Here is a 72,089-nt window from a genome sequence, read left to right as displayed (position 1 = left end):
TAGTAAAATGGGCAGGATCCCAAGCACATTCACATGTATAATGAATGATCTGTGCACCAAGCTGGGGATTAGACATACCTAATCGCCCAGTTACTTATCCTGCTTAATTGAGAGGTTTCAATACCCAGTTGAGATTTCAAGACAGTTGCTAATCAGTACACCCAGGCAGAATTCTTTCTGTTGAACTATAACTAGCTGCTTATGCCTGTGGTTCTGCATGCCGGGTTTGCCCAAAGTTCTCCCAACTCAAGTAGGGTTAACATATAGTTAGCATGCCTAAACAAGGGACGTGAACCTGTCTCTGGATATCTCAACAAGTCCTGCAATGCTGTTTTATATTTGGCTTGGGTATTAGATGTCCAAACTCTCACCCAAATAGTGCAAGGGTATAATTGACAATTGAGTAGCAATCAGCATGATATACATTTTGAAAATATGGGAGTGTTGAGAGTGCTTTGTTGGAGGGAGAGTAGCCTTTTAAAAAAAACTTTCTGTCACTAATATTTTTGAAATATTTCCATAGCCCCATATTATGGTACCATAGCCTACTACAGCAACAGCATGGGCTCTGTACAATTCTAGTGTTCGTGCAGTATATTATTGCCTGCCGACTTATACCATTTTATGATGCTTCCAGAATATCTTCTAGTGTTCCATTAGCCTTATCTATCTGGCTATTCCAATTTCCATCCCATCCTATTATTAGACCAAAGTAATCAAATGAAGGGACCACCACAATCCTGGTGTCATCGAATTCTATCAATACTTTAGAATAGGGGATTTTGGATTCCCCACATTGCTTTTACTTATTGAACGTAAGACCATCAAATATTCATCAAAATCATCCTTAAATAGCTTAGGACTAGAAGGAGTATGTGAAATATGGGCAACATAATCCACAAATAGTGATGAAGGAAGCCTATCGACACCGAAAATAGGGATATGGGATGCATGTAGTGGTAATGCATCTAGTACGTTATTTCATTCAGGGGTTGCCCCACACTATGGTGATAATCCCTGCTACCGAGTGAGGATTCAATATATCTCTTCAACCAAAAGAAGGGACACATACATTATCACTAACAAGACATGTTACCCTCAGAACTCAGAAACATTAATACAGCCATTTAGCAAATATGGGCTGTATGTGATATGATTAATAACATGTACACATTAATTGCTAAAATGTCATCTTTTTAATTCATTTACTTATTCATTGCACAAGTATCAAAAGAGCCTTAAAAAACACAAATACACCACATAAAAGTATACAATGTTAAAAGTTGTGTTTCCACCACACAGAATCAAGTTTACAGATGCTTGATACACTCCGCAGTAGCAACTTAATTGCTCTTGCTTCCTACTATGGACAAAAAAGCCCAACTTATATAAGTTTCTGTCCTTGGTGTTCTCAATAACTGGACATTCTTCAGGGGCAGAAATTTGTCTTGTGCTTTCTGTAGTCTTCTCTATTCTTTCCTCTATGGTTCCAGTTCCTATAACTGAGGGTACATACAAACATCAACACATTACTAACAGGGCATTGTTGGTTTGTTTATTAAACCTAGCCATCCCTAATCACCAATAGGGTTCCACAAGTATACAATTCTTAATATACCTGTACCAAAAAACACTTGTAATCCTACATTTTTACAAGTTCCTTAACAATTACAATTCTTGTTAATCACCTTTTAAGTGGTAGGGAGATTTTGCCTATGTCTGAACACAGCACCTAGGTCATTTCTAAGTATATCAGACCCAGACAAAAAACAATCGTGGTCACTTCCCTCTAAACCTATTGAGAGTAAGCATATCATAGGTATAGGATAATATCCTCACCTCAGTCACAGAGGCTGGTATTCTCACTCTTGAGGAGGATTGTTGTTTCTTACTTAAAATCCCACCATGTACCATGGCCAATGCGGGTCATTTGTTCAATTTTGCTCCATCCATGGTTTTAATGGAAAAAGAAACCTCCTTGCAGGAATTGGAGAAAGATTATGACCATTCCCCAACTATTAGTGGCCTTCAAAAAAAGTACTAACATTCATAATCTAGTCATGAAAAATGATATTCAGAAAATAGGCAACCCAGAAGGGAGACAGAGTACACTCTGGGGGTTACCGAGGGTAGTGGGACACCACCCTTGTGGTGACTGCGTCATGTGTCCGTTAACACGCAAGATGACCTCTGTCAATCTAGGTTTGAATTCAGAGTGGACAATGAAAGAACATACAAATTGTCAAACAGATAATGTAATTTACATGATTAGGTGTCCTTGTGCATTGTTGTACATAGGGAAAACCAACATGAAGTGTAACACACGTATGATCGAACATAAGAGCTGCCTCAAAAATCACACCGATAAAGCCCCACTAGTTAAACATTATGATGAGAAGGGTCATTCCTTCATGGAATTTGAGTGGTGCATTTTGAAGAAGATTAGAGGGAAAAATCAGGAGGAATCCAATAGAAAATTAATCAATCTGGAACAGAAACTCATTTTTCTAACTAATAGCTATGTGACAGGGCTGAATGAGAATATTGAGTGGCATAATATAAAATAGGAACTACTCAACAAACTACCAGTTGGTATAGAGTCTTACATTTCTGTTGGTATTCCCTAAGATTACCTGGAGGCATGTCACAACCAGTTGGGGTGACTAGATATGTATTTTAAGAACACTGTGGTAGTCCATACTGTAATTTCCTAAATACGATCAGAGGTTAAGTTGCAATTGGTCCTTCCTACTATTTATGTAGTGCAATAACATTGTCATAGTCCATGCTGCCCCAGGGTGTATATTGTATTGCAACCAGCAGAATACAAATGAAGAATATATTGTAAAGCAATTGGGGTATCAATTTGTGATGTTTGCAAGAAATAATGTTTCATCCTACCTGGTTGTTACTTGGTAATAGATGTATGTGACAGCATAATTACTCAGTCTATCCCTGGTAGTTGTAGGGCCCAGATGAAAACCTAAAGGTAATTGCAGATTGTTCATTCAATTGTGGAATAAAAATCAGAAAAGAGGGACCCCCTAGATATACAGGCTGTATCAACTGAAATGAAGAAGAAGTGCTTTTGTGGTGATAGAATTACCTGTGGGTTAGTCCATACATTCAGAGGATGTCAGTAAGACTAGTGTGGCAGTTTTTTGGCAGTAGAACTCGTCTGGGAACTTTAGACATTTAGATCCTGCATGGGTTGCTATGACTACAGTAAGACTGTGAGTCACGTCATGACGTTACGTCTTCACGTGCGGAGGACGTGATGACATCATCACCCGGAGTATTCTGCTCACAGTCCAGGCACTAAGAGCGAGATTTTTTTGACGTTGAGGGGCAAGAGAACAGGATTGGGGTTGCAGTTTTGTAGGACCCTCGACAGGATAAGGGACTTAGGAGCCTTATTTATGTCCCTATAACTATACACCATTAGTTGTTTCTCTCTCGCGGAGTGACGCGACATCAACGCGGTGCATTTGTACGCGATGACATCATCCCATGCGAAACCGCGATGAGATGAGCGTCCCGCGAGTATTTAGCGGCTCCATCCCAGGTGTTTCCAGTATGCAGATCTGCAGACTAGATGAACACTGTGGGCACGCTGTCCCCAAGAGTTAGAGGTAAGTTATAGACCGGAGTGGGCTGTGATGTTTTGACATTGAAGATAGGGACTTGGTATACTATCCACTATGGGTCTGTTTTCACTACAGTGAGGTGTTGGAATCCTACTTACCCAGTTAAGGTGAAAGTAACCCCTTGACATTGAACGTGTCCTGAAGTTGTGGGGTACCTAAGGACCTGCTAGAAATATACAGACAGCCTGTATGAAGGTAAGGGCCTAGGTATATTTTGCAACGGTTTTGGTAGTTTAAGCAGTCCTAAAATTGCAATTTAAAAACTCACATAGGATTAATTTTCCATTAAAGCCATGGATGGAGCAAAATTGAACAAATGACCCGCATTGGCCATGGTATATGGTGGGATTTTAAGTAAGAAACAACAATCCTCCTCAAGAGTGAGTATACCAGTCTCTGTGACCGAGGTGAGGATATTATCCTATACCTATGATATGGTTTCTCTCAATAGGTTTAGAGGGAAGTGACCACGATTGTTTTTTGTCTCGGTATGATATACTTAGAAATGACCAAGGTGCTGTGTTTAGACATAGGCAAACTCTCCCTACCACTTAAAAGGTGATTAACAAGAATTGTAATTGTTAAGGAACTTGTAAAAATTTAGGATTACATGTGTTTTTTGGTACAGGTAAAATTAAGAATCATATACTTGTGGAACCCTATTTGGTGATTAGGGATGGCTAGGTTTAATAAACAAACCGACAATGCCCTGTTAGTAATGTGTTGATGTTTGTATGTACCCTCAGTTATAGGAACTGGAACCATAGAGGAAAGAATAGAGAAGACTACAGAAAGCACAAGACACATTTCTGCCCCTGAAGAATGTCCCGTTATTGAGAACACCAAGGACAGAAACTTATATAAGTTGGGTTTTTTTTGTCCGTAGTAGGAAGCAAGAGTAATTAAGTTGCTACTGCAGAGTGTATCAAGCATCTGTAAACTTGATTCTGTGTGGTGGAAACACTACTTTTAACATTGTATACGTTTATGTGGTGTATATGTGTTTTTTAATGCTTTTTTGATACTTGTGCAATGAATAAGTAAATGAATTAAAAAGATGACTTTTAGCAATTAATGTGTATATGTTATTAATCATATCACATACGGTCCATATTTGCTAAGTGGCTGTATTAATGTTTCTGAGTTCTGAGGGTAACATGTCTTGTTAGTGATAATGTATGTGTCCCTTCTTTTGGTTAAAGAAATGCATCTAGTACACCATTGAATAATACATTAAATAAAATAGAGGCCAGAGTGCAACCCAGTCGAACTCCTTTCCCAAAGGAAAGGATTTGGTGGTTTTGTCAACTAGGCCCCCCCCATCTAACCATACCCTTTGTGCTGAAGTTAAGCTTCAATATCCCCTTTAATAGGGATCGGGGACTATTTTAACGAGCACTGGAACACCAGAGTTCAGACCTCGGGATACCATTGAAGGCGGTCTTTAGATCAATAAACATAATATAAATAACCCCACCCTTGTCATAAATATGCTTGTCAAGCATCAGCATGAGTCTAAAGACTTAATCAATTTTACTCATTCATTTTCTGAATCCTGCATGGGGGTGGTAATTGCACAATTCTCTGGAATCCACTTTTCCAGTCTAGTTAAAAGGAGCTTACCATCGATTCTACTTCTGGCATCAATGAGGGACATTGGTTGATAATTGCCTAGGGTGTTACCTCCCCCCTTTTTATATTTATCAGCACAATCACTGCCATATTCCATGTTGCAGGTATGCTGTCAAGTTTAATAATGGCTGTGAAAAGCTGATAGAGATATGGAGCCCGAGTAGATGGTTCGTCCAGATAGGGATCAACTGGGATTCTGTCTGGGCCTGGGGCCTTACTCGTAGAATGGCTACTTATTGCAGATTAGACCTTATCCACAGTAATAACTAAAGGCATAAAGGTGGTATTGCTGGTTATTGAGTTCATGCAATATAATTCATCAGGGAATTGAGTGATAGAGTGAAGAGAAGTCTTAAACCCACTCATTTTCATTAATAGCCAGCTGCAGAGGTGGATCATCAGTTGGGAAACCTTGGTGGATTAGCCTCCAAAATGTAAAGTCTTTTTTGGAGCCAGCATGTTTCAGAGCCTACCATGTTTCTAATGATTTTACATACTTTTTCTCTTTTAGTTGGGATTAATAGTCTTTCCTAAATTAGCTAATCCTCATCCCCTTGCTTCCTACATGTCAGGGCCTTCAGGGGCTCAGCTTATTTCTTCCTACAGTCCTTATCATACCAGCTTTCCCTAGCCCAGAGGCCGGAAGAACCTGTCTTAGCTGGTTTGATTTGGTAAAGTTAGCAAATATATAAGGATTTTATGAGATTTTAATATAGTAGTGTGTTCCACATCCAGTTGGCTGTTTATGGATTCAAAACTGGGTATTACTTATGCTATAGAGTGGGCAGAACAACATTTAAATCACAGTTTTCCCATTTGAGTCTATTCATGATGCCAGTAGGGAGCAGTATGTAGGGTGGTTATGTGGGAGCGCATGGTTTACAGGCAGAGATTATAAGAGCAGTCACAGCACCATGATCGCTTTCACATCTTCCCAAAATGTCCAACACCTTTATGTGCTTCCAATCCTTGACGCTAATAATAATAAAGTCGATGTGGCCATATTTATTGGCACTTCAATAGGTAGGAAATGGCAGCATGTCATTTTTAAATTGTCATTACAAGCTTTTACCCCCAGTTTATAGAACAGCTGGGCAGTTGGTAGCGCATATTTATAGGTTACTTTCAGTGCAGGTGGAATTAATGAAGTGATATCCCATAGTAGGTCCCCGCCCTTCACTTCAAGCAATTCATGCATTTTGAGGAGAGGCTCAAACTGTGGGTGAATTCTTTTAGTGTTGAAGCATTTATCAACCAAATTAGTAAGTGTATTCAAGATCTTCATACCATTATTTCCCTATGCCGGTTATAGATATTTACTAACAACATTGTGTTCCCTCATGGTAATTTGGCCCAGTGCCCTTGCAGGTCTTGACCACCTATTTCTAATGAAGTTAACATGCCATCTTTGTTCGGGTCGTTGGGGTCATAAAATCTGAATATCCTTCCAGGGCTATTGGGGTACCCAGACAGGTTTCCTGGAAGGATATGTTGTCTTTAGTGACTAAATTACTCTGTCATGGTCTTTAAGGTGTTTAGTGAGACGAGCGATGTTCCAAGACATAACCTTAATGGCACTACAAGGGCAATTGCCATTAATTGCCACATCCTTTACATCTGTGGTAGTATACAAGCGAGATGACCCATGTCAATCACTGGAACTCGATGGCACAGGGTCGAGTGGTGGGTTTTGTGCCAATGAAACCTCTAGTGCGCCTATCTAATATGTATTTCCTGGGGACCCACTCTTACTGCATCAGATCTAGACTCAATGTTGGTGGCTGAGGTCAAGTAAGTTGTGGAAGAAGATGGTCTCATTGGGCCGGACTTGGGGGGACTACTCTGTAATTTAATTTGTATGTCAGATGGTGGTAAGGTGAGACAATCAATAGAACAATTTCATTAAAGCCTCTTAAAAGCCTGTTACCAGCAGCCATAGGGCTGGTACACAAGTCTTCCTTTTGCCGCTGGAGGATTTGTTGAATGGGGTAGCATCAGGAGTTTGTTAGGACAGCCTATGAAGGCTGGGTTAGTCACTGTTGAGACCCTCTCCATGGGAGGGTGATTCTTGACATGGTTGTTGATTACTTGTTAAATGGACAACAATTGCTGACGTTCCAACCCCTCTACTAGAGTAGATTTTTCCCTCCTGAGTAAGCAGCGGAGGACACCCTTGAGTTTCTGTTTGAGAGAACCCAAGTCATATTTCAATTTTATAATGGGATTTAACATAGAAACAATATTATTCCTTAAAACTGAACAATCCCGACAGGTAGCACAAATGCCCATTGAATCATTAGTTTGAGGTGCCTCAAACTTAAAAATGTCTTTATTGGGTTTTACAAAGAACATTAAACAAAGTACAGTGGGTGCATGGTTTGTTTGTTTGTTTGTTTGTTTGTTTGTTTATTTGATAATGCGCACTTTGATAATAGTGCCGATAATGTCAAGCTCCCAACAAGAACCTCATATGTCCACTGAAAGGTGTCATTTGTAAGAGGAAGCGCATGGCAGCATCAAGACCTACCCCCAAGGGCACGGACACTACCGGACCAGACCTGCCCATCCATCTGGCCACGGGCCTGGAAGCCCTTTTTAGCAGCCTGAGTTCATAATCTCCCTCCAGGCCCCAGTGGTTGGTTTTTAAGGGTGAGAGCTGAGTCTAGGTAAAAACCTAGAGTTTTAACCTCTCGCATAACCTTAATAGTATTATTGTCGATGTTAAATGAGGCATAGTCCGGGTGAGTTTAGTTTGGTTAAGGTCTGATCCGAGGAGCAGGATTTCAGTTTTATCGTCGTTCAGGCAGAGGCCATGGGTGGCTATCCATGCCTGAATGAGGATGTATATTTTATTCACCATAGCCAGGTCCACTTCATAGTTGCCCGAAAGGGGTATGAGGATCTGGGTGTCATCTGCATAATTTGTGTAGGTGACACCCAGTCTGTCCAACTTGTCGAACAATGGCTTGGTGAAAATGTTGTACATAGTGGGTGAGACACAGGAGCCCTGTGGGACTCCACATGTAATTTGGATGGGATCGGCACAGGTAGAGGTGGAAAAGACTCTCATGGTCCGGTTGGCTAGAAAGGATTGGACCCATGCTATAGCTTCCCCTGTGAAATTGGCAGCAAGCTTGAGGTGGTTGCATAAAACTGCATGATCCACCAAATCAAGAGCTGCTGACAAGTCCAGTAGGAGTAGCAGGGCTTTTTTTCCCACTATCCTTGAATTCCTCAATTTTAGTTTTAAGATCTATCAAGGCTGTTTTGGTGCCATCGAGAGGGCAGAAGCCCGATTGGCGTGAGCCTAGTAGATGCTTAGCTTCTAAGTAATCTTGAATTTGGAGATAGGCTACTCTAGCGATGATTTTTAGTAGGAAAGGTACAGTGGTGATAGGCCTATAATTAGTTGGGATGGATGGATCAAGGGTTTGTTTCTTAAGAAGGGGGAGGACCCAGGATTCTTTTAGGTTAGCTGGCACTGTGTTGGATTTGAAAGAGGAGTTAATGAGCTTCGAGATAAACGGGGCTAAATCTCTGGCTGCGTCCTTTATTATTTGAGCTGGGCAACTGTCGCCCTTACAGTTGGAAGGCTTCAGTGAGAGGATAACCTTTTCAGTGTTGATGATGGAGATAGGTTTGAAGCTAAAAGGGGGGATAGTATTAGGTTCAGTCACTAGAAGTGCTTGTTGATCAGTAGGAGAGAGGGCGTCCTTTTTATTAGTTATTTTAAGCTGGGGGTGGAAATTTTATTCGATAGGGCGATCTGTATGTTAGGGCACCATATCTTGTCCTTGGGGACCGTGTCAGTTGGTTGGATGGGGGATTCCGTTTCCCGGAGGATGGCAAAAAGTTCCTTGGTATTAGATTTGGCATTAGTAATTCTGTTATTGAATAAAACATTTTTTGTATTGATAATTACTGTCTTGTAATATTTGGTGAATTGGGTTATGTTAACTTTGTTGTCGTCAGTAGGCGAATTGCGCCAGATAGTTTGGAGTTTTCGTTTCTGCTTTCTAAGGTCCTTAAATTGGGGTGTGAACCAAGCATTAAGGTGGGCTTCTTGTTTAGCTTTGCGTAGTTTGGGTGGTGCACTAGTATCTAGTGCATGAGACAAAGCTTTATACAGTATATACAGATGCATACATGGAGAAGAATACATGTAGATGGACAGAGATTGATCAATGTATATATATATATATATGTATGTATATATATATATATATATATATATATATATATATATATATATATATATATTACATGGGCATAGTCGTGGCCATGTAATTAATGGTTAAGTTGCTGTTTCCATAGGATGAGCACTTAACTTCCCTCTCCCTGGACGGATCCTCACCAAACTTTGCAAAAAAAGTATATTGGTCACTCTAAATTTCTTTGCAAAGTTTGGTGAGGATTCGTCCAGGGGGGGCAAAGTTATAGGGGGGTCCCAAAACTTTTTTTTTCCCCATACTCTGAATGGAAAAAGTTTTGCGCACGGCCACAGGCCAAACAGCTGGACAGATTTACACCAAATTTGTGGCAGGAGTGGGAGCTTGGTCCCGAAAGCGTGCTTTTGCAAATTTGGTGTAAATCCGTCCAGTAGTTTTTTATAAAATGACCAAAATGTAAGGTAAAAAAATTAGTGATATCTGTGTTCGCTTCGCGGACGGACTTCCCTGTTCACTCCGCGGACAGCACTCCGATTGGCCCATGGCCTTGCGTCATGTCCGCGGACATGCGACGTGTTCGCTGATTGGACGGCGAGGGGCGTGGAGCATGTCAGATTTTCTGTGGCGCCCGCCATCTTGTATTTGCCGTTGATCGCGTACAGCGCGGTGAAACGTGGATAAAAAATTGTATTTAGTGCCGTGTGTTGGTGTGTAAGAGTGTTTGGGGAGGGTGGGAGATATGAGATAGCTTCAATGTTTTGTTTCTTTATGTGCTAGACGTTTTTGTTGCGTTCGATTTGTCCATGGAGAATATGGCTGTTCTGACATTTTGTAAATAAACTAAATGGTGGGGTGTTTAGAGGACGGAGTATGTGTCATGTTTGTTCGCAAGGAAGTTAAGAATGGGCCATGAACACTCGTGGTGTACTTAATTGTTCATAAATACACAAACTGGGGGTGTCCTCAGGACGCTGTCCGTATTGTAATCTGTCTAGTTGAATGTGTTCTAAGAACACTTGGGTTGTCCCAAAATGGTTGCAATTACACAAAATGGGGGTGTTCTGAGAACGTTGTTTGTATTGTTCGTTGTCAGGGTGAAAGTGTTTTAAGACCACTCCTTTTGTCCGCTAATAGTACAATTTCCTATGGGCGTCAACCAACTTTTTGTCCACTAAAGAAACGATAAATCCGGCTGGTCTGCGCCGACATTATGTGATAATCCTATGACTGCCGCTATTGACCTGGCTGACTTGCTTTTGCAACACTAAATCATATCTCCCGCCCCTAAGCCTGATATTATCAAAGCATTCATATTCCCCGCCTCTCTCCGTGACGTTACAGGGTGCGTCATCAAACGCGCCCAGGCCTCTGCAGTCCTAAGTGACTTTACACAGAACCCGGAAGACAACAGATATTATGTCACAACACAGCGCGCCACAATTCGGAATATGAAACAGTGATTTAAAAGCAAACAGCAAGATTGTAAATTTTGTAAAGTACATTTATTTGAAATCAAATGTTTAGAGAATATTCAGCAATTTGCATTTGTCTTTGTTGTTGATCCGCAAAAGTTCATGTTGAGGCACGCGATGTTCCTTTGCGGTACAGAGGGTGTTAGATCAGCTTACAACTCAGTGCGCCACATATGAAACTGTGGTTTAAAAGTAAACAGCAGGATTGTACATTTGGTAAAGTACATTTATTTCACATGAAATGTTTAGTGAATATTCAGCGATTTGCTATTGTCTCTGCTGTCGATCAGCAAAAGGTTATTTTGAGCCACGCGTTGTTCCTTTGCGGTAGATAGGCTGTTGGTTTATGATAAAAGCAGTAAATGGTCGCTCTGATAATCGGAAGGTTGCTCCAACAACGAGCCATTAGACCACCCTATTGGTTGGTGTGTTGTTTGTAGCCACTCGTACTGCGTAAGGGCATATTGGTCCTTGCCGATTGTCCCATAAAATGGTGAGGGTCATGAAGTTGCATATTTGGACCTGCACCTGGCAGTTGAAGACCCCATCCGCTGGAGTCTGTAAATCGTGACATAGGCAAAATGGGGCCACATACCTGTTTTAAAAAACATAAATTAGTCTCACCAGCCGATCTTCATTAAAAATCATCATTTTATCTATTCGGGCGTGAAACTATTTGCTATCAAAGTAGTGCAACGGAGTATGTTAATAATAAAATAATAATATTTTCCCATTCATATAGCGCTAAGAACCGTGAGGTATCTAAGCGGTGCTTATTATTAACCACGGTGTGTGGTGCTCATTTATCCACCACGGAAGGATGAAAGGCTGAGTTTGGCCTTGCCGGGATTCGAACTTGCGTTAGCAAGGTGTGCACGGATGTCAAAGCAAGCTTTGTACTCGCTGTGCCACTTGACAGGCTACAGTGAAGTGGCACAGCGAGTAGAGCGCTTGACCGCCTATAGACCGGTTAAATTATTTCTATTAACCCACCCTGTGTCATCTGCCTTTTTCAGAGCCCTCTGAACGACAGGGGATCAATTTGGCAGTGATAGTGCGCGGTAGAAAACATTATGCCACTTTCAACGAACAGGTTCAGCTTGAGCGGCCTTTAATGCTACACTATTGTAATTATATTTGGTATAAAATAATCTAAAGGGTTACTTACAGTACAATTGCAATTTCCATTGTCTACGAGTAGTGCAGTCCCAAAATACGACTCTGCGTGTGTGAACGATGTTTCGCATAGTGATATAATATATAAAAGTGGTTTTGTTTCAGAAATGTCATCCTTATCTTCTCTTACGTTTTAGCAACACTTCTTCAAGAGAAGTCTTTCATCACAATCTCTGTCTGTCAAGGTCAAAACACAATACAACCTTATAGTCTGCTTTGTGAGCCTCTCCGGGGCCCAAGAAAAAAATGGAAGCAGCTGACCTTCACTGTGAACGAGCATAAATTCTTACTTTGCAACTTTCTGTGTAAAGCCATCTGTGAGAAGTTGGTTTTTGCACGCCATGTTTGTATATTGTTTGCGTGATATTAAAAAAAGTTTGTTTAAGGGACGTTATGGTTCTAAGTACAGCCGAAAGACCCCTGAAAATCGCAAGTTATGGTGAGCTATGAAAAATAACTCACGCCACCACCGTGCACTGCTAAGACTAACACCCAGGACATCAAATATGATATTGCAAATGTCATTGATGAAATCACTGATGACATCACATGTGTATGTACTTTTCATGGAATTTGTGTACTAGGGATTTTTATTATAATGTTGCGAAAAAAGTGTCAAGGATATTGCAATAAATATCATACCGTTATTAGTGCTTTGAACGATGCATTGATATAAATAGCATTGTATTATGGGATTCTATCTAGTATACTGAGCTACTAATGGAGAAACATAGCATTGTGTGCAGAGTACAAGATGAAAGTATAATATTTGTAATGTTGATATGTTGAATAATGAAATGATAATTGTCCTGAAATGTTCGAAAATTCACAAAATGGGGGTGTTCTGAGGACGTTATTCGTATTGTGTGTTTGCTTAGCTGTATGCAATGAGGGAATGGCACAGAGAGTAAAGTGGACGCCGTCCGCGGACACCGCGGCTGTTCGTGGACAGGGCGTGCTGCATCCGGGTTTTTCCAGGAAATCCAACATAGAAAGAAGACTGTACGGATCAGCCAATCAGATGTCGAGGTTGTGGATTTGTGTTGAAAGAGACTGTGGCCCTCATTACGACCCTGGCGGAATTCGGAAAACGATGGCGGAAATGCAATACCGCCATCGAATAGCGCTCGGTGCGACTATGACCCGTCACCGCAAAGTACGATGCCATTAGCGACACCGTAGTGAACGCCAACGCTAACTGCACCAAGCACGCGCGCGCGCGCCATGCCAAACCGTAAACACCACCATGGCGCAAGGGTACGCCAATTCCGACCCTAGCGGACATGTACCTAACGCCATCAAGCATGGCGGAATGCACCATTCCGCCATGGTGAGAAGTACGGCATCGCGAATCAACCGTAAACGGCCCCACTGAGTGCCCGTACACCGCTCCCTGCCCACAAAGTACAACTCGCCGTAGGTGCAATGAAGTCACAATGCAACCAGTGAAATGTACAAGTCACCCATGCATGCCAACGAACAAAAGAAACACAACAGGGGCCAATGGGAGCTGCAGGGCACAGATGGCACGAATACAGAAGCCATCCCAATGGACATGACCACAGTCCCCCACCAAGAAACGCACGCAAACACAGGCACCTGTGACCAGCAATATTCCGAAAATCACATCATTCCACCAGTCCACCTGGCTGACCGGCATCTGTTACACAAAACCCAATCCCCCGCCCCTGAGCATGACAACATTCAAACTGTCATATTGGCAGCCCCCATCCCTGACCTCACGGGCTTCGTAGGCAAACGCGCCCAGTACAGTACCACGCAACTAAACTCCGAAGCTGGAACCCAGTGCAGATCTCCTCACAATACATCGCCCCCCAAATAGGCATATGCCACATCACTTGCAAAGAAGAACGCTACACGGGCCAAATCAGAATAGAAATTTAATGCACATCAAAATCACCAAGCCCATACAGCCATCAGGCCATGAACTCCAAAACACATTTCACCATTGTGGGCTGCATCCGCAAGAAATGACCAGCCACTACTTGTGTGACGCCCTGTTCCCTCATGGTACACAGAGCCACATTCACGTACGAAAAGGCAACATGGAAGCGCACAGAACCGCAGGGCCGTACCAATGGGGAGGCACTAGTCCAGCTGAAAGGCCGAAATGTTGCTCCGAGCCACCAGTACTGCGTAAGGGCATGTGGCCCATTGGCGATCGTCCCATAAGATCGTAATGCTGCTCCACTGATTAACACGAAGCAGCAGGTGTCGGGAGTAAAACCCATCTGCAGGAGTGGCATACAGATGGCAGTGGCAAAAGGGGAGGAGATACCTGTCAACCAAAAGAAAAGAAAAAGAACAGAATGGCCATCAGTACTACATTCCAACAACTCACTGCAATGATCACACTAAATCCACAGCCACATGCATGCTAGCCCACTCCAAAGGTCCATCACCACCCAAAAACCACTTGCGACTCATAACTATCTATATCGAGGTGTAAACACCATCACAAACGAGTGTACCTGTGCATGCGCCTGTGAAAACAGAATCCATCTGATGGGATTGGTAACGTGCATGGACACAAGTGTCTGAGGGCGCGTCGAGACAGGGAGGGCTCAACAAGGCCAGATAGACGATGGTCCCACTATGGCAGCCCTGCATCACATAGCGTAGGGGAGGCGGATAGATCCCAAGAAGCCCTGTACATGGCAAACTCTGTATCAAATCACCTGCCCATGCATCCATTCATCATTCCCTCATCCCGGGATTAAAACGCCTGAATATTTACTCACATAACATTAGAAATATCCATTGAGTCTGTGCGTTATGCAGCCTGCAAAATCCACAGTGCCCCAGCCCGTAATTCCAGTGTAGTGAAGTAACATGTATTTGGGAACGTCCGGCCTCATCGCCCACGTCGCTATTGCGCATCCCAAACCATTCATATCAATCATTGCATTCTCGCCATGGCCCCTGTCCCAAGGACATTGAACAATAGAACGTTATATTTGCAGTCAGACCTGTGGGCATCTCCTCGCCGCTAGCTGAAAACCGAAAGCGCCGCCCTTCGAATTCCTCATTTGCAACATCACGTCGAAGAGGCATCTGTGGCCGTTTGAATACACTAATTAATCCATCGAGTGCGGCTGTGTGTGAAAATGGCAACTGCCTTCACCCACGAATGGGACGCCCCGCCCGTCGTTGCAACTCGGTACAGTGATGAATGAGGGCCCACCGTTACTCGAGTACTACGTTCCACTGACCCTTCACAACTCTGTTCGCGACTGCACAGATAGTATGTGAACCAATGGGACCACAGCAGAATGAACATATCAACCAATGTTACACGGCCATCGGGTACAAATACATGATTGCAATAGCAAGATGCCATTCCACGAATTGCAGCGTTGTGCGCGGGACGTGCTCGGCCAAAGGGGAGAGCAGTTTGCACAGGTGGAATGAATCACCACAGGTGGAGGCCATTCAGCCTGAAAACACATAAATTGCACAGCCAGTCTCCTCCCACAACCACACCGAAATGCTACCGGCAGGACTCGCGATGTTGGCCCTGGGGGACCTGATAGCACTGCAAGTACTCCAACTCCAAGAAGAAGACGAACACCAACTACAACCGGCCGCACGGAGGAGACGCAGGAGGAGGAGGAGGCCAAGGCAGGGCCAGCAAGGGCCGCCAGCACAGCCACTACCACCACGCAGGCAGCCCGCAATCCCACGCCTCCGAGCACATCCGTTCAACCTCACTGATGAGCAGATCCACACCCTCTACCGTCTGGACCGGGACACCATAGCCGCCATTGTGGACATGACACAGGCTGACCTTGTCAGCATGATAGATAGCCCAACCGCCATCCCACCCCTACTGAAGGTGGTGTCTGTACTCCACTTCCTGGCCACAGGCACCTACCAGCACACAGTCGGACAGTTGCATGGCATTTCTCAGCCACTGTTCTCACGGACACTATTGCAAGTGCTCGATGCCCTCCTGCAGCACGCAGACGACTACATCTCCCTACCACGCTCGGAGCAGGAAATTACCAACACAAAAGTGGGATTCCATGCACTTGCCGGCATACCGGGTTGCATTGGTGCCATCGACTGCACCCATGTGGAATTGGTCGTCCCACATGCCATGGAGGCCCAGTACCGCAACCGAAAACAATTTCATTCTCTGAATGTACAAATGGTGTGTGACTCCAACAGGATCATTACACATTGTTGTGCCCGATTCCCTGGATCAACCCATGATTCTATGGTCTTGAGGAACTCTACAATACCACGCTACATGGAGCGACACGCAGGGAACAGATCCTGGCTACTCGGTGAGTCTCATTTCATGCATGATAATGTGGGGTATGTGATTCGGCAATGACCTGGCAGGAAGGGGGGGGGGTGTGCGTACGTAGCAATGGCATTCCACATCATACGTTTCTCGTCCACATACAGGTGATGCTGGATATCCACTGAAGAGATGGCTCCTCACACCAGTCCGGAACCCACGGGACCAGCATGAGGAGGACTACAACCATGCCCACTCACGTACCCGTGTAGTCATTGAACAGGCATTCGGCCTACTGAAGGGTCGTTTCCGCTGCCTCAGCAGGTCTGGCGGGGCACTCCTGTACCGCCATGAGAAGGTTGCAAAGATGGTGATGGCATGTGTCATGCTCCACAACATGTGCGTACGTAGAAATGTGCCCATGCCCCCTGACGCAGAACTGCAAGCACCTGATGATGGTCATGATGAGGGTGGGGATGTGGCAGCACCTCAAGGAGTCTGCGAGGCACCGGAGGGCCGTGACATTCGTCAGCATCTCATTGATGTATGCTTCTAGCACTCACGCCTGGTGGCTGATACATGGACACGGGACTCGTGGCACTGTGTGTGTCTGGGACATGCACAATATGGACTGTACGCCTATGATGGCCTAGTACACAAAGATCAATGTCCACACATCTCATTGGTTGATCGTGCACTTTTTATGGCATATGTGATATCATGTTGTACACCCTATCGACCCGCCACCCAAGTGAGCCCAACACACCCCCTCCACCCTCCTACCTCCCCCCCGAACACCAGTGTCCAAAGATGCTCATTGTCAGTGGGCAGTCGCTATTGCAAGCCCCCTCTGCGGGTATCAGGGGCACCCCTGCCTGTGGAGCGCAGGTTCCTCCCAGATCTACGTTGGGGGCTGCCCTGGACGGAACTTGCAACGGATGATGTCTCTGCCTGCTCACGTCCATGCATGTCCCTAAGGGTTTGCGAGAGCTCAGTGAGCACACGGCGCACTGCGGCAAGTTCGGCACATACGTCCTTGGACGTCGCATGCAGTTCCCCCCTCAGGCTCTCGGTGCTTCTCTCCATTTGTGCCCTTAGTGTCTCTGTACCTCTCTCCATTTCTGCCCTAAGTGTCTCAGTTGATGTTTCTATGTCTGCCTTAGTGCCCCCACATTCATCGGCATGGTCCTTGAGGAGCGTGGCCAGTTGCTGCTGTTGCACGATTAACTGGTCGAGGGACTGTTGCCTCTGCTGGGCCATGGCCATTTGCGGGGGTGTCACAGAGGGGCTGTTGTCCTCATGTTGCCTTGCCACAGGGCTTGTGGGGGATGGCCAGTCGTCGTCTTGTGGGTGCCCCTGCGTGGTATCCTCATGTTGTACGGGATGGGACAGACAGGGGGATTGGGACAGGTCATGGATGGATCTGACTTCGACATCCCCGTCTTCTGTGTCGGAGCATGCTGCCATCAATGGGGTGTCACCTATGGTGCTGCTGCCACCGGAGGCAGTGCCTTCTGTGGCATCCGTTGGGGGGACCTGTGGTGGTGGTGTTGTGGGCATGCTGGCTGCTGGGGTGCCTGTTGATGTTCCCTCCTCTGTGCTGCCACCTGATTTGTGCTGCTGCCGTGTCTTGATGCGTGCAGCTGAGGTGGAGGGTCTTTGGCCGTTGGTCTTGGCCCTCTTTGCAGGTGTGCTGGTAGGGGTGTCCTGAAGCTCGTCGTTTGGATCGGACCCTGTGGTGGAGTAAAGGAGGGCGAGGGTTATTGATGGGTCTGTGGGAATTGGAATGGCATTGTATCACATGCATTGGGGTGGTACCTGAGGGTGATTTGGGTCGGGGCCTTGGAGGTGCTTTCATTTGTGTGTGGAGTGAGGGTGCAGTTGTTTGGCAGCCTGCAGTTAGGGTGTGCCTGCTGCACGTGTAGTGCGTGTTTTAGGGGTTTTTAATTATTTATGTATTTATTGTGGGTTTTAACGTGCGCTATCAGGCCGATGTGTGTGGACGTTCTCCTGGACATGTGTTTCTGTTGCACTATGTGGACGCATGGTACTTCACATGGATGGACTTTGTGGATTTGGCATTGTTTTATTTGGGCCACCTACCTGAATCTTCGGATGTCTGCACTCCTTTCTCCATCCCTCCGACTCCCTCTATGCTCTCCATTCCGATGGTGGAGGCACAGATTTCTTCCCAGGGGGTCAACTTGATGGGTGATTCAGGACCTCCCCCGGTGGCTGTGGCAATGTTGCGGTTGGCAGAGAGTATGCTGCGGACGCGTATCCGCAGGTCGTCCCATCGCTTACGGCATTGCTTTGGGGTGCGGGGTGCGGTCCCCACCGCACTTACCCGCTGTGCCACCAGAGCCCATATGGCCTTCTTGTTTGCAAGTGCCGTCCTGGTCATTTGCGTGCAGAAGACGACGGCAGCATTCTCCTGGAGGGTCTCTGTTAGCACGGTGAGTTCCTCACGGGAGAAGTGGACCTGCCGCTTGCGGTCGCACGCTTTCTTCGCTACTTTTCCCATTTTTCTTGGTTTCGCTAGGGTGGATGACGGGTTGGGGTGTGTCTCAGGGTAGTGATTTTAGTGGTTGTGTGGTTTTAGTGGTTTTATAGGTGTACGGCGGGATGTTTCCCGTTCCGGGCCCATGTTTTAACTTCCGATTCCGTATATTTCCGGTCACCGTACTTTCCGGTAGGCGCACACTGCGGTGTCCGCTGTGATGGGTGGCGGTATTGCACCTAGGGCGCCGTACGGCGGCGGTGTGGGCCGTTTTGGGGTCATTTCCGCCATCGCGGACTTTGCACTTCCGCCATGCCGTGGTGCTCGTGCCCGATGGGTCGGAATGGGCCGCACTTTGCTCCTTCGTGCAATGGCGGAAAAGCTATTTACGCTGTGGCGGTCCGGTCAGTCACTTTCCGCCAGGGTCGTAATGAGGGCCTGTGTGTAGTGGATATGGCAGAAGTGGAGAAAGTAAGGGTGTTGGTGCTCAGAGATATGTTTGTGCATGGTTTACAGCAGTATGCTCAATGCAGGCATGTTGCAAAGAACTTTGATGTGAAAGGAGTGGAGGTGGTGTGGAGCACTGTGCCTGATTGCAATGTACAGGGAATTGTACAAGTTTGTGAGGATATGGCCACGATGAACAGTCCGCATGTGGTAGTTTTGCACTATGGTGCTTTCCATTTGGGCAACGTCAGTGCCCCTACTTTGTTGGCTGATTTGGAACGCTTGTTTCAAGCCGTAATGAAGATCCTTCCAAATGCGAAAGTAATTTTTTCTGGATTACTACCTAGGGCAATATGGGACAATAGTTCAGTTTTTTGTCCTCAGCAAAACATTGCTAGGTGTGTCATCAACCGAGGCATGTGTGCCTTCATGCTTAGAGCTGGTACGTTCTTCTGTAATAATGAGAATATTGATGCCAGTAATGCTGTTAATTTTAAAGAAGATGGCATTTCTTTATCTTTTACGGGAAATGCCTTTCTATTTTGGAATGTAAGGGTTGCTTTGGAGAAGGTTATGTGAAGATTTTAGGAGTAAAGTAAGAAAAAAACACAAGAAAAAAATACAAAATAACAGGTGTCTGTCAAGCATCTGTAAAAAAAACAAACAAAAAACGGCTCTTTTCAGAGCCAACTTCAAAGGGGAAATGGGGCACACTATTTAAATTTACATTCACCACGCTCAGATTTTTGATATGTCCGCGGACATGGCGGTAGTCCGCGGACATGAAAATCACTACGAGGGGGTTAGTATGTTCTATGTTACATGTATATGAAGTCATGGATATTATGGTTAAGTTGTGCTACTAAAAACCTATCAAATTCAGTGAAAAAACTTTGTTAAAGGGACGTTATGGTTAAGTTGCGCTACTAAAAACCTATGAAATTCAGTAAAAAAACTTTGTTAAAGGGACGTTATGGTTCAAAGTAAAACCGAAAACCCCTTGAAATTCGGCAGTTATGGTAACATAAGCAACCATAACTCGCGCCACCATGCACTGCTAACACTAACACCCAGGACATCAAAGATGATATCACAAATGTCATTGATGACATCACTGATGACATCACATGGCTGGCTCTCCCTTTTTATTCTTTACTGACATATCAAAGCCACATAGTTTTCTTCAGTAACAGTCAGGAAGTAAAAATTGAAAAGATACTATATTTGTAGACTTGGGGTCAAGTCACATCATATGAAGCATATACATAGCGGAAGACACAGGCTTGAAAGAGAGCAATCCTTTCTTTGCATGAAGATAATCATTAGGGTTATCAGCACTTTCTCATAGTTTTATTTTTATTATTCTACCTTCCCTGTATATGCTCATATTTGTATACATTATACTCACTCTCCTTTCCTTTGGGTGCAGTCACATCATGTGATACACATACATATGGTAAGTTGCAGCTTTGAAACAGAGCAATAGTTTCTCTGCATAAAGACAATCAGTTAGGTTATGAACTCTTTCTTCTACTATTTCTGCTTTTTTGTTTACTTCACTGTCCCTGTATATACTCATATTTGTATGTGTTGTTGTCTCTTTGTGTTTTGTCTGTAATAATTATGTATTAAGTGGGTTTTATTATCTACGTATTACATGTTTCACAGTACGCAAAACTCTAATAAGAAAGCAGTTATCATTTCAGTATTAAACATGACAAGATTATGAATATGGCACCTTCATCATGTATGCTGCACACACTGCCTATGTTTCTGCATGAGTAGCTTAGTATACTGGATAGGACTTCATAATAGAATGCTATTTATATCAATGCATTGCTTAATGCACTAATTAGCTCATGATATTTATCCCAATGATCCTTGACAGTTTTTGGTCAGCATTATAAGAATCCCTTGTACAGAGTTTTTTATGAAAAGTAAATGCACATGTGATGTCATCAGTGATGTCATCAATGACATTTGTGATGTCATCTTTGATGTCCTGGGTGTTAGTGTTAGCAGTGCACGGTGGCACGAGTTATGGTTGCTTATGTTACCATAACTGCCGAATTTCAGGGGGTTTTCGGTTTTACTTTGAACCATAACGTCCCTTTAACAAAGTTTTTTCACTGAATTTCATAGGTTTTTAGTAGCGCAACTTAACCATAACGTCGCTTTAACAAAGTTTTTTTACTGAATATATATATATATATAACATGGCTACGGTAGTGGCCATGTAGTTATGGTTAAGTTGCTGTTTCCATAGGAAGAGCACTTTTTGAGTGTCTTATAACTTCGCTCCCCCTGGATGAATCCTCACCAAACGTTGCAAAAAAAGTATATGGCCGACTCTGAATTCTTTTGCACAGTTTGGTGAGGTTTGGTCCGGGGGGGCAAAGTTATAGGGGGGGTCCCATAGACATAATGGGAAAAGACTTTGCTCACGCCTACAGCCCAAACTGCTCGACGGATTTACACCATATTTTCGGCAGGAGCGGCAGCTTGGTCCCGAAAACGTGCTTTTTCTTATTTGGTGTAAATCCGTCCAGTAGTTATTTTTTAAAATGACAAAAATGTAAGTGAAAAAAATTAGTGATATCTATGTCCGCTTCGCGGACACACTTCCCTGTTCGCTCCTCGAACAGGACAGGGATTGGGCAAGCGGCTTACGTGATGTCCGCGGACATGTGATGCACTCTCCCATTGGCTGCAGTCAAGCGTGGAGTGCGTCGTATTTTCAGAGATGCCCGCCATCTTTGTTTATCCCATCGAGAGGCTTTGTTAACAGGAGCGAGATCTGCCACCTGCACAGTAAGTGTCTCCCTCCAGTTCCCCTAACCCCCTGCTCATGCCCTGTATCTCCGCTCATGCCCCGTGTCTCTCTCCTGTTCCCACCACCCCCGCTCATGCCCCGTGTCTCTATCCTGTTCCCCCCACCCCGCTCATGCCCGTGTCTCCCTCCTGATCCCCCACGCCCGCTCATGCCCTGTGTCTCCCTCCTGTTCCCCCACCCCCCGCTCATTCCCCGTGTCTCTCTCCTGTTCCCCCATCCACCGCTCATGCCCTGTGTCTCTATCCTGTTCCCCCCACCCCCTGCTCATGCCCCGTGTCTTTCTCCTGTTCCCCCCACCCCCTGCTCATGCCCCGGGTCTCCCTCCTGTTCCCCCCACCCCCGTTCATGCCCCGTGTCTCCCTCATGTACCCCCCAACCCCCCGCTCATGCCCCGTGTCTCTCTCCTGTTGCCCCCCACCCCAGCTCATGCCCCGTGTCTCTCTCCTGTTCCCCCCACGCCCGCTCATACCCCGTGTCTCTCTCCTGTACCCCCCACCACCCGCTCATGCCCCGTGTCTCCCTCCTGTTCCCCCCACCCCCTGCTCATGCCCCGTGTCTTTCTCCTGTTCCCCCCACCCCCTGCTCATGCCCCGGGTCTCCCTCCTGTTCCCCCCACCCCCGTTCATGCCCCGTGTCTCCCTCATGTACCCCCCAACCCCCCGCTCATGCCCCGTGTCTCTCTCCTGTTGCCCCCCACCCCAGCTCATGCCCCGTGTCTCTCTCCTGTTCCCCCCACGCCCGCTCATACCCCGTGTCTCTCTCCTGTACCCCCCACCACCCGCTCATGCCCCGTGTCTCCCTCCTGTTCCCCCCACCCCCCGCTCATGCCCCGTGTCTCCCCCCTGTTTCCCCCACCCCCCGCTCATGCCCCGTGTCTCTTTCCTGTGGCCCCCCACCCCCACTCATGCCCCGGGTCTCTCTCCTGTTGCCCCTACTCCCCACTCATGCCCTGTGTCTCTCTTATGTTCCCTCAACCCCCGCTCATGCCCCGTGTCTCTCTCCTGTTCCCCCAAACCCCGCTCATGCCCTGTGTCTCCCTCCTGTTCCCCCAACCCCTGCTCATGCCCCGTGTCTCCCTCCTGTACCCCTCCACCCCCCGCTCATGCCCTGTGTCTCTCTCCTGTTGCCCCCCAGCCCCTGCTCATGCCCAGTGTCTCTCTCCTTTTCCCGCCACCCCCCGCTCATGCCCTGTGTCTCCCTCCTGTTCCCCCCACCTCTGCTCATGCCCCGTGTCTCTCTCCTGTTCCACCCACCCCCCGCTCATGCCCCATGTCTCTCTCCTGTTCCCCCCACCCCCTGCTCATGCCCCGTGTCTCTCTCCTGTTCCCCCGCTCATGCCCAGTGTCTTCCTCGTGTTCCCCCCACCCCCCGCTCATGCCCCGTGTCTCTCTCCTGTTGCCCCCCGCTCATTGCCCATGTCTCCCTCCTGTTCCCCCCACCCCCCGCTCATGCCCCATGTCTTTCTCCTGTTCCCCCACCCCCGGTCATGCCCTGTGTCTCCCTCCTGTACCCCCCACCCCCTGCTCATGCCCCGTGTCTCGCTTCTGTTCCCCCCACCCCTCGCTCATGCCCTGTGTCTCTCTTCTGTTCCCCCCACCCGCCGCTCATGCCCCGTGTCTCTCTCCTGTTCCTCCCATCCCCCGCTCATGCTCCGTGTCTCTCTCCTGTTCCCCCCAGCCCCCGCTCGTCTTTCTCCTGTTCCCCCAACCCCTGCTCATGCCCCGGGTCTCCCTCCTGTTCCCCCCACCCCCGCTCATGCCCTGTGTCTCCCTCATGTACCCCCCAACCCACCACTCATGCCCCGTGTCTCTCTCCTGTTGCCCCCCCACCCCCGCTCATGGCCCGTGTCTCTCTCCTGTACCCCCCACCACCCGCTCATGCCCTGTGTCTCCCTCCTATTCCCCCCACCCCCCGCTCATGCCCTGTGTCTCTCTCCTGTTGCCCCCATTCCCCGCTCATGCCCCGTGTCTCTCTCCTGTTCCCCCCTCCCCCCGCTCATGCCCCGTGTCTCTCTCCTGTTCCCCCACCCCCCGCTCATGCCCCATGTCTCCCTCCTGTTCACCCCACCCCCCGCTCATGCCACATGTCTCTCTCCTGTTACCCCCACCTCCGGTCATGCCCTGTGTCTCTCTCCTGTTCCCCCCACCCCCACCTCATGCCCCGTGTTCCCCCCTGATCCCCCCACCCCCTGCTCATGCCCCGTGTCTCTCTCCTGTTGCCCCCCACCCCCGCTCATGCCCCGGGTCTCTCTCCTGTTGCCCCCACCCCCCACTCATGCCCTGTGTCTCTCTTCTGTTCCCTCCACACCCGCTCATGCCCCGTTTCTCTCTCCTGTTCCCCCCAAACCATGCTCATGCCCCGTGTCTCCCTCCTGTTCCCCCCAACCCCTGCTTATGCCCTGTGTCTCCCTCCTGTTCCCCCCACCCCCTGTTCATGCCCCGTGTCTCCCTCCTGTACCCCTCCACCCCCCGCTCATGCCCTGTGTCTCTCTCCTGTTGCCCCCCACCCCCTGATCATGCCCGGTGTCTCTCTCCTTTTCCCCCACGCCCCGCTCATGACCTGTATCTCCCTCCTGTTCCCCCCCACCTCCGCTCATGCCCCGTGTCTCTCTCCTGTTTCCCCCACACTGCGCTCATGCCCTGTGTCTCTCTCCTGTTCCCCCCACCCCCCGCTCATGCCCCGTGTCTCTCTCCTGTTCCCCCCGCTCATGCCCAGTGTCTTCCTCGTGTTCCCCCCACCCCCCGCTCATGCGCCGTGTCTTCCTCCTGTTCCCCCCCACCCCCCGCTCATGCCCTGTGTCTCCCTCCTGTTCCCCCCACCCCCTCGCTCATGCCCGTGCCTCCCTCCTGTACTCCCCACCCCGCTCATGCCCCGTGTCTCTCTCCTGTTGCCCCCCATCCCCCGCTCATGTCCCGTGTCTCTCTCCTGTTCCCCACACCCCCCGCTCATGCCCCGTGTCTTTCTCCTGTTCCCCTCCATCCCCGCTAATGACCCGTGTCTGCCTCATTTTCCTTCCACCCCCCGCTCATGCCCCGTGTCTCCCTCCTGTACCCCCCCACCCCCCGCTCAGGCCCCGTGTCTCTCTCCTGTTCCCCCCACCCCCCGCTCATGCCCTGTGTCTCTCTCCTGTTCCCCCCACCCCCCGCTCATGCCCCGTGTCCCCCCCTGTTCCCCCCACCCCCCGCTCATGCCCCATGTCTCTCTCCTGTTGCCCCCCACCCCCACTCATGCCCCGGATCCCTCTCCTGTTGCCCCCACCCCCCACTCATGCCCTGTGTCTCTCTTCTGTTCCCTCCACCCCCGCTCATGCCCCGTTTCTCTCTCCTGTTCCCCCCAAACCCCGCTCATGCCCCGTGTCTCCCTCCTGTTTCCCCCACCCCCCGCTCATGCCCCGTGTCTCTCTCCTGTTCCCCCCAGCCCCCGCTCATGCCCCGTGTCTTTCTCCTGTTCCCCCCACCCCCTGCTCATGCCCCGGGTCTCCCTCCTGTTCCCCCCACCCCCGTTCATGCCCTGTATCTCCCTCCTGTTCCCCCCCACCTCCGCTCATGTCCCGTGTCTCTCTCCTGTTCCCCCCACACCGCCCTCATGCCCCGTGTCTCTCTCCTGTTCCCCCCACGCCCGCTCATACCCCGTGTCTCTCTCCTGTACCCCCCACCACCCGCTCATGCCCCGTGTCTCCCTCCTGTTCCCCCCACCCCCCACTCATGCCCCGTGTCTCTCTCCTCTTGCCCCCCACCCCACGCTCATGCCCCATGTCTCTCTCCTGTTGCCCCCATGCCCAGCTCATGCCCCGTGTCTCTCTACTGTTCCCCCCACCCCCCGCTCATGCCCCGTGTCTCTCTCCTGTTCCCCCCACCCCCCGCTCATGCCCCGTGTCTCCCCCCTGTTTCCCCCACCCCCCGCTCATGCCCCGTGTCTCCTTCCTGTGGCCCCCCACCCCCACTCATGCCCCGGGTCTCTCTCCTGTTGCCCCTACTCCCCACTCATGCCCTGTGTCTTTCTTATGTTCCCTCAACCCCCGCTCATGCCCCGTGTCTCTCTCCTGTTCCCCCAAACCCCGCTCATGCCCTGTGTCTCCCTCCTGTTCCCCCAACCCCTGCTCATGCCCCGTGTCTCCCTCCTGTACCCCTCCACCCCCCGCTCATGCCCTGTGTCTCTCTCCTGTTGCCCCCCACCCCCTGCTCATGCCCAGTGTCTCTCTCCTTTTCCCGCCACCCCCCGCTCATGCCCTGTGTCTCCCTCCTGTTCCCCCCACCTCTGCTCATGCCCCGTGTCTCTCTCCTGTTCCACCCACCCCCCGCTCATGCCCCATGTCTCTCTCCTGTTCCCCCCACCCCCTGCTCATGCCCCGTGTCTCTCTCCTGTTCCCCCGCTCATGCCCAGTTTCTTCCTCGTGTTCCCCCCACCCCCCGCTCATGCCCCGTGTCTCTCTCCTGTTGCCCCCCGCTCATTGCCCGTGTCTCCCTCCTGTTCCCCCCACCCCCCGCTCATGCCCCGTGTCTCTCTCCTGTTGCCCCCATGCCCCGCTCATGCCCCGTGTCTCTCTCCTGTTCCCCCCTCCCCCGCTCATGCCCCGTGTCTCTCTCCTGTTCCCCCACCCCCCGCTCATGCCCCATGTCTCCCTCCTGTTCACCCCACCCCCCGCTCATGCCCCATGTCTCTCTCCTGTTCCCCCCACCTCCGCTCATGCCCTGTGTCTCTCTCCTGTTCCCCCCACCCCCCGCTCATGCCCCGTGTCCCCCCCTGATCCCCCCACCCCCTGCTCATGCCCCGTGTCTCTCTCCTGTTGCCCCCCACACCCGCTCATGCCCCGGGTCTCTCTCCTGTTGCCCCCACCCCGCGCTCATGCCCTGTGTCTCTCTTCTGTTCCCTCCACACCCGCTCATGCTCCGTTTCTCTCTCCTGTTCCCCCCAAACCCCGCTCATGCCCCGTGTCTCCCTCCTGTTCCCCCAACCCCTGCTTATGCCCCGTGTCTCCCTCCTGTTCCCCCCACCCCCTGTTCATGCCCTGTGTCTCCCTCCTGTACCCCTCCACCCCCCGCTCATGCCCTGTGTCTCTCTCCTGTTGCCCCCCACCCCCTGCTCATGCCCGGTGTCTCTCTCCTTTTCCCCCACGCCCCGCTCATGCCCTGTATCTCCCTCCTGTTCCCCCCACCTCCGCTCATGCCCCGTGTCTCTCTCCTGTTTCCCCCACACCGCGCTCATGCCCCGTGTCTCTCTCCTGTTCCCCCCACCCCCCGCTCATGCCCCGTGTCTCTCTCCTGTTCCCCCCGCTCATGCCCAGTGTCTTCCTCGTGTTCCCCCCACCCCCCGCTCATACCCCGTGTCTCTCTCCTGTACCCCCCACCACCCGCTCATGCCCCGTGTCTCCCTCCTGTTCCCCCCACCCCCCACTCATGCCCCGTGTCTCTCTCCTCTTGCCCCCCACCCCACGCTCATGCCCCATGTCTCTCTCCTGTTGCCCCCATGCCCAGCTCATGCCCCGTGTCTCTCTACTGTTCCCCCCACCCCCCTCTCATGCCCCGTGTCTCTCTCCTGTTCCCCCCACCCCCCGCTCATGCCCCGTGTCTCCCCCCTGTTTCCCCCACCCCCCGCTCATGCCCCGTGTCTCCTTCCTGTGGCCCCCCACCCCCACTCATGCCCCGGGTCTCTCTCCTGTTGCCCCTACTCCCCACTCATGCCCTGTGTCTTTCTTATGTTCCCTCAACCCCCGCTCATGCCCCGTGTCTCTCTCCTGTTCCCCCAAACCCCGCTCATGCCCTGTGTCTCCCTCCTGTTCCCCCAACCCCTGCTCATGCCCCGTGTCTCCCTCCTGTACCCCTCCACCCCCCGCTCATGCCCTGTGTCTCTCTCCTGTTGCCCCCCAGCCCCTGCTCATGCCCAGTGTCTCTCTCCTTTTCCCGCCACCCCCCGCTCATGCCCTGTGTCTCCCTCCTGTTCCCCCCACCTCTGCTCATGCCCCGTGTCTCTCTCCTGTTCCACCCACCCCCCGCTCATGCCCCATGTCTCTCTCCTGTTCCCCCCACCCCCTGCTCATGCCCCGTGTCTCTCTCCTGCTCCCCCGCTCATGCCCAGTTTCTTCCTCGTGTTCCCCCCACCCCCCGCTCATGCCCCGTGTCTCTCTCCTGTTGCCCCCCGCTCATTGCCCGTGTCTCCCTCCTGTTCCCCCCACCCCCGCTCATGCCCCGTGTCTCTCTCCTGTTGCCCCCATGCCCCGCTCATGCCCCGTGTCTCTCTCCTGTTCCCCCCTCCCCCGCTCATGCCCCGTGTCTCTCTCCTGTTCCCCCACCCCCCGCTCATGCCCCATGTCTCCCTCCTGTTCACCCCACCCCCCGCTCATGCCCCATGTCTCTCTCCTGTTCCCCCCACCTCCGCTCATGCCCTGTGTCTCTCTCCTGTTCCCCCCACCCCCCGCTCATGCCCCGTGTCCCCCCCTGATCCCCCCACCCCCTGCTCATGCCCCGTGTCTCTCTCCTGTTGCCCCCCACACCCGCTCATGCCCCGGGTCTCTCTCCTGTTGCCCCCACCCCCCACTCATGCCCTGTGTCTCTCTTCTGTTCCCTCCACACCCGCTCATGCTCCGTTTCTCTCTCCTGTTCCCCCCAAACCCCGCTCATGCCCCGTGTCTCCCTCCTGTTCCCCCAACCCCTGCTTATGCCCCGTGTCTCCCTCCTGTTCCCCCCACCCCCTGTTCATGCCCTGTGTCTCCCTCCTGTACCCCTCCACCCCCCGCTCATGCCCTGTGTCTCTCTCCTGTTGCCCCCCACCCCCTGCTCATGCCCGGTGTCTCTCTCCTTTTCCCCCACGCCCCGCTCATGCCCTGTATCTCCCTCCTGTTCCCCCCACCTCCGCTCATGCCCCGTGTCTCTCTCCTGTTTCCCCCACACCGCGCTCATGCCCCGTGTCTCTCTCCTGTTCCCCCCACCCCCCGCTCATGCCCCGTGTCTCTCTCCTGTTCCCCCCGCTCATGCCCAGTGTCTTCCTCGTGTTCCCCCCACCCCCCGCTCATGCGCCGTGTCTTCCTCCTGTTCCCCCCCATCCCCCGCTCATGCCCTGTGTCTCCCTCCTGTTCCCCCCACCCCCTCGCTCATGCCCGTGCCTCCCTCCTGTACTCCCCACCCCGCTCATGCCCTGTGTCTCTCTCCTGTTGCCCCCCATCCCCCGCTCATGTCCCGTGTCTCTCTCCTGTTCCCCACACCCCCCGCTCATGCCACGTGTCTTTCTCCTGTTCCCCTCCATCCCCGCTAATGACCCGTGTCTGCCTCATTTTCCTTCCACCCCCTGCTCATGCCCCGTGTCTCCCTCCTGTACCCCCCCACCCCCCGCTCAGGCCCCGTGTCTCTCTCCTGTTCCCCCCACCCCCCGCTCATGCCCTGTGTCTCTCTCCTGTTCCCCCCACCCCCCGCTCATGCCCCGTGTCCCCCCCTGTTCCCCCCACCCCCGCTCATGCCCCATGTCTCTCTCCTGTTGCCCCCGACCCCCACTCATGCCCCGGGTCCCTCTCCTGTTGCCCCCACCCCCCACTCATGCCCTGTGTCTCTCTTCTGTTCCCTCCACCCCCGCTCATGCCCCGTTTCTCTCTCCTGTTCCCCCCAAACCCCGCTCATGCCCCGTGTCTCCCTCCTGTTTCCCCCAACCCCTGCTCATGCCCCTTGTCTCCCTCCTGTTCCCCCCACACCCTGTTCATGCCCCGTGTCTCCCTCCTGTACCCCCCCATCCCCTGCTCATGCCCAGTGTCTCTCTCCTTTTCCCCCACGCCCCGCTCATGCCCTGTATCTCCCTCCTGTTCCCCCCCACCTCCGCTCATGTCCCGTGTCTCTCTCCTGTTCCCCCCACACCGCGCTCATGCCCCGTGTCTCTCTCCTGTTCCTCCCACCCCCGCTCATGCCCCGTGTCTCTCTCCTGTTGCCCCCATCCCCCGCTCATGTCCTGTGTCTCTCTCCTGTTCCCCCCACCCGCCGCTTATGCCCCGTGTCTTTCTCCTGTTCCCCTCTTCCCCCGCTAATGCCCCGTGTCTCCCTCATTTTCCTTCCACCCCCCGCTCATGCCCCGTGTCTCCCTCCTGTACCCCCCACCCCCCGCTCAGGCCCCGTGTCTCTCTCCTGTTGCCCCCCACCCCCTGCTCATGCCCCGTGTCTCCCTCCTGTTCCCCCATCCCCCGCTCATGCCTTTCTCCTGTTCCCCCCACCCCACGCTCATGACCGTGTCTCCCTCCTGTTACCCCCACCCCCTGCTCATGACCCGTGTCTCCCTCCTGTACCCACCCACCCCCGCTCATGCGTCTCCCTCCTGTTCCCCCACGCCCGCTCATGCCCCGTGTCTCGCTCCTGTTCCCCCCACCCCCACTCATGCCCCGTGTCTCTCTCCTGTTCCCCCATCCCCCGCTCATGCCCCGTGTCTCTCTCCTGTTCCCCCCACTCCCTGCTCATGCCCCGTGTCTCTCTCCTGTTCCCCCCGACCCCCGCTCATGCCCCGTGTCTTCCTCGTGTTCTCCCCACCACCCGCTCATGCGCAGTGTCTTCCTCCTGTTCTCGCCCACCCCCCGGTCATGCCCTGTGTCTCTCTCCTGTTCCCCCACCTCCCGCTCATACCCCGTGTCTCCCTCCTGTTCCCCCCAGCCCCCGCTCATGCCCTGTGTCTCTCTCCTGTTGCCCCCCACTAACCCACTCATGCCCCGTGTCTCCCTCCTGTTCCCCCCATCCCCCGCTCATGCCTTTCTCCTGTTCCCCCACCCCCGCTCATGTCCCATGTCTCCCTCCTGTACCCCCCATCCCCCGCTCATGCCCCGTGTCTCCCTCCTGTTCCCCCACTCCCTGCTCATGCCCCGTGTCTCCCTCCTGTTCCCCCCACCCTCGGCTCATGCCCCGTGTCTCCCTCCTGTTCTCCCCACCCCCCGCTCATGCCCCGTGTCTCTCTCCTGTTGCCCCCCACCCCCACTCATGCCCCGGGTCCCTCTCCTGTTGCCCCCACCCCCCACTCATGCCGTGTGTCTCTCTTCTGTTCCCTCCACCCCCGCTCATGCCCCGTTTCTCTCTCCTGTTCCCCCCAAACCCCGCTCATGCCCCGTGTCTCCCTACTGTTTCCCCCAACCCCTGCTCATGCCCCTTGTCTCCCTCCTGTTCCCCCCACACCCTGTTCATGCCCCGTGTCTCCCTCCTGTACCCCCCCGCCCCCTGCTCATGCCCTGTGTCTCTCTCCTTTTCCCCCACGCCCAGCTCATGCCCTGTATCTTCCTCCTGTTCCCCCCACCTCCGCTCATGTCCCGTGTCTCTCTCCTGTTCCCCCCACACCGCGCTCATGCCCCGTGTCTCTCTCCTGTTCCTCCCACCCCCGCTCATGCCCCGTGTCTCTCTCCTGTTCCCCCCACCCCCGCTCATGCCCTGTGTCTCTCTCCTGTTCCCCCCGCTCATGCCCAGTGTCTTCCTCGTGTTCCCCCCACCCCCGCTCATGCGCCGTGTCTTCCTCCTGTTCTCCCCCACCCCCCGCTCATGCCCCGTGTCTCTCTCCTGTTCCCCCCACCCCCCGCTCATTCCCTGTGTCTCCCTCCTGTTCCCCCCACCCCCCGCTCATGCCCGTGCCTCCCTCCTGTACTCCCCACCCCGCTCATGCCCCGTGTCTCTCTCCTGTTGCCCCATCCCCCGCTCATGTCCTGTGTCTCTCTCCTGTTCCCCCCACCCCCCGCTTATGCCCCGTGTCTTTCTCCTGTTCCCCTCTTCCCCCGCTAATGCTCCGTGTCTCCCTCATTTTCCTTCCACCCCCCGCTCATGCCCCGTGTCTCCCTCCTGTACCCCCCACCCCCCGCTCAGGCCCCGTGTCTCTCTCCTGTTGCCCCCCACCCCCTGCTCATGCCCTGTGTCTCCCTCCTGTTCCCCCCATCCCCCGCTCATGCCTTTCTCCTGTTCCCCCCACCCCACGCTCATGACCGTGTCTCCCTCCTGTTACCCCCACCCCCTGCTCATGACCCGTGTCTCCCTCCTGTACCCACCCACCCCCGCGCATGCGTCTCCCTCCTGTTCCCCCACGCCCGCTCTTGCCCCGTGTCTCCCTCCTGTTCCCCCCACCCCCACTCATGCCCTGTGTCTCTCTCCTGTTCCCCCATCCCCCGCTCATGCCCCGTGTCTCTCTCCTGTTCCCCCCACTCCCTGCTCATGCCCCATGTCTCTCTCCTGTTCCCCCCGACCCCTGCTCATTCCCTGTGTCTCCCTCCTGTTCCCCCCACCCCCCGCTCATGCCCGTGCCTCCCTCCTGTACTCCCCACCCCGCTCATGCCCCGTGTCTCTCTCCTGTTGCCCCCATCCCCCGCTCATGTCCTGTGTCTCTCTCCTGTTCCACCCACCCCCGCTTATGCCCCGTGTCTTTCTCCTGTTCCCCTCTTCCCCTGCTAATGCCCCGTGTCGCCCTCATTTTCCTTCCACCCCCGCTCATGCCCCGTGTCTCCCTCCTGTACTCCCCCACCCCCCGCTCAGGCCCCGTGTCTCTCTCCTGTTGCCCCCCACCCCCTGCTCATGCCCCGTGTCTCCCTCCTGTTCCCCCCATCCCCCGCTCATGCCTTTCTCCTGTTCCCCCCACCCCATGCTCATGACCGTGTCTCCCTCCTGTTACCCCCACCCCCTGCTCATGACCCGTGTCTCCCTCCTGTACCCACCCACCCCCGCTCCTGCGTCTCCCTCCTGTTCCCCCACGCCCGCTCATGCCCCGTGTCTCCCTCCTGTTCCCCCCACCCCCACTCATGCCCCGTGTCTCTCTCCTGTTCCCCCATCCCCCGCTCATGCCCCGTGTCTCTCTCCTGTTCCCCCCACTCCCTGCTCATGCCCCGTGTCTCTCTCCTGTTCCCCCCCGACCCCCGCTCATGCCCCGTGTCTTCCTCGTGTTCTCCCCAACACCCGCTCATGCGCCGTGTCTTCCTCCTGTTCTCGCCCACCCCCCGGTCATGCCCCGTGTCTCTCTCCTGTACCCCCACCTCCCGCTCATACCCCGTGTCTCCCTCCTGTTCCCCCCACCCCCGCTCATGCCCTGTGTCTCTCTCATGTTGCCCCCCACTAACCCACTCATGCCCCGTGTCTCCCTCCTGTTCCCCTCATCCCCCGCTCATGCCTTTCTCCTGTTCCCCCACCCCCGCTCATGTCCCATGTCTCCCTCCTGTACCCCCCATCCCCCGCTCATGCCCCGTGTTTCCCTCCTGTTCCCCCACTCCCTGCTCATGCCCCATGTCTCCCTCCTGTTCCCCCCACCCTCGGCTCATGCCCCGTGTCTCCCTCCTGTTCTCCCCACCCCCCGCTCATGGCCAGTTTCTCCCTCCTGTACCACCCACCCCCCGCTCATGCCCCGTGTCTCTCTCCTGTTCCCCCCACCCCCGCTCATGCCCCGTGTCTGCCTCCTGTTACCCCACCCCCGCTCATGCCCCGTGTCTCCCTCTTGTACCCCCCGCTTGTGCCCCGTGTCTTCTGTTGCCCCCACCCCCTGCTCATGCCCTATGTCTCCCTCCTGTACCCCCCACCCCCTGCTCATGCCCCGTGTCTCTCTCCTGTTGGCCCCCACCCCCCGCTCATGCCCCGTGTCTTTCTCCTGTTCCCCCCACTCTCCGCTCATGCCCCATGTCTCTCTTCTGTTCCCACCTCCCGCTCATGCCCCGTGCCTCTCTTCTGTTCGCCCACCCCCCGCTCATGCCCCGTGTCTCCCTCCTGTTCCCCCCAACCTCCCGCATGCCCCGTGTCTCCCTCCTGTTCCCTCCACCCCCCGCTCATGCCCCGTGTCTCCCTCCTGTACCCCCCACACCCCTCATGCCCCGTGTCTCTCTCGTGTTGCCCCCGCTCATTGCCGTGTCTCCCTCCTGTTCCCCCACACCCTGCTCATGCCCCGTGTCTTTCTCCTGTTCCCCACACCCCCGCCAATGCCCTGTGTCTCCCTCCTGTACCCCGCACCCCCCGCTCATGCCCCGTGTCTCTCTTCTGTTCCACCCACCCCCCGCTCATGCCCTGTGTCTCTCTCCTGTTCCCCCCCACACCCCGCTCATGCCCTGTGTGTTTCTCCTGTTCCCCCCACCCCCCGCTCATGCCCCGTGTCTTTCTCCTGTTCCCCCCACCCCCTGCTCATGCCCCGGGTCTCCCTCCTGTTCCCCAACACCCGCTCATGCCCCGTGTCTCCCTCCTGTACCCCCAACCCCCCACTTATGCCCCGTGTCTCTCTCCTGTTGCCCCCCACCCCCGCTCATGCCCCATGTCTCTCTCCTGCTCCTGTTCCCCCCACCTCCTGCTCATGCCCCGTGTCTCCCTCCTGTTCCCCCACCCCCTGCTCATGCACCGTGTCTCCCTCCTGTACCCCCCACCCTCCCATGCCCCGTGTCTCTCTCCTGTTGCCCCCCGCTCAATGCCCGTGTCTCCCTCCTGTTCCCCCAACCCCCCGCTCATGCCCCATGTCTTTCTCCTGTTCCCCCACCCCCGGTCATGCCCTGTGTCTCCCTCCTGTACCCCCCCCAGCCCCCGCTCATGCCCCGTGTCTCTCTCCTGTTCCCCCCCACCCCCCGCTCATGCCCCGTGTCTCTCTCCTGTTCCCCGCAGCCCCCGCTCATGCCCCTTGTCTTTCTCCTGTTCCCCCCACCCCCTGCTCATGCCCCGGGTCTCCCTCCTGTTCCCCCACCCCCGCTCATGCCCCGTGTCTCCCTCATGTACCCCCCAACCCCCCGCTCATGCCCCGTGTCTCTCTCCTGTTGCCCCCCACCCCGCTCATGCCCCGTGTCTCTCTCCTGTTCCCCCCACCCTCGTCATGCCCCGTGTCTCTCTCCTGTACCCCACACCACCCGCTCATGCCCCGTGTCTCCCTCCTGTTACCCCCACCCCCCGCTCATGCCCCATGTCTCTCTCCTGTGCCCCCCCACCCCCGCTCATGCCCTGTGTCTCTCTTCTGTTCCCCCCACCCCGGTCATGCCCCGTGTCTCTCTCCTGTTCCCCCCACCCACGCTCATGCCCCGTGTCTCTCTCCTGTACCCCCCACCACCCGCTCATGCCCCGTGTCTCCCTCCTGTTCCCCCCACCCCCACTCATGCCCCATGTCTCTCTCCTCTGCCCCCACCCCTCGCTCATGCCCCGTGTCTCTCTCCTGTTGCCCCCACACCCCGCTCATGCCCCGTGTCTCTCTCCTGTTCCCCCCACCCCCCGCTCATGCCCCGTGTCTCTCTCCTGTTCCCCCACCCCCCGTTGATGCCCCATGTCTCTCTCCTCTTGCCCACCACCCCTCGCTCATGCCCCGTGTCTCTCTCCTGTTGCCCCCACGCCCCGCTCATGCCCCGTGTCTCTCTCCTGTTCCCCCCACCCCCCGCTCATGCCCCGTGTCTCTCTCCTGTTCCCCCACCCCCCACTCATGCCCTGTGTCTTTCTCCTGTTCCCCACACCCCCGCTCATGCCCTGTGTCTCCCTCCTGTACCCCCACCCCTGCTCATGCCCCGTGTCTCTCTTCTGTTCCCCCCACCCCCGCTCATGCCCTGTGTCTCTCTCCTGTTCCCCCCACCCCCGCTCATGCCCCGTGTCTTTCTCCTGTTCCCCCACCCCCCGCTCATGCCCCGGGTCTTTCTCCTGTTCCCCAGCCCCGCTCATGCCCCGTGTCTCCCTCCTGTACCCCCCAAACCCCGCTCATGCCCCGTGTCTCTCTCCTGTTGCCCCCCACCCCCGCTCACGCCCCATGTCTCTCTCCTGTTCCCCCCACCCCTGCTCATGCCCCGTGTCTCCCTTCCTGTTCCCCCACCCCCTGCTCATGCCCCGTGTCTCCCTCCTGTACCCCACAACCCCCTGCTCATGCCCCATGTCTTTCACCTGTTCCCCCACCCCCCGGTCATGCCCTGGTCACCCTCCTGTACGCCCCATCCCTGCCTCATGCCCCATGTCTCTCTTCTGTTCCCCCACCCCCGCTCATGCCCCGTGACTCTCTCCTGTTCACCCCACCCCCCGCTCATGCCCCGTGTCTCTCTCCTATTCCCCCCAGACCCAGCTCATGCCCCGGGTCTCCCTCCTGTTCCCCCCACCCCCGCTCATGCCCCGTGTCTCCCTCATGTACCCCCCAACCCCCCGCTCATGCCCCGTGTCTCTCTCCTGTTCCCCCCACCCTGCTCATGCCCCGTGTCTCTTTCCTGTACCCCCCACCACCAGCTCATGCCCCGTGTCTCTCTCCTGTTCCCCCCACCCCCCACTCATGCCCTGTGTCTTTCTCCTGTTCCCCATACCCCCGCTCATGCCCTGTGTCTCCCTCCTGTACCCCCACCCCCGCTCATGCCCCGTGTCTCTCTTCTGTTCCCCCCACCCCCGCTCATGCCTGTGTCTCTCTCCTGTTCCCCCCACCCCCGCTCATGCCCTGTGTGTTTCTCCTGATCCCCCCACCCCCGCTCATGCCCCGTGTCTTTCTCCTGTTCCCCCCACCCCCCGCTCATGCCCCGGGTCTTTCTCCTGTTCCCCCAGCCCCGCTCATGCCCCGTGTCTCCCTCCTGTACCCCCCCAAACCCCTGCTCATGCCCCGTGTCTCTCTCCTGTTGCCCCCCACCCCCGCTCACGCCCCATGTCTCTCTCCTGTTCCCCCCACCCCCTGCTCATGCCCCGTGTCTCCCTCCTGTTCCCCCACCCCCTGCTCATGCCCCGTGTCTCCCTCCTGTACCCCCCACCCCCCTCATGCCCCGTGTCTCTCTCCTGTTGCCCCCCGCTCAATGCCCGTGTCTCCCTCCTGTTCCCCCAACCCCCCGCTCATGCCCCATGTCTTTCACCTGTTCCCCCACCCCCCGGTCATGCCCTGTGTCACCCTCCTGTACCCCCATCCCTCGCTCATGCCCCGTGTCTCTCTTCTGTTCCCCCACCCCCGCTCATGCCCCGTGACTCTCTCCTGTTCACCCCACCCCCCGCTCATGCCCCGTGTCTCTCTCCTATTCCCCCCAGCCCCAGCTCATGCCCCGGGTCTCCCTCCTGTTCCCCACACCCCCGCTCATGCCCCGTGTCTCCCTCATGTACCCCCCAACCCCCCGCTCATGCCCCGTGTCTCTCTCCTGTTCCCCCCACCCCTGCTCATGCCCCGTGTCTCTCTCCTGTACCCCCCACCACCAGCTCATGCCCCGTGTCTCCCTCCTGTTCCCCCCACCCCCCACTCATGCCCCGTGTCTCTCTCCTCTTGCCCCCCACCCCCCCGCTCATGCCCCGTGTCTCTCTCCTGTTGCCCCCATGCCCCGCTCATGCCCCGGGTCTCTCTCCTGTTCCCCCCACCCCCCGCTCATGCCCCGTGTCTCTCTCCTGTTCCCCCACCCCCCGCTCATGCCCCATGTCTCCCTCCTGTTACCCCCAACCCCCCGCTCATGCCCCGTGTCTCTCTCCTGTTCCCTGCAGCCCCCGCTCATGCCCCTTGTCTTCTCCTGTTCCCTCCACCCCCTGCTCATACCCCGGGTCTCCCTCCTGTTGCACCCACCCCCGCTCATGCCCTGTGTCTCCCTCATATACCCCCCAACCCCCCGCTCATCCCCCGTGTCTCTCTCCTGTTGCCCCCCACCCCCGGTCATGCCCCGTGTCTCTCTCCTGTTCCCCCCACCCCCGCTCATGCCCCGTGTCTCTCTCCTGTACCCCCCACCACCCGCTCATGCCCCGTGTCTCCCTCCTGTTCCCCCACCCCCCACTCATGCCCCATGTCTCTCTCCTCTTGCCCCCCACCCCTCGCTCATGCCCCGTGTCTCTCTCCTGTTGCCCCCACGCCCCGCTCATGCCCGTGTCTCTCTCCTGTTCCCCCCACCCCCCGCTCATGCCCCTGTGTCTCTCTCCTGTTCCCCCACCCCCCGTTGATGCCCATGTCTCCCTCCTGTTACCCCCACCCCCCGCTCATGCCCATGTCTCTCTCCTGTCCCTCCCCACCCCCGCTCATGCCCCGTGTCTCTCTCCTGTTCCCCCCACCCCCCACTCATGCCCTGTGTCTTTCTCCTGTTCCCCACACCCCCGCTCATGCCCTGTGTCTCCCTCCTGTACCCCCACCCCCCGCTCATGCCCCGTGTCTCTCTTCTGTTCCCCCACCCCCCGCTCATGCCCTGTGTCTCTCTCCTGTTCCCCCCACCCCCGCTCATGCCCTGTGTGTTTCTCCTGTTCCCCCCACCCCCCGCTCATGCCCCGTGTCTTTCTCCTGTTCCCCCCACCCCCCGCTCATGCCCCGGGTCTTTCTCTGTTCCCCCAGCCCCGCTCATGCCCGTGTCTCCCTCCTGTACCCCCCCAAACCCCTGCTCATGCCCCGTGTCTCTCTCCTGTTGCCCCCCACCCCCGCTCATGCCCCATGTCTCTCTCCTGTTCCCCCCACCCCCTGCTCATGCCCCGTGTCTCCCTCCTGTTCCCCCACCCCCTGCTCATGCCCCGTGTCTCCCTCCTGTACCCCCCACCCCCCTCATGCCCCGTGTCTCTCTCCTGTTGCCCCCCGCTCAATGCCCGTGTCTCCCTCCTGTTCCCCCAACCCCACCCCGCTCATGCCCCATGTCTTTCACCTGTTCCCCCACCCCCCGGTCATGCCCTGTGTCACCCTCCTGTACCCCCCATCCCTCGCTCATGCCCCGTGTCTCTCTTCTGTTCCCCCACCCCCGCTCATGCCCCGTGAATCTCTCCTGTTCACCCCACCCCCTGATCATGCCCCGTGTCTCTCTCCTATTCCCCCCAGCCCATGCCCCGGGTCTCCCTCCTGTTCCCCCTACCCCCGCTCATGCCCCGTGTCTCCCTCATGTACCCCCCAACCCCCCGCTCATGCCCCGTGTCTCTCTCCTGTTGCCCCCACGCCCCGCTCATGCCCCGTGTCTCTCTCCTGTTTCCCCCACCCCTGCTCATGCCCCGTGTCTCTCTCCTGTACCCCCCACCACCAGCTCATGCCGTGTCTCCCTCCTGTTCCCCCCACCCCCCACTCATGCCCCGTGTCTCTCTCCTCTTGCCCCCCACACCCCCGCTCATGCCCCGTGTCTCTCTCCTGTTGCCCCCATGCCCCGCTCATGCCCCGTGTCTCTCTCCTGTTCCCCCCACCCCCCGCTCATGCCCGTGTCTCTCTCCTGTTCCCCCACCCCCCGCTCATGCCCCATGTCTCCCTCCTGTTACCCCACCCCCCGCTCATGCCACATGTCTCTCTCCTGTTCCCCCATCCCCCGCTCATGCCCCGTGTCTCTCTCCTGTTCCCCCACCCCCCACTCATGCCCCATGTCTCCCCCCTGTTCCCCCCACCCCCCGCTCATGCCCCGTGTCTCTCTCCTGTTGCCCCCCACCCCCGCTCATGCCCCGGGTCTCTCTCCTGTTGCCCCCACCCCCCACTCATGCCCTGTGTCTCTCTTCTGTTCCCTCCACCCCCGCTCATGCCCCGTGTCTCTCTCCTGTTCCCCCCAAACCCTGCTCATGCCCCTTGTCTCCCTCCTGTCCCCCCAACCCCCGCTCATGCCCCGTGTCTCCCTCCTGTTCCCCCCACCCCCTGTTCATGCCCCGTGTCTCCCTCCTGTACCCCTCCACCCCCCGCTCATGCCCTGTGTCTCTCTCCTGTTGCCCCCCACCCCCTGCTCATGCCCGGTGTCTCTCTTCTTTTCCCCCCACCCCCTGCTCATGCCCTGTGTCTCCCTCCTGTTCCCCCCACCTCCGCTCATGCCCCGTGTCTCTCTCCTGTTCCCCCCACCCCCCGCTCATGCCCCGTGTCTCCCTCCTGTTCCCCCCACCTCGCGCTCATGCCCCGTGTCTCTCTCCTGTTCCCCCCACCCCCCCTCCTGCCCCGTGTCTCTCTCCTGTTCCCCCCACCCCCGCTCATGCCCCGTGTCTCTCTCCTGTTCCCCCCGCTCATGCCCAGTGTCTTCCTCATGTTCCCCCCACCCCCGCTCATGCGCCGTGTCTTCCTCCTGTTCCCTCCACCCCCCGCTCATGCCCCGTGTCTCTCTCCTGTTCCCCCCACCCCGCTCACTCCCTGTGTCTCCCTCCTGTTCCCCCCACCCCCCTCTCATGCCTGTGCCTCCCTCCTGTACTCCCCACCCCGCTCATGCCCCGTGTCTCTCTCCTGTTGCCCCCCATCCCCCGCTCATGTCCCGTGTCTCTCTCCTGTTCCCCCCACCCCCCGCTCATGCCCCGTGTCTCCCTCCTGTACCCCCCCACCCCCCACTCAGGCCCCGTGTCTCTCTCCTGTTGCCCCCCACCCCCTGCTCATGCCCCGTGTCTCCCTCCTGTTCCCCCATCCCCCGCTCATGCCTTTCTCCTGTTCCCCTCACCCCCCGCTCATGTCCGTGTCTCCCTCCTGTAACCACCCACCCCCGCTCATGCCCGTGTCTCTCTCCTGTTCCCCACCCCCACTCATGCCCCGTGTCTCTCTCCTGTTCCCCCCACCCCCGCTCATGCCCCGTGTCTCTCTCCTGTACCCCCCACCACCCGCTCATGCCCCGTGTCTCCCTCCTGTTCCCCCCACCCCCCACTCATGTCCCGTGTCTCTCTCCTGTTCCCCCCACACCCCGCTCATGCCCCGTGTCTCTTTCCTGTTCCCCCACCCGCCGTTCATGCCCCATGTCTCCCTCCTGTTACCCCCACCCCCCGCTCATGCCCCATGTCTCTCTCCTGTTCCCTCCACCCCCGCTCATGCCCCGTGTCTCTCTCCTGTTCCCCTCACCCCCCACTCATGCCCCGTGTCTTTCTCCTGTTCCCCCACCCCCGGTCATACCCTGTGTCTCCCTCCTGTACCCCCCCAGTCCCCGCTCATGCCCCGTGTCTCTCTTCTGTTCCCCCACCCCTCGCTCATGCCCTGTGTCTCTCTTCTGTTCCCCCAACCCCCCGCTCATGCCCTGTGTCTCTCTCCTGTTCCCCCCACCCCCCGCTCATGCCCTGTGTGTTTCTCCTGTTCCCCCCACCCCCCGCTCATGCCCTGTGTCTTTCTCCTGTTCCTCCCACCCCCCGCTCATGCCCTGGGTCTTTCCCCTGTTCCCCCACCCCCACTCATGCCCCGTGTCTCCCTCCTGTACCTCCCCAACCCCCCGCTAATGCCCCGTGTCTCTCTTCTGTTGCCCCCCACCCCCGCTCATGCCCCATGTCTCTCTACTGTTCCCCCCACCCCCTGCTCATGCCCCATGTCTCCCTCTTGCACCCCCCAGCCCCCTCATGCCCCGTGTCTCTCTCCTGTTGCCCCCCGCTCAATGCCCGTGTCTCCCTCCTGTTCCCCCAACCCCCCGCTCATGCCCCATGTCTTTCTCCTGTTCCCCCACCCCCGGTCATGCCCTGTGTCACCCTCATGTACCCCCCCACCCCCGCTCATGCCCCGTGTCTCTCTTCTGTTCCCCCCACCCCTCGCTCATGCCCTGTGTCTCTCTTCTGTTCCCCCCACCCCCCGCTCATGCCCCGTGTCTCTCTCCTGGTCCCCCCACCCCCCGCTCATGCCCCGTGTCTCTCTCCTGTTCCCCCCAGCCCCCGCTCATGCCCCGGGTCTCCCTCCTGTTCCCCCCACCCCTGCTCATGCCCCGTGTCTCCCTCATGTACCCCCAACCCCCCGCTCATGCCCCGTGTCTCTCTCCTGTTGCCCCCACCCCTGCTCATGCCCCGTGTCTCTCTCCTGTTCCCCCCACCCCCGCTCATGCCCCGTGTCTCTCTCCTGTTCCCCCCACCCCCACTCATGCCCCGTGTCTGCCTCCTGTTACCCCACCCCCGCTCATGCCCCGTGTCTCCCTCCTGTACCCCCCGCTTGTGCCCCGTGTCTTCTGTTCCCCCCACCCCCTGCTCATGCCCTGTGTCTCCCTCCTGTACCCCCCACCCCCTGCTCATGCCCTGTGTCTCTCTCCTGTTGGCCGCCACCCCCCGCTCATGCCCCGTGTCTTTCTCCTGTTCCCCCCACTCTCCGCTCATGCCCCATGTCTCTCTTCTGTTCCCACCTCCCGCTCATGCCCAGTGCCTCACTTCTGTTCGCCCACCCCCCCGCTCATGCCCCGTGTCTCCCTCCTGTTCCCCCCACCCCCCGCATGCCCCGTGTCTCCCTCCTGTTCCCTCCACCCTCCGCTCATGCCCCGTGTCTCCCTCCTGTACCCCCCACACCCCTCATGCCCCGTGTCTCTCTCCTGTTGCCCCCACTCATTGCCGTGTCTCCCTCCTGTTCCCCACCCCCTGCTCATGCCCCGTGTCTTTCTCCTGTTCCCCACACCCCCGCTCATGCCCTGTGTCTCTCTCCTGTTCCCCCCACACCCCGCTCATGCCCGGTGTGTTTCTCCTGTTCCCCCCACCCCCTGCTCATGCCCCGTGTCTTTCTCATGTTCACCCCCACCCCCCGCTCATGCCCCGGGTCTCCCTCCTGTTCCCCAACACCCGCTCATGCCCCGTGTCTCCCTCCTGTACCCCCAACCCCCCGCTTATGCCCCGTGTCTCTCTCATGTTGCCCCCCACCCCCGCTCATGCCCCATGTCTCTCTCCTGCTCCTGTTCCCCCCACCCCCTGCTCATGCCCCGTGTCTCCCTCCTGTTCCCCCCACCCCCTGCTCATGCCCCGTGTCTCCCTCCTGTACCCCCCACCCTCCCATGCCCCGTGTCTCTCTCCTGTTGACCCCCGCTAAATGCCCGTGTCTCCCTCCTGTTCCCCCAACCCCCCGCTCACGCCCCATGTCTTTCTCCTGTTCCCCCACCCCCGGTCATGCCCTGTGTCTCCCTCCTGTACCCCCCCAGCCCCCGCTCATGCCCTGTGTCTCTCTCCTGTTCCCCCCACCCCCCGCTCATGCCCCGTGTCTCTCTCCTATTCCCCACAGCCCCCGCTCATGCCCCTTGTCTTTCTCCTGTTCCCCCCACCCCCTGCTCATGCCCCGGGTCTCCCTCCTGTTCCCCCACCCCCGCTCATGCCCCGTGTCTCCCTCATGTACCCCCCAACCCCCTACTCATGCCCCGTGTCTCTCTCCTGTTGCCCCCCACCCCCGCTCATGCCCCGTGTCTCTCTCCTGTTCCCCCCACCCTCGTCATGCCCCGTGTCTCTCTCCTGTACCCCACACCACCCGCTCATGCCCCGTGTCTCCCTCCTGTTACCCCCACCCCCCGCTCATGCCCCATGTCTCTCTCCTGTTCCCCCTCACCCCCGCTCATGCCCCGTGTCTCTCTCTTGTTCCCCCCACCCCCCACTCATGCCCCGTGTCTCTCTCCTGTTGCCCCCCACCCCCGCTCATGCCCTGTGTCTCCCTCCTGTACCCCCCCAGCCCCCGCTCATGCCCCGTGTCTCTCTTCTGTTCCCCCCCACCCCTCGCTCATGCCCTGTGTCTCTCTTCTGTTCCCCCCACCCCCCGCTCATGCCCCGTGTCTCTCTCCTGTTCCCCCCACCCCCCGCTCATGCCCCGTGTCTCTCTCCTGTTCCCCGCAGCCCCCGCTCATGCCCCTTGTCTTTCTCCTGTTCCCCCCACCCCCTGCTCATACCCCGGGTCTCCCTCCTGTTGCACCCACCCCCGCTCATGCCCTGTGTCTCCCTCATATACCCCCCAACCCCCCGCTCATGCCCCGTGTCTCTCTCCTGTTCCCCCCACCCCGGCTCATGCCCCTTGTCTCTCTCCTGTACCCCCACCACCCGCTCATGCCCCGTGTCTCTCTCCTGTTCCCCCCACACCCGGCTCATGCCCCGTGTCTCTCTCCTGTTCCCCCCACCCCCCACTCATGCCCCGTGTCTTTCTCCTGTTCCCCCACCCCCGGTCATGCCCTGTGTCTCCCTCCTGTACCCCCCCAGCCCCCGCTCATGCCCCGTGTCTCTCTTCTGTTCCCCCCACCCCTCGCTCATGCCCTGTGTCTCTCTCCTGTTCCCCCCACCCCCGCTCATGCCCCGTGTCTCTCTCCTGTACCCCCACCACCCGCTCATGCCCCGTGTCTCTCTTCTGTTCCCCCCACCCCCCGCTCATGCCCCGTGTCTCTCTCCTGTTCCCCCCACCCCCGCTCATGCCCCGTGTCTCTCTCCTGTACCCCCACCACCCGCTCATGCCCCGTGTCTCTCTCCTGTTCCCCCCACCCCCGCTCATGCCCCATGTCTCTCTCTTGTTCCCCCCACCCCCCACTCATGCCCCGTGTCTTTCTCCTGTTCCCCCACCCCCGGTCATGCCCTGTGTCTCCCTCCTGTACCCCCCCCAGCCCCCGCTCATGCCCCGTGTCTCTCTTTTGTTCCCCCCACCCCTCGCTCATGCCCTGTGTCTCTTTTCTGTTCCCCCCACCCCCCGCTCATGCCCCGTGTCTCTCTCCTGTTCCCCCCACCCCCCGCTCATGCCATGTGTCTCTCTCCTGTTCCCCGCAGCCCCCGCTTATGCCCCTTGTCTTTCTCCTGTTCCCCCCACCCCCTGCTCATACCCCGGGTCTCCCTCCTGTTTCACCCACCCCCGCTCATGCCCTGTGTCTCCCTCATATACCCCCCAACCCCCCGCTCATGCCCCGTGTCTCTCTCCTGTTCCCCCCACCCCCGCTCATGCCCCGTGTCTCTCTCCTGTACCCCCACCACCCGCTCATGCCCCGTGTCTCTCTCCTGTTCCCCCCACCCCCCGCTCATGCCCCGTGTCTCTCTCCTGTTCCCCCACCCCCGTTGATGCCCCATGTCTCCCTCCTGTTACCCCCACCCCCTGCTCATGCCCCATGTCTCTCTCCTGTCCCTCCCCACCCCCGCTCATGCCCCGTGTCTCTCTCCTGTTCCCCCCACCCCCCACTCATGCCCTGTGTCTTTCTCCTGTTCCCCACACCCCCGCTCATGCCCTGTGTCTCCCTCCTGTACCCCCACCCCCCGCTCATGCCCCGTGTCTCTCTTCTGTTCCCCCCACCCCCCGCTCATGCCCTGTGTCTCTCTCCTGTTCCCCCACCCCCCGCTCATGCCCTGTGTGTTTCTCCTGTTCCCCCCACCCCCCGCTCATGCCTCGGGTCTTTCTCCTGTTCCCCCAGCCCCGCTCATGCCCTGTGTCTCCCTCCTGTACCCCCCAAACTCCCGCTCATGCCCCGTGTCTCTCTCCTGTTGCCCCCCACCCCCGCTCATGCCCCGTGCTCTCTCCTGTTCCCCGCAGCCCCCGCTCATGCCCCGGGTCTCCCTCCTGTTCCCCCCACCCCTGCTCATGCCCCGTGTCTCCCTCAAGTACCCCCCAACCCCCGCTCATGCCCCGTGTCTCTCTCCTGTTGCCCCCACCCCTGCTCATGCCCCGTGTCTCTCTCCTGTTCCCCCCACCCCCGCTCATGCCCCGTGTCTCTCTCCTGTTCCCCCCACCCCCACTCATGCCCCGTGTCTGCCTCCTGTTACCCCACCCCCGCTCATGCCCCGAGTCTCCCTCCTGTACCCCCCGCTTGTGCCCCGTGTCTTCTGTTCCCCCCACCCCCTGCTCATTCCCTGTGTCTCCCTCCTGTACCCCCCACCCCCTGCTCATGCCCCGTGTCTCTCTCCTGTTGGCCCCCACCCCCCGCTCATGCCCCGTGTCTTTCTCCTGTTCCCACCACTCTCCGCTCATGCCCCATGTCTCTCTTCTGTTCCCACCTCCCGCTCATGCCCCGTGCCTCTCTTCTGTTCGCCCACCCCCGCGCTCATGCCCCGTGTCTCCCTCCTGTTCCTCCCACCCCCCCCCGCATGCCCCGTGTCTCCCTCCTGTTCCCTCCACCCTCCGCTCATGCCCCGTGTCTCCCTCCTGTACCCCCCACACCCCTCATGCCCCGTGTCTCTCTCCTGTTGCCCCCGCTCATTGCCGTGTCTCCCTCCTGTTCCCCCACCCCCTGCTCATGCCCCGTGTCTTTCTCCTGTTCCCCACACCCCCGCTCATGCCCTGTGTCTCCCTCCTGTACCCCGCACCCCCCGCTCATGCCCCGTGTCTCTCTTCTGTTCCCCCAACCCCCCGCTCATGCCCTGTGTCTCTCTCCTGTTCCCCCCACACCCCGCTCATGCCCTGTGTGTTTCTCCTGTTCCCCCCACCCCCCGCTCATGCCCCGTGTCTTTCACATGTTCCCCCCCACCCCCCGCTCATGCCCCGGGTCTCCCTCCTGTTCCCCAACACCCGCTCATGCCCGTGTCTCCCTCCTGTACCCCCAACCCCCCGCTTATGCCCCGTGTCTCTCTCGTGTTGCCCCCCACCCCCGCTCATGCCCCATGTCTCTCTCCTGCTCCTGTTCCCCCACCCCCTGCTCATGCCCCGTGTCTCCCTCCTGTTCCCCCCACCCCCTGCTCATGCCCCGTGTCTCCCTCCTGTACCCCCCACCCTCCCATGCCCCGTGTCTCTCTCCTGTTGCCCCCCGCTCAATGCACATGTCTACCTCCTGTTCCCCCATCACCCCGCTCACGCCCCATGTCTTTCTCCTGTTACCCCACCCCCGGTCATGCCCTGTGTCTCCCACCTGTACCCCCCCAGCCCCCGCTCATGCCCTGTGTCTCTCTCCTGTTCCCCCCACCCCCCGCTCATGCCCCGTGTCTCTCTCCTGTTCCCCGCAGCCCCCGCTCATGCCCCTTGTCTTTCTCCTGTTCCCCCCACCCCCTGCTCATGCCCCGGGTCTCCCTCCTGTTCCCCCACCCCGCTCATGCCCCGTGTCTCCCTCATGTACCCCCCAACCCCCTGCTCATGCCCCGTGTCTCTCTCCTGTTGCCCCCCACCCCCGCTCATGCCCCGTGTCTCTCTCCTGTTCCCCCCACCCTCGTCATGCCCCGTGTCTCTCTCCTGTACCCCACACCACCCGCTCATGCCCCCTGTCTCCCTCCTGTTACCCCCACCCCGCGCTCATGCCCCATGTCTCTCTCCTGTTCCCCCCCACCCCCGCTCATGCCCCGTGTCTCTCTCTTGTTCCCCCCACCCCCCACTCATGCCCCGTGTCTTTCTCCTGTTCCCCCACCCCCGGTCATGCCCTGTGTCTCCCTCCTATACCCCCCCAGCCCCCGCTCATGCCCCGTGTCTCTCTTCTGTTCCCCCCACCCCTCGCTCATGCCCTGTGTCTCTCTTCTGTTCCCCCCACCCCCCGCTCATGCCCCGTGTCTCTCTCCTGTTCCCCCCACCCCCCGCTCATGCCCCGTGTCTCTCTCCTGTTCCCCGCAGCCCCCGCTCATGCACCTTGTCTTTCTCCTGTTCCCCCCACCCCCTGCTCATACCCCGGGTCTCCCTCCTGTTGCACCCACCCACGCTCATGCCCTGTGTCTCCCTCATATACCCCCCAACCCCCCGCTCATGCCCCGTGTCTCTCTCCTGTTGCCCCCCACCCCCGGTCATGCCCCGTGTCTCTCTCCTGTTCCCCCCACCCCCGCTCATGCCCCGTGTCTCTCTCCTGTACCCCCCACCACCCGCTCATGCCCCGTGTCTCCCTCCTGTTCCCCCCACCCCCCACTCATGCCCCATGTCTCTCTCCTCTTGCCCCCCACCCCTCGCTCATGCCCCGTGTCTCTCTCCTGTTGCCCCAACGCCCCGCTCATGCCCCGTGTCTCTCTCCTGTTCCCCCCACCCCCGCTCATGCCCCGTGTCTCTCTCCTGTTCCCCCACCCCCCGTTGATGCCCCATGTCTCCCTCCTGTTACCCCCAACCCGCGCTCATGCCCCATGTCTCTCTCCTGTCCCTCCCCACCCCCGCTCATGCCCCGTGTCTCTCTCCTGTTCCCCCCACCCCCCACTCATGCCCTGTGTCTTTCTCCTGTTCCCCACACCCCCGCTCATGCCCTGTGTCTCCCTCCTGTACCCCCACCCCCCGCTCATGCCCCGTGTCTCTCTTCTGTTCCCCCCACCCCCCGCTCATGCCCTGTGTCTCTCTCCTGTTCCCCCCACCCCCCGCTCATGCCCTGTGTGTTTCTCCTGTTCCCCCCACCCCCCGCTCATGCACCGGGTCTTTCTCCTGTTCCCCCAGCCCCGCTCATGCCCCGTGTCTCCCTCCTGTACCCCCCAAACCCCCGCTCATGCCCCGTGTCTCTCTCCTGTTGCCCCCCACCCCCGCTCATGCCCCATGTCTCTCTCCTGTTCCCCCCACCCCCTGCTCATGCCCCGTGTCTCCCTCCTGTTCCCCCCACCCCCTGCTCATGCCCCGTGTCTCCCTCCTGTACCCCCCACCCCCCCTCATGCCCCGTGTCTCTCTCCTGTTGCCCCCCGCTCAATGCCCGTGTCTCCCTCCTGTTCCCCCAACCCCCCGCTCATGCCCCATGTCTTTCACCTGTTCCCCCACCCCCGGTCATACCCTGTGTCACCCTCCTGTACCCCCCACCCCCCGCTCATGCCCTGTGTCTCTCTCCTGTTCCCCCCACCCCCCGCTCATGCCCTGTGTGTTTCTCCTGTTCCTCCACCCCCCGCTCATGCCCTGTGTCTTTCTCCTGTTCCCCCACCCCCGCTCATGCCCCGTGTCTCCCTCCTGTACCTCCCCAACCCCCCGCTCATGCCCCGTGTCTCTCTTCTGTTGCCCCCCACCCCCGCTCATGCCCCATGTCTCTCTTCTGTTGCCCCCCACCCCCGCTCATGCCCCATGTCTCTCTCCTGTTCCCCCCACCCCCTGCTCATGCCCCGTGTCTCCCTCTTGTACCCCCCACCCCCCTCATGCCCCGTGTCTCTCTCCTGTTGCCCCCCGCTCAATGCCCGTGTCTCCCTCCTGTTCCCCCAACCCCCCGCTCATGCCCCATGTCTTTCTCCTGTTCCCCCACCCCCGGTCATGCCCTGTGTCTCCCTCCTGTACCCCCCCCACCCCCCGCTCATGCCCCGTGTCTCTCTTCTGTTCCCCCCACCCCTCGCTCATGCCCTGTGTCTCTCTTCTGTTCCCCCCACCCCCCGCTCATGCCCCGTGTCTCTCTCCTGTTCCCCCCACCCCCCGCTCATGCCCCGTGTCTCTCTCCTGTTCCCCCCAGCCCCCGCTCATGCCCCGGGTCTCCCTCCTGTTCCCCCCACCCCTGCTCATGCCCCGTGTCTCCCTCATGTACCCCCCAACCCCCCGATCATGCCCCGTGTCTCTCTCCTGTTCACCTCACCCCCCGCTCATGCCCCGTGTCTCTCTCCTATTCCCCACAGCCCCAGCTCATGCCCCGGGTCTCCCTCCTGTTCCCCCCACCCCCGCTCATGCCCCGTGTCTCCCTCATGTACCCCCCAACGCCCCGCTCATGCCCCGTGTCTCCCTCCTGTACCCCCCGCTTGTGCCCCGTTCTTCTGTTCCCCCCACCCCCCGCTCATGCCCCATGTCTTTCTCCTGTTCCCCCACCCCCGGTCATGCCCTGTGTCACCCTCCTGTACCCCCCCACCCCCCGCTCATGCCCCATGTCTTTCTCCTGTTCCCCCACCCCCGGTCATGCCCTGTGTCACCCTCCTGTACCCCCCACCCCCCGCTCATGCCCCGTGTCTCTTTTCTGTTCCCCCCACCCCTCGCTCATGCCCTGTGTCTCTCTTCTGTTCCCCCCACCCCCCGCTCATGCCCCGTGTCTCTCTCCTGTTCCCCCCAGCCCCCGCTCATGCCCCGGGTCTCCCTCCTCTTCCCCCCACCCCTGCTCATGCCCCGTGTCTCCCTCATGTACCCCCCAACCCCCCGCTCATGCCCCGTGTCTCTCTCCTGTTGCCCCCCACCCCTGCTCATTCCCCGTGTCTCTCTCCTTTTCCCCCCACCCCCGCTCATGCCCCGTGTCTCTCTCCTGTACCCCCCACCACCCGCTCATGCCCCGTGTCTCCCTCCTGTTCCCCCACCCCCCACTCATGCCCCGTGTCTCTCTCCTCTTGCCCCCCACCCCCGCTCTTGCCCCGTGTCTCTCTCCTGCTGCCCCCACGCCCCGCTCATGCCCCGTGTCTCTCTCCTGTTCCCCCACCCCCCGCTCATGCCCCATGTCTCTCTCCTGTTCCCCCACCCCCCGCTCATGCCCCATGTCTCCCTCCTGTTACCCCCACCCCCCACTCATGCCCCATGTCTCCCCTCTGTTCCCCCCACCCCCCGCTCATGCCCCGTGTCTCTCTCCTGTTGCCCCCACCCCCCACTCATGCCCTGTGTCTCTCTTCTGTTCCCTCCACCTCCGCTCATGCCCCGTGTCCCTCTCCTGTTCCCCCCAAACCCCGCTCATGCCCCTTGTCTCCCTCCTGTCCCCCCAACTCCCGCTCATGCCCCGTGTCTCTCTCCTGTTGCCCCCACTCCCCACTCGTGCCCTGTGTCTCTCTTCTGTTCCCTCCACCCCGCTCATGCCCCGTGTCTCTCTCCTATTCCCCCCAAACCCCGCTCATGTCCCTTGTCTCCCTCCTGTCCCCCCAACCCCCGCTCATGCCCCGTGTCTCCCTCCTGTTCCCCCCACCCCCTGTTCATGCCCCGTGTCTCCTTCCTGTACCCCTCCACGCCCCGCTCATGCCCTGTGTCTCTCTCCTGTTGCCCCCCACCCCCTGCTCATGCCCGGTGTCTCTCTCCTGTTCCCCCCACCCCCCGCTCATGCCCCGGGTCTCCCTCCTGTTCCCCCCACCCCCGCTCATGCTCCGTGTCTCCCTCATTTACCCCCCAACCCCCCGCTCATGCCCCGTGTCTCTCTCCTGTTGCCCCCCACCCCTGCTCATGCCCCGTGTCTCTCTCCTGTTCCCCCCACCCCCGCTCATGCCCCGTGTCTCTCTCCTGTACCCCCCACCACCCGCTCATGCCCCGTGTCTCCCTCCTGTTCCCCCACCCCCCACTCATGCCCCGTGTCTCTCTCCTCTTGCACCCCACCCCCGCGTCTCTCTCCTGTTGCCCCCACGCCCCGCTCATGCCCCGTGTCTCTCTCCTGTTCCCTCCACCCCCCGCTCATGCCCCGTGTCTCTCTCCTGTTCCCCCACCCCCCGCTCATGCCCCATGTCTCCCTCCTGTTACCCCCACCCCCCGCTCATGCCCCATGTCTCTCTCCTGTTCCCCCCACCCCTCACTCATGCCCCATGTCTCCCCCCTGCTCCCCCCACCCCCCGCTCATGCCCCGTGTCTCTCTCCTGTTGCCCCCACCCCCCGCTCATGCCCCGTGTCTCTCTCCTGTTGCCCCCACCCCCCACTCATGGCCTGTGTCTCTCTTCTGTTCCCTCCACCCCCGCTCATGCCCCGTGTCTCTCTCCTGTTCCCCCCAAACCCTGCTCATGCCCCTTGTCTCCCTCCTGTCCCCCCAACCCCCGCTCATGCCCCGTGTCTCCCTCCTGTTCCCCCCACCCCCTGTTCATGCCCCGTGTCTCCCTCCTGTACCCCTCCACGCCCCGCTCATGCCCTGTGTCTCTCTCCTGTTGCCCCCCACCCCCTGCTCATGCCCGGTGTCTCTCTTCTTTTCCCCCCACCCCCTGCTCATGCCCTGTGTCTCCCTCCTGTTCCCCCCACCTCCGCTCATGCTCCGTGTCTCCCTCCTGTTCCCCCACCCCACGCTCATGCCCCGTGTTTCTCTCCTGTACCCCCCACCACCCGCTCATGCCCCGTGTCTCCCTCCTGTTCCCCCACCCCCCACTCATGCCCCGTGTCTCTCTCCTCTTGCCCCCCAGCCCTGTTCATGCCCCGTGTCTCTCTCCTGTTGCCCCCACGCCCCGCTCATGCCCTGTGTCTCTCTTCTGTTCCCTCCACCCCCGCTCATGCCCCTTGTCTCTCTCCTGTTCCCCCCAAACCCCGCTCATGCCCCTTGTCTCCCTCCTGTCCCCCCAACCCCCGCTCATGCCCCGTGTCTTCCTCCTGTTCCCCCACCCCCTGTTCATGCCCCGTGTCTCTCTCCTGTTCCCCCACCCCCCGCTCATGCCCCGTGTCTCTCTCCTGTTCCCCCACCCCCCGCTCATGCCCCATGTCTCCCTCCTGTTACCCCCACCCCCCGCTCATGCCCCATGTCTCTCTCCTGTTATCTCCCACCCCCCGCTCATGCCCCGTGTCTCTCTCCTGTTCCCCCCACCCCTCACTCAGGCTCCATGTCTCCCCCCTGTTCCCCCCATCCCCCGCTCATGCCCCGTGTCTCTCTCCTGTTGCCCCCCACCCCCGCTCATGCCCCGGGTCTCTCTCCTGTTGCCCCCACCCCCCACTCATGCCCTGTGTCTCTCTTCTGTTCCCTCCACCCCCGCTCATGCCCCGTGTCTCTCTCCTGTTCCCCCCAAACCCCGCTCATGCCCCTTGTCTCCCTCCTGTCCCCCCAACCCCCGCTCATGCCCCATGTCTCCCTCCTGTTCCCCCCACCCCCTGTTCATGCCCCGTGTCTCCCTCCTGTACCCCTCCACACCCCGCTCATGCCCTGTGTCTCCCTCCTGTTCCCCCCACCCCCCGCTCATGCCCCGTGTCTCTCTCCTGTTCCCCCCATCCCCCGCTCATGCCCCGTGTCTCTCTCCTGTTCCCCCGCTCATGCCCAGTGTCTTCCTCGTGTTCCCCCCACCCCCCGCTCATGCGCCGTGTCTTCCTCCTGTTCCCTCCACCCCCGCTCATGCCCCGTGTCTCTCTCCTGTTGTTCCCCCCACCCCCCGCTCATTCCCTGTGTCTCCCTCCTGTTCCCCCCACCCCCTGCTCATGCCCGTGCCTCACTCCTGCACTCCCCACCCCACTCATGCCCCGTGTCTCTCTCCTGTTGCCCCCATCCCCCGCTCATGTCCCGTGTCTCTCTCCTGTTCCCCCCACCCCCCGCTCATGATATGATATGATATGGCATTTGTAACGCGCCTATACACAAGTGTCATGCCCCGTGTCTTTCTCCTGTTCCCCTCCACCCCCCGCTAATGCCCCGTGTCTCCCTCCTTTTCCCTCCACCCCCTGCTCATGCCCTGTGTCTCCCTCCTGTACCCCCCACCCCCCGTTCAGGCCCCGTGTCTCTCTCCTGTTGCCCCCCACCCCCTGCTCATGCCCCGTGTCTCCCTCCTGTTCCCCCATCCCCCGCTCATGCCTTTCTCCTGTTACCCCCACCCCCCGCTCATGTCTGTGTCTCCCTCCTGTTACCCCCACCCCCTGCTCATGACCCGTGTCTCCCTCCTGTACCCACCCACCCCCCGCTCATGCCCCGTGTCTCTCTCCTGTTCCCCCACCCCCACTCATGCCCCGTGTCTTCCTCCTGTTCCCCCCACCCTCCCGCTCAGGCCCCGTGTCTCCCTCCTGTTCCCCCGCCCCCTGCTCATGGCCAGTGTCTCCCTCCTGTACTGCCCACCCCCTCCTCATGCCCCCTGTCTTTCTCCTGTTGCCCCCAACCCCCCGCTCATGCCCTGTGTCTCTCTCCTGTTCCCCCCACCCCCTGCTCATGCCCCGTGTCTTTCTCCTGTTCCCCCCACCGCCCGCTCATGCCCCGCATCTCCCTCCTGTTACCCCACCCACGCTCATGCCCCGTGTCTCCCTCCTGTACCCCCCGCACATGCCCCGAGTCTCCTGTTCCCCCCACCCCCGCTCAGGCCCTGTGTCTCCCTCCTGTTCCCCCATCCCCTGCTCATGCCTCGTATCTCTCTCCTGTTGCCCCCCACCCCCCGCTCATGCCCCATGTCTCTCTCCTGTTCCCCCATCCCCCGCTCATGCCCTGTGTCTTTCTCCTGTTGCCCCCCACTCTCTGCTCATGCCCCGTGTCTCTCTCCTGTTCCCCCCACCCCCGCTCATGCCCCATGTCTCTCTTCTGTTCCCCCTACACCCCGCTCATGCCCCATGTCTCGCTCCTGTTCCCCCCACACCCCACTCACCCATGTCTCCCTCCTGTTCCCCCCACCCCCTGCTCATGCCCTGTGTCTCTCTCCTGTACCCCCCACCCCCCGCTCATGCCCCGTGTCTCTCTCCTGTTGCCCCCCGCTCATGCCCCGTGTCTCCCTCCTGTTCCCCCCTCCCCCGCTCATGCCCCATGTCTCTCTTCTGTTCCCCCACCCCCCGCTCATGCCCCGTGTGTTCCTCCTGTTCCCCCCACCCCCGCTCATGCCCCGTGTCTTTTTCCTGTTCCCCCTCACCTCCCGCTCATGCCCTGGGTCTCCCTCCTGTTCCCCCCACCCCCGCTCATCCCCCGTGTCTCTCTCCTGTGACATGGGAAAGGATGATAAATGGAATGAACTCACACAGACCCGTAAGAGACTGGTACGAACGGAGTTACATGCCATTATCATGTTGAAATATTTGAAGAACCAAGCACTACCTTAGGGTCCAATAGTACATAATGAAGCCAGGCTCTTTTTAGATAATGCAGAAGTGGAGCTATATAGCCAACAAGTGGGGGAGAGATTGGCTGGTATTGATCATTAAAACAGCTCAGGAAACCACCCAAAAAATCTTGGTGGACCTTAATACAATAGAAGTAGATATGAAAAAGAATTTTGATATTGAAATCTTTAAAACTAAATTAGAAACCCATTTGAAAGAAATGCAAACATTCAAGGTAGAATCTAGTTCAGAAAGAGTCAAGGGACTCAAAAAGGATCTAGCAAATTTCTCGCATGATAAGGCCTTCCTTTATGTCACAAAGGATTACAACTTTGGAGCCCCTAAGGGAGGGCAGAGACCTAATCGAAGAGTGAGATTTAGGAACACTTCATACAGCTCGAGTGAAGAAGGAGCAACATCTAATGATAATGAAGACACCAATACTGACAGTAATAGAGGTAGAAATACAAACACCTCAATGCAAAGAGGTCGAAATTCAAGAGGAAATCAAGGTGCAAGGAATGGGTCGAGACGCCAACCTTTTTAAGGCAGAGGCAACAGTCGGCAAGAATGGACAACAGACCGGATGCAGACAAGGAGTTACCGGGGCTGGTAGTTAACCTATCCAGTGTGAGTCTATCCAAAGATGAAGAACAATGCTTGAATAAAGGCCTCAATTTTGTAGTGTCCAAATATCACAATCCCTTTGAAATCCGATTGGAATTCAATGCTTTTATGCAGAAAGTGCATTTAAAAGAATTTTTTGAGGATCAACCTTCAGGGGCACATACAAATTTTAGTGGCTTAAGAAATCCATCTACTTTTTGTCCCCCTTCACATACACACTCTCCTGAATCGGTGGTCTTTGAAAAAAAGGTCTTACATGACATAGAAAAACTGGAAACTCAAGGTATTCCTAAAAATTCTAATCTGAGTCAGAAGGAAATTGTGATGTTACGAGACCTGGGTAGAAATGACAAAATTGTTATCCGTCAGGCTGATAAAGGAGGGGCAATTGTCATTTTGAACAAAAAAGATTATATTGAGGAATGTCACAGATTACTAGCAGATAACAACAACTATCGGAAAATTGACCAAGATCCTAGTCCTGGACTTATCAAAATGATAAGGGAGAAAGTTGACAAAGCAGTAGACCTGCAGTTAATTAGCAAACAGGAAGGAGATTATTTAACTAGGGAAACAGCGAGAATCCCTATCTTCTACATCCTACCTAAACTACATAAAAATAAAGAGAAACCCCCGGGTAGACCCATAGTGTCGGGTGTCAATTACATCCTTGAACTCTTGTCAAAATTTGTAGACATTTATCTTCGCCCATTTGTAATGAAAATTAAAGGTTATGTTCAAGATACAAGGGATGTCATTGTGAAAATTGAAGGGATGCCCTTCGATTCGACCAAAGACGTTCTGATTTGTCTAGACATACAATCGCTGTACACTAATATTCCACAAAGAGCGACCTTGGAAGTAGTGGAAGAGACATTATTACAACAAGAAGATAACCATCCTGTGAGCAATGCCTTTATTCTTTGGTGTGCTGAAACAGCGTTGGTCAACAACTTTTTTCAATTTCTCGGGCAATTCTGCATACAAGTGGAAGGGACGGCCATGGGTGCTGCCATGGCTCCCAACTTAGCCAATTTGTACGTCGATATGGTGGAACAAACAGTGATTTACTCTGAGGTCAATCCATTTAGACCCCAAATAATACAATGGTTGAGATATATCGACAACGTCTTTGTGGTGTGGCAGGGGTCGATCGATGAGGCTAAAACTTTTCTGGCATGGTTAAACAATCAAAACAGATATCTGAAATTCACGGCATCTATGAGCTCAATTGAAGTTAACTATTTGGACTTAACAATTTATCACAGAGATAATCATCTCTGGGTAAAACCGTTTGTGAAAAGTACTGACAGAAATGCTCTTCTCCACTATAAGAGCCATCGTGCTAAGCATGTTCGTGACAACCTGCCCTTCGGGCAATTTTTGCGTCTTAAAAGCAATGGTAGCACCGGACTTGACTATGAAGAGGGGGCTAATATATTAATGAACAAACTGATTGATAGAGGTTACCCAGTGAAAATTGTCAAACGGTCTGCAAAGCCTGCCTTTAATAATAATCGTGAGGCCCTCTTTGAAAAGAAAAGTAAAGACAAGCACGAAACTCCTCTGCTGTTCGTCAATACTTTCAGTAATGTCTCCTACAAAGTTAAGAACATTATTTGTAGTAACCGGAAAAAGACCATGACCATTCCTCTTGCACTGGTGGCATTTAAAAAGAGCACTAACATCCGTGACTTAGTAATGAAAAATGATATACAGAAGATTGGCAATATTGAGGCCAAACAAAGTACACTGTGGGGGTTACCTCGAGTAGTGGGACACCACCCCTGCGAGATTGTGTAATGTGCCCTCTGACAAGCAAAATGACCTCTGTAAATCTGGGTTTGAATTCAGAATGGATCTTAAAGGAACATACAAATTGTCAAACAGAAAATGTAATTTACATGATCAGATGTCCCTGTGCCTTGTTATACATAGGTAAGACCAACAGGAAGTGCAAGACACATATGATTGAACACAAAAGCTGCCTTAAGAACCATACTGACAAAGCCCCGTTAGTCAAACATTTATATGAAATGGGTCATTCCTTTTTGGAATTTGAATGGTGTATCTTGAAGAAGTTTAAGGGGAAAACAGAGGAAGGAAGAAATAAATAGAAAATTAATTAACTTGGAGCAGAAACTCATTTTTCTAACAAATAGCCACGTGACAGGGTTAAATGAAAATATTGAGTGGTATAATATCAAATAAGATCAATATGAGTGGAGCACGGCAATCAGAGTGTTGCACTTCCTGATTGGCTATTTCTTATGTAGTTTTCTATAATTGTTCTGCCTGTAAGAATGTAAAAATGATCATGGGGCAGTCTAATGATTATGAAATATCTGTAACTTACATTATTTACCAAAGTAGTTTGTCTTATTTCTTTCATTATGCTCATACTGTATGTGTACAATAGATATGAGGGGTGTCATTCTACTTTATGTACATTTACATGAATACATTGTATTTATGATGCATAATTCAAATTAAAAATATGTTGTAAGATACTGAAAAGATTACTATACTTCTGGGTTTTACTTTGGCATCCTATTTGGGGTATTCTCTGTGCATTCTTGGTGCCGTGACACTGTTTGCAATTGCGGGCACGATAACGCGTGACGTCATCGCGCTATGCGTAATGTGATGACGTCATCACGTTGCACATACCCGCGCATTTGTAATATCAAACGGACTATATTTCGGACTTGTTACGTTTTTACAGAGGTTTTGGTCAGATTCTGTATTGAATCACTTTGTGTCACCAGTTAGAGGTAAGATGAAGGCTGGTATGAGTGGCTAAATCCAGCGATATGTTGACATTTGGGTTACTTTGTCTAGCATGTTTGGACTTATGTGGAGTCTGTATTGAGCTACAGGTATTCGAATGGATTGGTGTTTTGGTTTTGCCTGGAATAAAGCGGAAGGGCTTTTTTTGAAGATATACGACACCTCAACAAGTACGGGCCATTGTTTCGATTGAAAGTATTTAGACAATATTAATTAAGGTAAGGGGCCGATGTGAGCTGAAATACATGTAGGCATATCAGTACTGGTAGAAGTTGTACTCATTGAGCCTTTTGTTTTGTTTGTATCATATCCTTGGGTCTGTAGAAATAAAAAGTCTGGCATGTATCCCTGGAATTGAAACATTGAAGATTTGTCGCCATATTATTCAAGAGAGGATTAAATACCTTTCTCCATTACAAAGAGCCCTGCCTCCATTGTCATGGGTGAGGTTAAAATCTATATCCACTGATAGTTGTGGTGTCGGGACTTAATAAGCTGGTGAATATTTATCATTGCACAATATTGAGAGTAGTTGTTTCTTCAATTGGTTGTAGGTTCTGGTCCATGAGAGTGTACTTTCCATTCTACTAGAAAAGTGATGAACAAGAATTGGAATTGTTTACAAACTTGAAGACATGTATCTCTACAAGTTCACTGTTCAGGTATATTATTAATTACATACTTGTCTTCCCTATTGGTGATTAGGGTTTGCTAGGTTTATTAATCAAACCCAAGATGCCCACTTAGTAATGTGTATGTTTTTTTTTGTATGTACCCTTAGATATAGGAGTCTGATGTGTGGAGAAACGAAAAGAGATCTACCAACAGGACAAGTCAAATTTCTGTCCCTGGAGAATGTCCCGTTATTTACAGCAACAAGGACAGAAACTTATATAAGATGGGCTATGTCAATATAGTAGAAAACAAGACAAATTGGGTTGCTACTGTGTTTGGGATTTCAAGTAATTGTCAACTTGATTGTGTGAGGTGGAATATGAACTTTTTTTATCATTGTATATTGCCATGTCGTGTATATGTATTTTTTATGTGCTTTTTGATACTTGTGCTTGAATTTGTTAATGAATTAAAAAAGATATTTTAGGAAAAATTGCATGTGTTATCTATTACACAATACGCAACCCATATTTTGCTAAATGGTTGTGTCTAGACACCTGATATCATATGGTATTATATGTTGTATTATTTATGTATCCCTTCCTTTGGTTGAACATAAAGATTGTATCCTCTCTTGGTAGGAGGGATCATCACCACAGTGTGGGGTAACCCTTGAAAGAAATATTTTGTCTGTGAGGCAACTTCTGTCTCGTAGGGATCCACTGGAGTAGTGGAGTGGATAGGATTTCTTACACTCAGGACTATACCTATAAAACATTTTTTGTTTTTGAGGAATTTGGGTCATATCAGTTGGTAGATTACCATTATGGCGACAGCCGCAGATAAGAGTCTGGCCTACACTGAAGACTACATTTTACAACTTCTAAATTCCATACCAGAGTTAGGACTAGACAGTGAACTTTGTGACATGGGAAAGGACGATAGATGGAATGAACTCACACAGACCCGTAAGAGACTGGTACGAATGGAGTTACATGTACTTAGCTTGCCATAACTGGCGTATTTCAGGGTTTTTTCGGTTTTACTTGTAACCATAACGTCCCTTTAACAAAGTTTTTTCATTGAATTTCATAGGTTTTTATTAGTGCAACTTAACCAGAACATCCCCTTAACAAAGTTTTTTCATTGAATATATATACATGAAAACACATAACTATAGTTAGATTTGCAGGCAGAGATATATACAGATGCATGAACATTGATGAAGAAAATGAGATGGGTGGATATGTAGAGATGGACACCTATGGATTGAGATCACTATATATAAACACAAAAAGCTTTTTTTGCTGTAGGTGTATTGAAGATTTGTGCAACAATCAGTCTGTATCACTTCAATTCCTCCATGACTTTGCAATGCGACCAAGAAGTTATCTGTGTCATATTTTGCAATAAAGTGCATGATTGTTGCATGATAAAATCCAAATATTGTCAGACTCTTTGCATTGTACAAGGCCAGACCATGATGCATGATGCATAATTGCTATCAACCACTCAACTCATTCTTCTTTTCCTGTTTAGAAGATAAATCCTAATGTGATCATGCTACATGGTATCATATTGAGTATAGAAGTTAGGGAGTTTATGGAAGTAGGATCATTCGTTTTATGCACCTGCAGAATCACCATCTTCAACACTATTGTAATAGCCCCCATTTAAACCATTATAGCTTTACCCTTAGGTATGTGGTGTAAAATGTAAATATTTATGATTATATATTTAAATGTAGGTAAACAAATCTTATTCTGTTGTTATAACCTGTATTTACAAATTCTCCTCAAAAACGATAGTCACATCTGTCACCTATCTGACTATAATGATTCGATTTTGGCCGTGTGACCTTTCCATCTATGTGCCTTTTCTCTATTTCAACCATTTAAAATGACCTATTACAAATGAGAGAAAATTAAATAACCATATGTATATACACTTTTAATAATAATAATACTTTTAAATGATTTTGCAAAAAAAGGTACAGACATAACATGTTGACATTCTCATTTATTTTTATAACATCAATTGACAGTACTGAGACATATGCATAATAAAAAGGTAATGAAAACACATTTAGGAATAAATATTGACTAACATTTAATAAATAGTAAATACAAATAAAAAAATATTTACAGTTCTAGTTTTGTACAAATACATTTTTTTTATCAATACAGTTTCTCAGTTATGACTGAAACTTGCTTTGGATGAAATTGCAAAGTTCACAACACTTCACTTGAATCTGGGAGTCAATTTTTAAACAAGTTCAAGTTTTGGAGGAGGAACCACATTAGCAATGTTCTGTGGCATAGATTGGCTGCTGGAAACATATTCTGGTGTCAGTCCGTGTGTTTTCATGGCCAGAACAGTCAATGTAGGATATTTTACAAAGTCAGATTACATCTGCTGTAATATTGGCTTTTCCACCCGTTGTTTTTTGTTCTTTTTGTAAAAGGCATGGTGTAACGTGGTATATCGAAAGTGCTTGTAGTTTTTGCTTGTTCCCTGCCAATGTTCACATTGTGTGCAAGTACAGCCAGCCTTGATCTGGCCTCCATACCATCTATGCTGAAATGCAACCTTTTGGGCCTGTACTTTAGGCACATAGGGCCTCATTACGAGTTTGGAGGCAGCTATGGCGCCATTAGCTCCATGGCTGCCTCCAAACTGGGCTCCATTATCGGGTTCATGCAATGAGGAATAGCAGGTCATTCTGACATAGGAGGACCCGGTAATTCCTCCTTGCAGGAACCATTCCCCATTCCCATTTGAGCCCCCATAGGGCTCAATGGGAATGGGGATGGAGGTAACAACGGGCACTTTGCAAGTGTTACGCTGTTACCTCCCTCTTCCCCTTGCGGCACCTGGAAAACACGTCTTGTTTTATCAGACGTCTGATCCGGGTCCCGCAAAGGTAATCTTGTAATCGGCCCTGAGGGAATGAAGGGGGCTGGTCCCGTACCGGCACCCTTCATTCCATCAGTGCCAGGGTCGTAATGAGGCCCATATTATGGAAAACCTCCAAATCACCAGTGTGCCCAATTTCTGTCAGGCCCTTCATATCTCTGGTAAGCGCTTTGTCACACACAATCTTTTCAAGGTCTGTGTGAGGAGGGGAGCCGCCTTGTTCTGGCATCCAAATCTTCTATGCTGAAATGCAAACTTTTAAGCCTGTACTTTAGGCACATATCATGGAAAAACCTCCAAATCAGTCTTGCAAAATTCTGTCAATACCTTCATATTTCTGGTAAGCGTCTTGTCGAACACAATCTTTTCATGGGCTGTATGAGGAGGGGATCCTTGCACCAACCACTTTTTCTTACGTTAATGCTCCACACTCAAGGGTACATGTACACACTGGTGAAAATGCAAATTTTCCTCTCACAAGTGCAGGTTTGAACAACGATAGAGCATTGAATGCCACTTTTCAAAAAGAATATCTACGGACCCCTCACAAGTTTTTGAATTCCACCAAAGATGGTTGCTGATAGAGTGTGACCATTTAAAAATGTCTTCTGAGCCCTTTTATTACGGGCAGCTGTTATTTCTGGGGATATTGATTTTGCGATGTACCATACATCAAATTGATGTTTTATGTGTGGGAACTGCTCCTGCGTTGCCTTTGCTATTCCAGTGTGCCTGTGAGTGGTTATCAGTTCTATTTACATTCCCCTTGATTGCAGAAGTTCAATGGATGAAATGAAACCATATTTCTCTATGGCAACAGAAGATGTACATTTAGACACTTGCACTATGACAGAACTCACAGTTTTTTGGGTGTACCTGTCCTGGAAGTGGTCATTGCAGTACTTGGCAGAAAAACCAGGACTGTCGCACTGTCCATCACTAGCAAGCCTGACTCTTTTGCCTGCAAAAGCATTGCTCTGAATATCTGTTTGTGCTTCCAGGCCTGACAAATTTTAGGTAACAAGAATGTTATCTGATATTTGTAGTAAGTGGTTTTCAGAAGGAACTCAAGTCCTACAAATGTACAGAAATGTTCAATCTTAGTGAACGCTGATCCACTGAACAACAAAGCAAAAGAACAAAGTATATTTCCAGCAGGCGCAGTTCCAAGAACCGATTGTGCGGACCACAAATATTGTTATATTGGTGGACACAGCTACCCTTGATCTTCAGGTTGGTGCCTTTGACTACTTCACCAATGGCTCCCCACAAATGCTCCTACATATCCTATGGTCTTATTTAATCATGTGTATAATATGTAGCAGGAAGCTGTCAAATACAAGGTATTGTGGTTCTTGTAATAGCAAATGGTCCTGCAGTACAGTTGTTTGCGATACTCTGGTGGTGGAAAAGTCTTTCACACTAGGAATATTGAAGTTAGGGTCATGAACATTGTTATCAATCAATTCTGAAGATGCTTCAGTTATTTCAATATGTGATATTTTGAGATATTCAAAATGCATTGGGGAAACAGGGAACATTGTGTCTTTCTTTGATTGAAATTCTTTCGAAGGTGTGGATTGTGTGAGAGGATCTGCAAGAAATAATGAAACATTTTCAGTGTTGTCTGTCACTTCTTGTGGACATTGTGTGATATAACAATGATCCATTGTTACTTTCCAAGGTGCGCTGGTGAGATTAATTTCAAATTCCGGCCACTGGACATTGGCATTAGTGGCTCCCAATTGACATTGGTTTAGCAAGCAACATCATTTGTTAGCGGTGTGGTCTGATTCTTCTTGCTCTTCTTCTTCCTACGCCTCTAATATATTATAAAACAAGCATTATTTCTTTCACACTTACTAAACATATGAATATAAATATAACAATCTATTACCGATTAAACAATTGTATAAACAACCACTTAAAAAAAACTGAAAAGCATGGATGATATTTACCCTTGTTTTGTGTCTGTATTTTTTCATTGTCCTTGCTGTATTCTGATGTGTGCAGGTGGCCATGCCTGTAGCCATTGTTGACTGGAGTGTTGTGTTACACGTACCTAGCAGATTCTGTGGTGATTTGTTGGTGATTTGTTATTTGTGCTTTTTATGTCAATTCTTGCCGCTGAGATAAAATGGTTAAAGATAGCAACAGTCTATGCTTCAACTATTTGCAACAAGAGGAGCACAGGTTGTACATTCAGGTTCTTCTAGGGGGATAGCGTGGCGAGTCCACACAGATATCATGCGCTTACTGAACCTTTCCGGTTGTTACCTTTATCATGGATGGCCCATCATATAGTTCATACATGTGCTATACCTGCCCATCCCTCAGGTCCTTCCATGTGATTCCAGAGCTAGTTCTTGAATGCCCTCCTGGAGTAATGCACAAGAGACCCTCACCTAAACTTCTGGCACAAGACATGGGCATGGCTCAACTCCTCCCATGACAACTCCCTGCAGTGCCTCCCAATCTGTCTGATTGCAATGGTGTTGAGTCTATCTGGGTTGGATCTTTGGATTCTGGCAATAATTCCTAGCAGGAAAGCAGCTACAGCACAGCCAGGCTGTTCTTTGGTTCCCCTTGGATGTCTGGGGTAAAATCTGGTTTCCGGATTTTTAAAGGCCAACCTGAGAATGGTTCAGCTTTGGAAAGGGGCCTTTCTGCTTTCAAAGTTTCTGGATTCTGGAGTCTGGACGTGGATTTCTCTTGCAAAGTGCTCTGCCAGCAATCAGTTGGTGGGTGAATGTGTGTGTCTGTGAGCCCTCAGCTGTCTCTATTTATGTATTTCCTAAAAGGGTGGGTATGCTGAATTATCCTAAGCACACCCCCTAGGTATGCTATTGGCTAGGGTCTTTCCTCTCCCTTGATTGGAGAAGAAAACAGAGTGTCATCATGACGATGTGGTTTATGAGGCAGGAAAACCCTCCCCTTTGTTTTAGCACATGAAATCTACTTTTGCTATAATACATATTTACAATTTTACAAACTTGATAGCAATTGCATATCTATATCACATATTTTGTGGAGCAACTATTCATCCAAGCCCTGTCTCTGGAGGATCTTGGGTCTGGATTTGCCAAATTTTGGCACTTTTTGTCTGGGATACAATATCTATTTTGTCCAAACTTGGTACCCATGTGCGCATTGCATAGGGGCATAAGTGTGTGAAGTTTCATATTTCTGACATCAATGCATTTGCTACAAAACCACAATTTCTACAGTTCTGTCCCAGAACATAGCACAGAGTTCTGGCACCTCTTAAAATGTGCACCCGAAATTTAGATTCAGAAGTCCGGGGTTTCTATATTTTTAACAATTGTCCACAATAAATTATCAGTCTTATTAGAAATCTGATTTTTGCCCATTTGTGAATCAACAAAACTTGCAGGGAGCACTGTTGACACTTTAATCTGCATACCCTTTCAGCCCAGGAAGGTCCTTTGTCTCTCCCAGGAGCAGCAGCCCAAATCTCCTCCCCTCTTCATCAACACCAAAATGTGATTTCCTGGCCTTTTGGTGGGAAGCAGAAAGGAGGTGTCCTTCCAGTGGGGGAAGCTTGGTTGTAGTTTTGGCTGAATCAGGCTTACTTTAAGTACATTTGTTACATTTTTCTTTGTTGAAAATAAAGTTACAATTTTAAAACAAACATCGAGAACACTGATTCTAGGCTCTAAATCATGGAGTTTAAATAGTGACAACCTAGTTTTCTCTTGATAACAAGTCACTTAGATTTGAGACATTAGATCTTAATAGTACAACTTTTATAGTTTTAAAACAGGCTTTTGAAACTGTCACAGGCGTCCACTGGTACTGCGCCCAGATTTTGAAAGCTTTCCCAGGCAGGCAAACTGGCTGTGGATGTTTTTGTGACCAATTCAACCTTCCTGGATATTGCAAATGCACAATAAGTCCTTGTATTCCATAGCATGAGATACGCCGCAAGAAGATTGGATATTTGTGGGTGTTTGGGACCAGCATTCTGTATTTTTTAGCAACCAAATAAAGATTTAAAAGCAGATTTCGGATTTCTTTCAGCAAGCACTGCTTTTCATCTGTGCTCCATTTTTACATGTTGGACAGCCCAATGACATGTTTCAGAAGTGCTGTCTCCATTCCACCACTGACAACAGGCAAAGTAGATTTGGCAGCCATCTTGTCCAGTTTCAAAGCGCAATTTTTCATAGGTTTTGGCGCGCATCGGACTTTTGCTGCCTTTTGCTGATTCTGGTGCCACCCGCACACAGTGATGCCGCAGGGCAGAGCCTAGTGGGTTAAAACATCCCACAGTTACTATGTTCGGATTGGGAATTAGAATGGGAGGCGTGTCAGGATAATGCAGCAAATAGCCAGGTTTTGAGGACTTTTTTTGAACAAAAGGTTGTTCTCGGTGCGGTGGATTTGAGGAGGAAGAGTGTTCCAGATGGTGGGAGCTAGGATACAGATGGCTGAGACACCAATTATAGTGAATCAGTAAGGGGGGATAGCGAGGAGGAGAGCTGAGCCCTATCAGGTGTTTCTGGGTAGTTGGTGGAGGATGATTTAATTCAGGAGGTTCTCTGGCAATGTTTTATGGAGGGCCTGGGAGATGATGATGGCCAGTATTGCAGAGACTCTTTGGGGGTGGGAGAGGTAGGCAAAGATTTGTTTTAGGATGCGTCGGTTGAAGTGGCAGGTTCTGAATATGGAGTTGATGTGTTTGGATAGAGATAGATCTGCATTCTTAGATTAGGAATAATTCCAAACCTTCCAGCCATCACCTCTTTTGTTTTGTATCCAATATTTTTAACAGATGGAGGTGGCAGGTGGGGGTCCCAATGCAATTGGACATGGTAAAGGTTGGGGAATAAGAGCATTTTTGCAGCATATTAGGATTTCTGATTTGCCGGGTTTGAGGATTAGGTGGTTGGTCATCATCCATAGGTCGATGTTCAAGAGGCAAGAGATGATGCTGCGAAGTGGGCAGGCTGGAGTCTTGGGAATTTTGAATATGAACTGGGTGTCATCTGATGAATTGTAGCAGGTAAGGTTGTTGGAGCAGATAAGAGCTATCAGTGGGCTTAGGTAGAGTTCGGAGAGGAGGGGTGAAAGTGAAGCTCCTTGTGCACCCTTTTGAGGTGGGGTATGGGGCGGAGGAGAACTGTAGAAGAAGAATGATTTGCGGGTGATTGCCAATAAGAAAGGTGATCCAATGAAGGGCAGGGTCTTTGATGCCTAGTGTGAGGAGCCTGTTCCTGAGTATTGTGTGGTCGATGGTATCAAAAGCCACGGCGAGATCCAGGAGGATGAGTGCAGCACACCCTTCTGAATCTGCAGTTCTTTTTTGGTCATGCCAGATAGAGACCAGAGAAGATTCTGTTCCTTTGACTATCAGTATTGTTTGTATACCTGTGGTACATATGCCTCTTCCATCTCGACCGCTTCAGTAATAGACTCCTTGTACATAACAACACAATCAATAAACATTGGATACTAGTTAGACCATTTAATATTAACTTCTTTGATCACAAAGATGACATCTTCATAAGTAAAGTTGTCTGATTGTTAAATAAAAACTAATTAGCACCCTGTCCCTTCCCATCCAGCCAGCCCCCTTGCAAGCACACAGTCGCAGGTGATAACTGCCATTGACAAAAGGAGGGGTTGGATCTGGATGAGGAGAGTGTAAAAGGCCCAGTCCCTAGTCAAAGGACACAGAGATATGTTGATTGCAGTGATGTGGTCTTCAAAGGGGAGTATTTATAGACCGGGTCTGCAGTGGTCATGTGGCCAATGGCCCCCATGTGAACGTACCCTTTGTGGTGTACATGGTATTCAGCACCTTGTGCCTTCTCATCCACCCAGCCCCCTTGTGAGTGCTTGCCCATATCAGAAATGCCATTGACAAATGGTTGGGGGATGGATGGATGGATGTGGAAGAGGTGAGCGCAAAAGGCCCAGAACCTAGTCAATGGTCACAGAGATATGTTCAAAGCAGGGATGTGTCCTTCTAAGGGGAGTATGGAGACATTAGGTCCTATGTGGACAATTGTCATTAGTCGCTAGAACACATTGAGTTCTATGTTCACTTACACTGTGTTGAACTTGCTGGCCCAAAAATAAAAATAAACCTTAAAGGTGTTGAATAAATGAGGGCATTGATAAGGGATAACTCATGAGGCAAAAAGTAACATGTGAATACATGATAAGAATATGATTTACAATTGCACGTTTAATATGCCTTGTTGTATGTTGATTTTGAACACTTGAGATTTGACAGGAAAACTGAAAACTTTAAATGAAACACAGAATAAATTGAAGTAATTTGAAAAAATCCAATGAAAAAGTGGATTTGTACATATCATTTTTATTGAAAGTTAAATATTTTAGAAAAATGCTTGTTTTAATTTTAGAAAAGATTGATGGTATATACACACTAAAAACTGATGTGATTCTGGTAATGTCTGTATAAATCCTGTGTATTGTCCAGAGTCTCTAGGGAATTCATCACAAATGACTCAAACCACACATGCAGATATTACTCTTTGAAGGCAGAATCTCAGTCTTCCATGAATCCACCATGTGAAAGCTCCATAGGCAACACGCCTGTACCTTATGTGTATAAGATACAGAATTACTTTTGTTGAATGAATGCAATATTTGCATTTATCTTGGTTGGCTTATCATCTAAAATACAAGGTATTGCTATGTTTGAAAAATGTATCAGTGTACTGACTATACAATTCTTTTCAGGTAAGGGTGGTATAGAAATGTGTACGCCTTTTCAACCAATACAAGATAGGAACATAGATAAAACATTTTCTAGCTTTAAAGTGAATGAAATTATATTGCTATGTCGTTAAATAGAATGTTGAATAGTTTGGCTTGAAGTAAGAACTATACCTTTTTTTCAATATATGAAAATGTATATCGTCAGTGAACCATCACACTCACAATTTAGTAGGAGAACAACACAAACGTCTACAGTTCAAGGTTGTCACAAATAATACGTATTAACACATAACGTACTTATTACTTGGAGAATGAGGACGAACTGTTGCTCTTGTGCATCAGGACCATCATCATTCTCAAGACGGATCATGCAAGACAGGCTGATCTGAAGTCATGCAGCTGGGTAAAACATAGCAGTGGAGGCTCTTCTTTGGCTATGTAGGCCAAGCAGCCCGAGTTTTCTCTGCAGCAGCAGTTCTCGACCAAAGTTGGCATTACCTCACATCGAAGGGAGGTAAACCAAGTGGAAACATCTTCCATGTGAATAGGATCTTCTGATTGATCGTCATGATTTACAGTAAATTGCCCATCTTTTCGCCTTCTTTCTCACAACCATTTCCTCTTCTGTATACTCTGGCTCATATAGGTAGAGCTGAAATGTTGCCATAATTCTTGTGTTTTGAAGTAGTATGAAGTAGTGAAACGCAACTTTGGGAGAAAAAGTAAAAAATGACTAATATGGATAAAGTAACAAAATTAGGGTTTTACTTTAAAATGCTATGTTAAAGAAAATTATGAGAAGAAACAGACGTTACAAAAACCCACAATGCAAGTAAAGTTGTCTGATTGTTAAATAAAAACTTAACAAAATCTATTAGATAGATGAAGAGTGGGTTGCTGAAGTACTTGCATCAACTGTATTCACATTTTTATTTTACAATTATGTTAGTAGAGATGTATAGCAAAATATAGGGCATTCAAAAGAGAATAGATAATGTGATAAGATCCTACATTCTAATAATTATCAATAAGAAATATAATCACTAGCAATTATCAAATATTTATAATTTGAAATTGACCTTATAAATGTATAGTATGGTTGCATATAATTGTAGAATAGAAAATATATTACTTGAAATGGAAGTGAGCTTGATGTTGATTCCAGAATAGTTGTTGATGTTGAAGCTTGTTCCTTTGTTCAATTTATATATCCATAACAATTGTCAATAGAAAAGATATGTCAGTAATAGAAAAAAGACAATGGACCTCATTCCGAGTATGGTGGTAGCCATGGCGCTATTTGCCATGACTGCCTCCCATACCGGTACCGACTCCGGTTTGGTTCAATGGGGACTTACCGGTCCATTTCGACCTTGGAGGGACCGATAAGTCCCCATTTACCAAACCATTCCCCATTCCCATCTGAGCCCCCACAGGGCTCAATGGGAATGAGGAGGGCGCAAATAACGGGCTAGCGTATGCCAAGCCTGTTATTTGCACCCAGGTCCCTTAACGGGTCCCGTCCTTAACACCTGGTCAGACCAGACCTCGTAGTAGGGCGGTAAGGGATTACCAGCACCGGTCTCCTTACCGGTGCCCGGTATCCCTTACCGCCCTACTCGGAATGAGGCCAATGTAATATTTCCTAATCAGTATATGTGCATGTTTGTAGTGCTCACCTTTTTCAACATTTGAGGGATCTGTCGCTTCCTCAGAGGTAACAGTCTAGACTTCTATCCATGTGGGCTACGTAATGACAGACATTGTAATCACATTTAGTAAAATAACCAATTTTTATATACTACTATTAAAGTTTTTATAAATGCTCACATTACAGTGAACTGTTTGTGTATCCCAAAAGTAGGTATTTTTTCAAGGACAAGATGTAAAATGTAAATAGATCTCTAAATTGGAACAAAATAGAAAAATTGTCAATACAATATTAATAGAAATATTACACACACAATCAAACACTTTCATCCCATTTCCTATTGGCACATAAGTTCAATAAATTTTGTGATCATTTTTTAAAAATATATATCTACACAACTGTGTATATATGCCCATACATTAATCGTTCAACGTTCACCACTCACCTGATTCAGTGTGTGCTCAAATACAGTTGGAACAGCATTGGGAAGTAATTTGCAAAGGAGTCTGGAGCGATTTATTTAGTGAGCTTTGATGGTTCATACATATCGTCTGAGAAGTGGTTGCTGCAGACACAGAATCTATTGCCCCTCACATCTTCTGAGACATCCCTAGGCCTGCAGTCAATCTGGGATACTGGAAATCCACAATTGAACAACCACGTCCTTATCAACGACATAACCTTTGGGAAATTATGCATAAATGTACCCAGAGTTTTGACTTGACTGATATTAGGGCACCCAAAAATGTGACATGAAGGCATTGTTTAATAGTTTGTAAGATCCAGAAAATAATATTAGAAAATGTAATTAATAATGTATGACAGTGATTAATTCAACCAACACAAATATCTTGCAACAACAAAGTGCTGTACAGATTGGTAACTGCCCTGTAACATAGTCTGACTAGCCAGGCGAAAAAAGTAAAGTCAATGGTCTGTCACACAAAGAAAGGTATTACTGGTACATTGATCAACCTTGGAGCCAACAAAATAAAAGAGGGATAATCAAAAGATTACATTTTCAAAAAGTACACTGTCATGTGATGTGGTAATTCAAGAGAGAATAATACTTAGAAAGGTTGATAATGGTGAAATCATTAACATACAAGAACATACAAATCGGATGGAAATTGAGTAAAAAGCATTATAAGAGTACCAGGTTGAACGCAAGGACACTGTGATAATGAAGAGTTCTATTACCTGTAATAGGAAAAATTGACGAGGCAATTCAGCAACGAGGATAACAAGCAGTACAATGATGCTATCTGTAGTAGAGAGCACAGATATGTTCTTGCTAAGTTTGAAGGAGTATATAAATGCTTAGAAATGTGGGTTTGTATGTGAATTTGTCATGTGAATGGACTGCCCCCAAATAAAGTTGGTCTTTTTTAAGGGTGTGACGTACCATCTTTAAAGATTGATGGTGGTGATGGTTTGATGACATCAAATTTCAAAGAAAAATGTGGGCACCTACAACCAACTATTTCAAGCGCATGCTGTCATGTGATAACTGCCTTTGATAAGGGTGTAAAAAGGATTAAGTGAATGGTCACATACATATGTTGATTGCAGGGACTGGGTCTTCAAAGGGGAGTATGGAGACAGTAGGTCTGTGATGGCCATGTTGACAATGGTCCCTCGAGGCAAGACACCTTTGACTTGTGCATGATATTCGGCACCTTGTGCATTCTCATCCACCCCACCCCCTTGAGAGTACATGGTCACAGGTGAGTACTGCCATTGACAAAGGAAGGTGGTGGATGTGGAGGAGGCAAGCGCAAAAGGCCCGGAAGCTACTCAAAAGACACAGAGTTGATTGCATGGATGTGGTCTTCAAAGGGGAGTATTTATACACCGGGTCTGCAGTGGTCCTGTGGCCAATGGTTCCCATGCGAACGAACCCTTTGTGGTGTACACAGCATTTAGCACCCTGTCCCTTCCCATCCAGCCAGCCCCCTTGCAAGCACACAGTCGCAGGTGATAACTGCCATTGACAAAAGGAGGGGTTGGATCTGGATGAGGAGAGTGTAAAAGGCCCAGTCCCTAGTCAAAGGACACAGAGATATGTTGATTGCAGTGATGTGGTCTTCAAAGGGGAGTATTTATAGACCGGGTCTGCAGTGGTCATGTGGCCAATGGCCCCCATGTGAACGAACCCTTTGTGGTGTACATGGTATTCAGCACCTTGTGCCTTCTCATCCACCCAGCCCCCTTGTGAGTGCTTGCCCATATCAGAAATGCCATTGACAAATGGTTGGGGGATGGATGGATGGATGTGGAAGAGGTGAGCGCAAAAGGCCTAGAACCTAGTCAATGGTCACAGAGATATGTTCAAAGCAGGGATGTGTCCTTCTAAGGGGAGTATGGAGACATTAGGTCCTATGTGGACAATTGTCATTAGTCGCTAGAACACATTGAGTTCTATGTTCACTTACACTGTGTTGAACTTGCTGGCCCAAAAATAAAAATAAACCTTAAAGGTGTTGAATAAATGAGGGCATTGATAAGGGATAACTCATGAGGCAAAAAGTAACATGTGAATACATGATAAGAATATGATTTACAATTGCACGTTTAATATGCCTTGTTGTATGTTGATTTTGAACACTTGAGATTTGACAGGAAAACTGAAAACTTTAAATGAAACACAGAATAAATTGAAGTAATTTGAAAAAATCCAATGAAA

Source organism: Ambystoma mexicanum, chromosome 5p (genome assembly GCF_040938575.1).
Source record: "Ambystoma mexicanum isolate Mex_15411 chromosome 5p, UKY_AmexF1_1, whole genome shotgun sequence".
NCBI classification, from domain to species: domain Eukaryota; kingdom Metazoa; phylum Chordata; class Amphibia; order Caudata; family Ambystomatidae; genus Ambystoma; species Ambystoma mexicanum.
Note: the sequence above shows the minus strand (reverse complement) of the source record.